Genomic DNA, 68,355 nt, shown 5'->3' with positions numbered 1-68,355 from the left:
TAGACCTAACCTCTACAGGGGCTGCTTTGCTTCCCTATGACCCTGCAATTGCACTCCTGGGTATTTACCCCAAAGATACAGAAGTAGTGAAAAGAAGGGCCATCTGTACCCCAGTGTTTATAGCAGCAATGGTCACGGTCGCCAAACTGTGGAAAGAACCAAGATGCCCTTCAACGGACGACTGGATAAGGAAGATGTGGTCCATATACACTATGGAGTATTATGCCTCCATCAGAAAGGATGAATACCCAACTTTTGTAGCAACGTGGACAGGACTGGAAGAGATTATGCTGAGTGAAATAACTCAAGCAGAGAGAGTCAGTTATCATATGATTTCACTTATTTGTGGAGCATAACAAATAACATGGAGGACATGGGGAGATGGAGAGGAGAAGGGAGTTGAGGGAAATTGAAAGGGGAGATGAACCATGAGAGACTATGGACTCTGAAAAACAATCTGAGGGTTTTGAAGGGGCAGGGCGGGGAGGTTGGGGGAGCCAGGTGGTGGGTATTATGGAGGGCAGGTATTGCATGGAGCACTGGGTTTGGTGCATAAACAATTAATTCTGTTACACTGAAAAGAAATAAATAATAAAAAAATAATAATAAATTTTTAAAAATAAAGGGGCTGCTTTGGACCCTGTTCATCCTTCAGACTCAAGATTCCCCTTTGGATTTCCCTCAGGCTCTTAAAATCCCATCTCCAATGCCAATACCACAGCCCATGTAGGAGGAAGACAGACTCGAGTGTCGGCCATCCTAGAGACTGGAAGTCTGAGGTCCATGCCTGGGCAGGACTGGTTCCTCTTAAAGCCTCCTCCCCCATGTCCTCATGTGGTTGTCCTCTCATGAGGACACAGGTCCTACCAGATTAGGACCTGCCTTGGGACCTTGTCTTACCTGAATCACATGTTTCAAGATCCTGTTACCAAATACAGTCACACGCCAAGGTCCTGGTGGTGGGGCCCCAAAGTGAGTTTTCGGGAAAGCAAAATCAGCCCATGACACTCTTCAGCCCTGATGGTGGGTGAGAACACCAACTTACTTCCTTCCCGGATTCAGTTTGGGACATTTGGATTCCTGCCCACTCCAGGGAGCATGTGCTGAGCTATGAGGATGTCAGCCATCTCTCCAACACACTTGAGGGCCAGGCAGGGTGCCAGCTCAGCACAAGACAAAGAGACCCGAGGAGCAGGGCGTCAGCAGTGTGTCTGGGCGCAGGGCTCCGATCCTGACCTCTGTCAAGGTTCCTGAGGAGCCAGGCCCTGGGCTTCATGCCCCAGACCATTTAGTTCCTTCCCCACCACTATGGTCCAGCACAGGCTTTGACTTCCCAGGGCATGGAGACATCTGGACGGACATGAAGAAGAGGAGAGGGAGACTCAAGACCCAGGAACCCAAAGAAGCAGCCCCCTAAGGAAGCTAGGAGGAGACGGGAGTTCTGGAAGGAAGTACTAGTAGTTACTGTACTTCGCCATTTCTGTAACCTGTTGCCCAGATGTCTGCCACTTGTTGGCCCCAGCAAGAACTGCCCCATCTTAGGGCTAGACAGCCCTATGGACAGGAAACGGATCCACCCAGGAGTACACTTTTCCTGTGCAAACTGACTAACCCAGAGCCCACATGCCCCCTGACAGCCTCATCCCACACTCTCTGCCCTCCTTGTCCCAGGCAGGTGATAGACAGCTGGGACAGCCCCTGCACCCCACCACCCACAAAGATATGCAAAGGGGCCAAGCTTGAGCCTGCTAGCTCTGCCCTATCTCCCCCTGTCCTGCAGAAACCACAGTAAAGGCCTTAATAACCACATTTCCCTGGCTCTGCCTCTTGACAGACTTGGTGCTTGGCCACAGGGCTATCTGTGGTGCCCTGTGCCCTTCCTCTGGGGAACGGAGTGTAACAGCTGTGTCTGTGATGCCGGTCAGATCAGAAAGGCCCACAGTAAGAGGCAACAGGCCACGACCAGGCCGCCTGCTCCGAATTATGGGTGGACGTCAGTGGCCATGTGGATAGCCCAGCTTTGCCCAGGAGGGAGGTGTGGCTGAAACCCAGAAGGTTCCAGTACCCAGATGCAAGGCTGTATGGAGGCCAAAGGAGGGTTTTTCCTACTTTTCTGGGAGCAGCAACACCCAGACCTTTCTATAAACCCTGGAAATTGGGAAAGGCATTACAACCGCTTATTTGTGAAAGCAGTTATTGGTTGTGCAGAAAAAACAAGCCCTGGAAAGAAGGTGAACTGAAGCTCATCCCAGGGAGGGAAGCTGAATTCAACGGAGTGTGGGCTGGTTTCCTTGGGAGAGACCTGGAGCTTTCCCTGAAGGGAGGCCCAGGAAAAACTGGATAAATCTGTATTCCAGAATCGCCAACCAACCGACCAAACATCTGTACACTGAATAGGGAAAAATTGGTGGGAATTCCAGAGGGGGAAAGGCCAGCCGTGGGGGGACAGTGTGCCAGAAGCTGGGGTACAGGCAGGTGTGGGATCAGGAACAAGGACTCAGAGAGTTATCACACCCACTGCCGCTGCACTCCCGGCCCCCTGGAAGGCCGCTGCCTGAGCCCTCCTCTCCGTTGGGGAAATTCCTGGGGGCCATTAGCAGTCTGCCAGGTGTTAGAATGAGGGGGCGCTCAGCAGAGGGCTCGCCAGGGCAGTGGGACTCTGCCTGAGATTGCAAACAACAGCAGAGGGAGCCAGGCAGGGGCCTTCGAGGGTCACCCGTCCAGGTCCACAAGGGACGGACACGTGCAAAATTCCAGACGCGAACCCATCATCCCCACCCCACCGCTGCTCCCAGATGTGTCCGAAAAGCTCCATCTCTCCCAAGATGGCGAAAGAAGAGCCAGGCGCATCAGGAAAACCACACAAGTCCCGTGATTGGCCCCACTGGTGGCTCTCAGAAGAGCACGCCCCGGCCCCAGGAGCCATACGCGGGTCGCACCTGGTGGGGACCATGCAGAGCCACTGCCGGCCAGCTGACCCCGTGGGGTTGTGAGCACTGGGAAGGCCAGATGCGAGCTGACACAGGGCTGGGGCCGCACCTGCTAAGTTATAAGGGCTGCAGGGGTACCCGGCGACACTGGGGCGCAGAACCGTAGAGGTGGGGGAGGGGCTGAGAACTAAAGATGATGCCAGATGTTCAGAGCTGGGAGGAGGACCTCAGAACTGCAGCCCAAAGGGGAACTGGAGAAGTGGGATGCTGCAGGTGGCTAGGGGGCTCAGAACCACAGGAGGTGCTGGCTACAGAGGGGGCGGGTGGAGGGGTGGAGAACTTTCCCCTCAGGGTCCCCCTCAGGTGCAAAGCCCCAGGAAGCCTCCACTGAGCAGGGAGAGCAGTAGCCTGTGTTGTTTATACCAACAGCCCACCCTCATTGGTGCAGACTTAATCCTATGCAATGGGAAAGGCACCTTCTGGAACTTTCCAAACCTTGCCTTGATGCCATGCCTTTGCTGCACCTCTTCAGTCTGGTTTCTGACCTTGCAATCTCTTGTATTGTATTCACATTTGTGCCTTAATGCTTTCACCCCTGTCTTTGGATATCCCAGTGATTTCCTGGCGTGCAGGTTGAGGAAAACAAAGGCAGAAGGACAATTACTGAGTTTCCTTACTACCTACAGCCCATTGAAAAGTCCTTCATACAGGCAGAGTGACCTTCGTCTCAGGACTCAATGGCTTCAGTGTTGGCACTGTTATGCCCGAGTTTTCTGAGAGACCACCAAGGAGCCAACACCAATGTAATCACACGAGGGTTTATTTGACAAGCTTAAGCTTGGGCCCAAGTATACCTGACACAACGGAGTAGAGACTTGGACTCGGAACCAGATTACAGTCAGAGTTTTTAAAGGCAGAGTAGGGGTGGACTCGGTGGTGGGCGAGGACAAAGGGAGTGTTCAGAAGGGCTATCAGGGTAAAGAAGACTGTCAGGATATTGGAGTCCTGGTTATTATCAAGCCAAGGCAGTTTTTCCCTCTAATGCGGCACTAACATGAAGACAGTTGGGAGTTTCCTGGTGGAATGTCATATTCCTCCCATCCAGCATCCTTGTTAGTGAGATTTAGCACTGAGATTTAGCACTTGGTTTACATTTGTAAACTAAGGGAGACTCCTGTCTTACAGGATTATGATCTCTGCAAGTTAACTATTTGTTCACACATACTATCGAGGGTGGGAAGCGGGTGGAGAGGGGGTGCAAGGTGCCAGCTTTTGCTTTGTCAAAATGGCTGTACTTATGTCAGGTCTAGACTCGAGGTGGGTACAGCCTTGTTTTTCTTGGCCTCCACAGGCACTTTGCTAAGGACAAAAGGCAGTTCTAGCCCAGACACTGCCCCCAGCAAAAGAAGTCTACTGTAATGTATAAGCATTGCTTTAGAAACTTCTTTATCTCTAACCCCCCTCCCAAGATAACTGTTGGCCATCATTCCCCAAGCATATGGCCCACTGAAGGGTCTCTTGACTCAGGTCTTATTAGACAGTAGGTAATAAATGACCTTTTCCCAATAATAGCTAGTCCCCTCAAGGTCCTGGAAACCTTGCTTCCAGGGTTCCTTAGAGACTCATGCTATCCGTAACCCCCTCCCAACCTGGGGGTATACAGTGGGCCACTCCTCATGACCTCAGGGCAGCTCTTTCTGCTGACTGGTCCTGTCCCCACACTCTAACAAAACCACCTTTTTTGCACCAAAGGTGTCTCAAGAAGTCTTTCTTAGCCATTGGCTTTGAACACTGATGTCATCTTTCCTACATCACCGGTGACTTAGGAAATAAGGCTGCTCTCTCCGGGAAGACAGGGAACCTTGTACTAAGGCCCATGGTAGGTCCAGGGTGTCCCCAAGGCATGGTTCTGTGTGTGAGGCGGCTGTCAGCCCAGCTCAGCCCCCTCCCTACACCCTCCTGACTTCTCCCACCTTCCCTCTGAGACTTCTCTTACTTGCCCTCCAAGACCCCCTTCCCACCCCATCTCCCTTCCTAACCCCTCCCACCCCACCTCCTTTCTACCCCTCCCACTCACTCCCCTCCCCTCCCCAATCCCTCCTCCCCATCCCCCAGCTATCCTCCCCACACTGCTCCCACAGGTCTCCTCCCCACCCCTCCCTTCTCCCATCCCCCATCTCCCTTCTCAAACCCTTCCTGCTCATTTCTCCACAGTTCTCCCTTCCCAGATCCAGACCACCTCTCCTGAAAACTTAAGACACATAAAATATGAAGTATAGAAAAATTATCCTCTTAAAAATCTCAAGTTTTGTGTTTTCTGATACATATGTGTTCTGTTTTCCATATGTCCTCTGTCAAAAGATAAACTGAGGCCTACTGAAAACATGTAGAATTTACTGGTGATGAAGTCCCAGAACCTAAGTCAGGTTCGGTGGGGTGAGGAGGTTCGGAGCTGACGACTAAAGAAAGAATTCTTAAGACGTCGTTGGTGCAAAATGGTGGTTTATTAAAGCACGGGGACAGGACCCGTGGGCAGGAAGAGCTGCTGCCGCCCCGGGTTGTGAGGGGTGGTTGGTTATATACACAGGAGTTGGGTAGGTGAGGACAAAGGGGTGTTCAGAAGGGCTATTGGGGCAAAGAATACTATCAGGATATTGAAGGCTTAGTTGCTATCAAGTAAAGACAATTGGAAGTCTGGTGGAATGTTACATTCCTGCTATCAAGCATCCTTGTTAATGAGATTTAGGTTTTGAAGAAATTTAACTTTATTTACTTTTCCTTCTACCTCCACCTCCTTCGGTTTTTTATGGAGGGGAGGGTGACATTAGGCTTGAGGAACTGAGTTCTGTGTCTTTGGAAATTGGGCTACTGATAAGGTAACTTCTTTGTTGTAATCTCAAGGACATTTGCAAACCAAGGGAGACTCCTGTCTTGCAGGATTGTGATCTCAGCAAGTCAACTATTTATCATTTTATGGCAGTCAGGGGTGCCTGAGGAATGCTACACCTATGGAGGGGAGCGGATGAAAGGGGGGGTGCAAGGCGCCAGCTTATGCTCTGTCGTCAGCCAGCCTCCTGCTCCCTCATCACTGGCACCAAGACTGATTGGAATCGGGTAGCCTCCAGGATGACAGAGAGCAGGCCTTCCAGGGAGCTGTGGAGGATGAAGGACTTAGAGGCAGACAGGAGAGGAACGAGGAAGATATTCTGGGCAAGAAAGCAGGTGTTTGCAAGGGCATGTTCCTCTGGGGAGGGGACAGCTGGGGCCTGCCAGGCAGATTTCCTCACTAGAGCTGAGCCAGGGGGATCCTGTTGACTGGTTTAAGTTTCGACTCTTAGAGAGCCGACACTGGCATTAGGTCTGGGTTCAGTGGCCGGGGGCTGGGACCTGCTGTCTTGGTTTAATCCCCTTCCCAGCCCCCAAGCCTGACTGAGAGACAGGATCAGGATTTAAAGGTCTCAACCACTCTGGAGCTCAGGACGGTGCTTTGTGTTTCCATTCTGTTTGTTTCTCTGATCCTAGGTGATGTTCACAGACCACTGTTCCGGACTCCCATTCTTTTAACTGGTCACCCTTTTTCTTCCTTTTCTGACATTCTGACCTGAGAGGGACCCTTTACTTTGTGGTAAAATATTTTGCATTTACAGTGTTTGAGGGTGTACTGTGCACCTGGAAGATGATTCTAATGATGATACACAGAAGAATTCCCAGTGCGTGACGTGCATGTTGGGGCCATGGTCCCCAAGACCTGAAGGAATCAGAACCAAGGGAGTCAAAGAAAGATCCCTTCAGAGACTTTCTTGCACCAAGAGATCTGCTAGCTGAGTCTCACCTTCCCCAGAGTGTGGGTCCCAGTGAGCGGTAGTGGTGGCCACAATGCAGACCCCTCCTTGCTCAGCTGAAAGAGAATCAAGGGCTCTCCTATTATCAGGAAGAAGTTTGGCCAGAGAGTCAAGGGATCTTTGTTGGGCAGCTCCTGGTTCAGTAGCAGATTCTACATGTTCAAGAGCTAAGGGGACAACCCCAGTCATCACCTCCTTTGTGCCTGCTCCAAGCCAGGGGAGAAGGGATCTGCCAGAGGAAGCAAATGTTGAATGCTGAATGCCTCCTCCTGATTGCCTTTTGGGTCTGTGGCTCAGGACTCCCTCCCCGGTCAGCTCTAGGGAGGAAAGGTGATAGCCCTGGAGGTCAGTAGAGCACACAGGTGGCTTGATTCTGGTCATCCTTGCCTTGTGTCCCTTTCTCCAGATCCTGGAGGGAAGGTTCCCCAGGTTTGGGGTTGTTACCTAGAGGCAGCTAGATGGACCCCCAGGTGAGCCTGGCCCATTAGAGATGGGGCTGAGTCTGTTCAGAGAAACCGAGGCACTGGAAATCAAGGAGGAAGTTTGCGATGGGCAGAACTTCAGGATTGCCAACATGGTGGCCAACCCTACAGACGTCAGAGGTTGGATTACCTCCCCCCTGTGCAGTGGCCTAAGACACATGGCCGGTGGTGGTACCCAGCATTTCCATAGGACCAGACGTCAGGTGGAGCGAGCCTTCCTTGGCTTCCACACCTGCTGGTTTGGCAGTGGTGTCTGTGGTCAAGAAGACTGGGTAAGAGCCTGTTGGTGAATCTTGCTTTTGCAAGAGCATTAGAGTAAAATAGTGTCTGTTTCCAATGCCATGGGAGAAGGTGGGGTGAGTGTTCCTTCGACAAGGAAAGGAAACTATCATGCAATTATTTCCATGTCATGTAACAATATAGGGTGACAGTTGGACAATGAGGTTATCGATGGTTCTCTGAATGGAAACAATTCTTGGAATACCTGTATCTGCCATATATATATATATATATATATATATGCACAGAGGCTGTCTAAGGGTTACCATCATGTTTGGACCATGGATCCTCTGTAACATAGCACACCAAAGAAGCACCATTCATCTGATATCTGCCTTGTGTAAGGGGACAGACACATCCTTTGAGATACCCCAGGATCCCACTGGGAAATGTCAAAGCTAGTTTGAGGTCAAAAGGCTCCATTCAACATTTGATTTGGGGGAAATGCTAAAAGGGTTGGACATTTGAAAACATAGGATCATGGATTATTATGAAATAATACCTCATCTATTTAGCCAAAGTGGCAATCGAGGATGTTAGAGGCAAAGATGAAAGGTTGTAGATGTGTGGGCAGAACCTAGCTCTCCAAATATGGAGAGAACCAGAGGTCTGTAAGGAATCAAAGACCAGACCATGTAAAGGTAAGTTATGCTGGTAGGACACAATGTCTTGGCTGTCTATGCAGATTACCTAATCTTTAAAAAACATCATGGCTGTAATTTCTTGTTAAAAGCAGACCAATCGTCTAAGAGAACTTGGTCCTTCTGACGGAGAAAACAAAATTCTCATTTTGTACTTTGGATATCAAAATGCACTAACAGGGGCTCCTGGGTGGCTCAGTGGGTTAAAGCCTCTGCCTTCAGCTCAGGTCATGATCCTAGAGTCCTGGGATCGAGCCCCGCATCAGGCTCTCTGCCTTAGCAGGGAGCCTGCTTCCTCCTCTCTCTCTCTCTCTCTGCCTGCTTCTCTGCCTACTTGTGATCTCTCTCTGTCAAATAAATAAATAAAATCTTTTTTAAAAAATGCACTAACGGCTTTAGGAAGTCCGTTCCAGTCCTGACCACAATGTTTTTGTTTGTTTGTTTGTTTGTTTTTTCAATCACCCGTTAATACCACCCTATTTTTTTTCCGCTTTCTCATTTCGAGGCAACCCGTCGCTTTACTTTACCCACATACATACTTTTCATATTATTTTCTTTCTCCCTTCTTATTTCTAAGTGGCTTTATTACATATTTTTAAGGTTTTATCTATTTAAGTAATCTCTACACCACAGTGGGGCTTGAACTCATGACCCTGAAGTCGAGTGTCACACGATCTTCCAACTGAGCCAGCCAGGCATCCTGTTATCAGGTGGATTACTGTTAGCTCTCAGAATTCTTGGTTTCCAGTGAAAATGAAGGTGCTGTGCCCTGGAACATTTATAAATATGTTTCATAGTTTCTCCAAGTATGTTCTTCTTCCTACCAGCTTTCCAATGCGACAGCAAACGTATTTACTTAGAGACCCAAATACTCTTAATTTCCATAAAGAGAGGCCAGAAGTGGGTTAATCTATGTTCAGGAATTCATGACTCTCATTCATGACTCTCAATATGTTTCTCATATTTAGAAAAGATCTGGATAGCCCGTGAGTGCCCATCACTGGACTTATCTCAGTATGACTGTAAGTTTTCAGGCAGACAAAAGGAGTTTGGAAGGTATTCTTTTTTTTTTTTTTTTAAGATTTTATTTATTTATTTGACAGAGAGAGAGAGAACACAGCAGGGGGAGCAGCAGAGGGAGAAACAGACTCTCCACTAAGCAGGGAGCCCAATGTGGGGCTCGATCTTAGTACCCTGGGATCATGACCTGAGCTGCAGGCAGACTCTTAACTGACTGAATCACCCAGGCATCCCAGTCTGGAAGCTGTTCTTAAGTAGACATACCATAAAGTATAATAATTGTCGAAAACTTCACTTATAAACCTTTATGTTATTTGCATTTATTTAATTCACTTGGTCTCATGAATTGTGGTTGGATTAGCCAGGAAAATCTTACAAGATATTCAGCAGGTACCCATCATCTAAATTCTGTAAAAGAAGTAAATGAGCTTGTTTAGGAAACCCAGGCAGAGTGAAAGTATTATATTTAATACTGTCAGCTCTGAAGATAGGCCCCTTTTAGTTAAACCCACAACGTAAGCTAGCTTGTACTTAACCAGTGATGACCCAAAATTGCATGAACTTGAAAAATGGGTTTCTGAGAGTATCATTGATCTTTATAAATGCTTGTTTGCCTTTTCAGCCAGTTAAATAGTGTGGCTTATAGACTGACTTTGGCCCTACCACCCAGAGGTAGAAAATATCACACATTTACACATGCGGACACAGAACTACGGAAGCACACAGGCAGAGGCCAAGAGATCTACCGTTTCCACTTTAAAATTTTAACCATGAGATGCGTAGGATAACGGAAGCTCCCTCATTTATGAAAGAACAGGTGGGTCTAGACTATGTTTCTGGAGGATGCTTGGTGCCCGTGCTCAGATGGCAGACTGCCAGAGCTTTGCACTGACACATGTGCGAGAAGCTTTTAGGATTTGTATTTGCTCTCGACACATCATCTCAGGGATCTGTGGACTGTGTTTTGGTCATGTCCTGAGTGTTCCCCTTTCAAAACCACAGTGAGATTGTTGTCTCCGAGGGGCAGAGAAAGAATGCAAGCTTCCCCCTAGGAGTTTTGGGTGCACCTGTCCATTATCAGAACTCCAGGGTACTGACTATTTAAATTTTTCCTTACAGCAGGACAGTTCTGTTTCCAAAGCCCTAATCTTGTACAGTGTCTACAAGCATTCTGAGATGAACAGCAGACATCTGGGGAACCGTGAAGAGAGGTAGACACTGAATTTCTGGTTTTGCAAAGATTTGCCAGATAAGAGCAGTGGCTTTTAATTCTTCCAAAGAACGGTGTTACATCCTGAGTGACATCAGGTGCTGACCATTACCCTCCTTTGGTTCTTGATATCGGGGAGATTCCCAACCACAGTGGAAAACAGAAGATTCTGATGTTCTAGATTTACCACCTTGTGTCTCTGGAATATTTCAGCAGATCCTTCCACAGGAGGCTTCAGCATCATTTTCTTTCTCTCTGGGTACGTAGTTGTGTTTTAACTCAGGAGAGAAGGCCTAAAACCAAGTCCTGACCAGACCCTGAATATCAGCTTCCAGTTGGCTCATTCTGTGACCCTAGAGCCACATTTCAAAAAATCCCTTTTTGGAAAGGGATTTGTAAAAGAGGAATATCTTGTCAGGTTGCAGCTGGGGCAAACAGTAGCTATTCTTGGCAATATGAAACAACGTCTTGGATGCAAAGCGGGGGGTCCCCAAAGAGCACGCAAGAAAGGCTACCCTCCCAAGAGGCACAGCCACTCCCGAAGGAAGGAAGGTTTGAACAATTCTCCCTAAAGCTGGTGACAGTGGGCAGGATGCTGGCTGTCCATGGAACACAGCCTACATTTCTGCCCAGCCATATTTTGGGGCCCCCAACCTGACAGCTGCCAAACCAAGTTCCCAGGACACAAAACAAAGCAAACCTAAGACAGTAGCTGTTCCTGGGAAAGAAAGTACTGACAACCCACGGGTTCCCTGGGCGCAGCTCCACAAGTTGCCATTCCAAGATCTCATTTTTACATGCATGTTTTCCCCACCAGTCCGACTCTGGAAAGAAAGGGGACAACGTAAAGTGTTACCTTCCTTTCGAGAGCAGGCATGGCAGGTGGAGATCTGGTAAGATTTCCCAGCCTGTGCTGGCTTCTACCTTTTCTCCTAATACCTTGCCTGTCAGCAGGTTCTGGAGTGAGCAAGGTGTCCCAGCAAGTCTCAACCTGGTCACCAGAAACTGTAAAGGAGGAAACATAACTTTCTGTTTAGCCGTTCTGGTGAGGACTTGGCTGAGACCCCTTTGGCTCTGGGACCCCTCATCATGGACAAGATCTCCACTGTGGCCACTGTGCATCATGATTATCTCCAGACACCCAGGTGCTCCACAGACCCAGGGAAAGATGTTCCACATCCCTCGGCATGAGGAGGATGCAAATCCAAACCACACTGAGACACCACCTTACAGCAGTTAGAATGGCCAAAATTAACAAGACAGGAAACAACGTGTGTTGGAGAGGATGTGGAGAAAGGGGAACCCTCTTACACTGTTGGTGGGAATGCAAGTTGGTGCAGCAACTTTGGAGAACAGTGTGGAGATTCCTTAAGAAATGAAAAATAGAGCTTCCCTATGACCCTGCCATTGCACTCCTGGGTATTTACCCCAAAGATACAGATGTAGTGAAAAGAAGGGCCATCCCAATGCTCATAGCAGCAATGGCCACGGTCACCAAACTGTGGAAAGAACCAAGATGCCCTTCAATGGACGAATGGATAAAGAAGATGTGGTCCATATACACTATGGAGTATTATGCCTCCATCAGAAAGGATGAATACCCAACTTTTGTAGCAGCATGGATGGGACTGGAAGAGATTATGCTGAGTGAAATAAGTCAAGCAGAGAGAGTCAATTAATATATGGTTTTACACAAATGTGGAAATTAAACAAAGCAAAGTTGCAAAGGGAAAATAAGAGAGACAAACCCAGAAACAGACTTACCTACACAGAACAAGCTGCTGGTGTCCGGCAGGGAGGTGGGGGTGGTTGGGGGCAACAGGAGACAGGGATGGAGAAGGGCACTCAGGATGAGCACTGGTTGTAGTATGGAAATGATGAATCCCTGTATTGTGTCCCAAAACTCGAAACTCATGCGACACTGTGTGGTAACTAACTGGAATTAAAATAAAAACTTTAAAAAAGAAAAAGGATGGCCTTCAGTAAGGCTCACCTGCAAGTTCAGCCTTTCTGCAAACTCTGATTCGCCTGATGCCCCACCGAGGACACAGCCCAGCTTCCATCGGACAGATTCCCACCCCAGGCCTAGGCAGGTCTGTAAGCTGGACCCAGTCTGACCTCAGCCATTTCCAGGTCTGGAAGCTCACTGTACCCTAGCTCAGCCCAGAACATGAGTGGGGCCATGGCCAGACTGGTGGGATCGAAGGGGCTCTGGGGGCAACCTTGCCTGGCTGCTGGCTGCTCCGGGGATTCCCCTCCTGACAACAGCCCTGGGAACAGGGAAACCTAGACACAGTAAACAATGTTAAAGTGTGTCTGAGCACAACCTGATTCACATCAGGTGGCCTCTGATCTTGCCGACCAGATGGCATTTGAGGAGCTGGACAAAAGGAAGGACTTCCGTAGGCAGAACGGAGTCATGCAGGGAAAAGCGGCTGGTTATTGCAAGGTCATTTTCCTTCAGGGAGAGGATGGCAGGGGTCTGCCAGGCCAATTTCCTCACCAGGGCTGAGCAGCTAATTCCTGACCAATTAGTGTAAGATTCCATTTCTGGCAGAGCTGAAACTGTCATGAACATGTCGGGTTTGGGGACCTGGGGGGATCTCCCCACTCCTGGCACCTCCACTAATGCTGCAAGCCACTCAACACACCATCGACACACTGCAAGATTTTTCCATTTTCATAGGTACAGAGGATGTCGTAGAAATACACGGTATCCACATGAGGAGGGGAGCTCAGGCCCATGGAAGAACCAGGGAAGCCAAAGGCTGGTAGGAGAAGGCGTGTCTGTGTTCCCTGACCCCAGCCTGGGGCCACCCATGGGTCTGCCCAGGGGTGGCTGTGCCTGTGAGGGCACTGGGATGGGAAGGGTACCTCCCTGGAGTAGGGCCACCTGCTGCTCCCTCTCAGATTCAGCTCCCGGATCCCATGCCCCTCAGTTGCCCACCATGGTCTGCTGTCTGTCACCCATACCTGAAGCTGGGATCCCACGGCAGACTCACTCCCCTCTGCCTGCGGAAATAACGTGAAATGTGCACAGAAGAAACCGTGGCCTGCATGAGCTCAAAACCCTGTCTCCTTGCACAGAAAGCAGGGCAGCCCCTGTCACATCCAGGGTCCTGCACATGTCGACCCAGGAGCCCCAGTGCCCCATGCAGAGGAGGCCAGGACCTTGGAGGGAAGGGTCCCCAGCCTTCTGCCCCGGGAGAGGCAGGAGAAGAGCCTTAGTCTGCAGATGCACAGAAGACACTGCCTCCAGGAGAAAGCCGGCTAGCTAAGCTTCTTCCCCCCTCACAAGCCTGTATGCATGTTGCATGGTTTACCTTTGCTGTGCCAGGCTCCAGCCCAGGCTCTGTCCTGGCAGCCACCCATGGGCCTCAGCCACAACCCTTAACCCGCCTGCTGGGGGCGTCTGCCTCTGCAGGGCACTGGCTGGGACAGATCCCTCCCTCCCTGAAGCCTCCAGAAGCAGCAAGAAGAGCCTGAGCTCCTCCAGGATGGACAGAGTCCCCTTTACCACCAGAGGCAGGGATCTGCCATCGCAATGTTCCACGCACAGTAGCGTTCTTGACTGGGCTGGCGGAAAGCTCCCCACAGGTCATCCTTCTCCTGGAAAGGACTGGGTCGCGTGCATAAGAACACGGGGTGCAGGGCACCTGGGTGGCTCAGTGGGTTGGGCCTCTGCTTTCGGCTCAGGTCATGGTCCCAGAGTCCTGGGATCGAGTCCCGCATCGGGCTCTCTGCTCGGCAGGGAGCCTGCTTCCTCCGCTCTCTCTCTGCCTGCCTCTCTGCCTCCTTGTGATCTCTGTCTGTCAAATAAATAAGTAAAATCTATTAAAAAAAAAAAAAAAAAAGAACACAGGGTGCTCAGGCCACCAGGACGGGCCAGACTCCAGATTCTGGCTCAGGTCATGGTCTCAGGGCCGTGAGATCGAGCCCTGCATCAGGCTCTGAGCTGGTTTGGAGCCTGCTTGGGATTTGTTCTCGCCCTCTCCCTCTGTCCCTCCGGCTGTCTTCCCCCCTCTGTCTCCTCCTCAAAAAATAATAGTAGTAACGTTAATAATAATAACAACACACAAAGGTAAAAGGGGCTTCTTTCCTTCAACGATTCATGCCACAGGTTGGAATTGCTCCCAGCGCCAGGTGCTATGAACTAGAACCATTATGGAAAGAAAATTTTTGATTTTTTTATCATCCCAACCCCTTTATGTTTTATTTTAAAGATTTTATTTATTTATCTGAGAGGTGGGGAGAGACAAAGACAGGGAGGGAGAGGGACACACAGACTGTGCCCTGAGCACGGAAGTGGACACGAGCTTGATCCCACAACCCCAAGATCATGGCCCGAGCCAAAGCCAAGAATCAGACATTGAACCGACCAAGCTGCCCAGGCACCCCCAAACCCCTTTATAATGACTCTGGTGACCCAACTCCCATGCACTGTTACCTGGTTTTCTTTCTCTGTCTGTGCTCCTGTTGGCCTTTCTCTCTGCCAGGAAATAGAGAATGTCATGACACCCAGGTCAGGACAGCTCCTGGACACCCACAGGGACGGAGGGGCTCCGGGAACCCACAGCCTTCATGGGGGAACACAGCTTCTCTGCAAAGAGCCATGAATCAGCAGGCCGGAAGTATGTGTGTGTAAATCCTCAGGGACATTAACGTGCAAAAGCAATCGCAAGTGTTAGTGGCAAAGAATGCTGGTCCTGGGGGCACTGGTCTCTCCTAAGGAGAAAGCAAAGATCCCCATTAGGCTGTGCATTCATGAAGCAGGTACACCATATATGCTCGGTGTGAACAAAGTCAGGCTGCCTTAGGGAGAAATCCAAACTGGACTGATATGTGGGGGCTGGCGAGAGTCTTTTCCCTTGTGCCTCTGCCTTCCCCACCTCCCTCCGCCTCCCTCTTCCTCCTTCCCTCCCCCCTCCCTCCATTCCTTCTTAGAAAAGCTCAGCTTGCCCTACAGTGTTCCATCAGTCAATACACCATGTTGCCCTTGACCCCAGGACAAGCGTCTCCGTCAGCTCAGGTTGCTGGGATAAATGCCACTGACCAGGCCACTTGAAGAGCAGACATTCACTCCTCAAGGTTCCAGGGGCCGGGAGTCCAAGATCAGGGTGCCAGACATTGGGTTCCTGGTGATGTCTCTCTTCAAGTCTTGCAGAGGGCTCCTTCTCACCAGGCCCTCCCATGGAACAGAGTGAGAAGCAAGTGCTGTCCTGCCTCTTCTTACAGGGACACTAATCCCACCACAGGGGCCCCCAGGACCATGACTTCCTGTAACCCTACTCTCCTCTTAAAGGCCCCACATCCCGACACCAAACCCCTGGTGATGACATTTCAGCATGTGAATCTGGGGGAGACCCCCACAGTAGCAACCAGGAGAGTCTGGTCCTGACCTTCTGGCACTCACCAGCCTCTAAGTGTAGGTAGAGGGACTCGCAAATCTTAGCAGCTACACAGAAACCCAGCCTCCTACACAAGGCCCCTCCCAGAAATGCTCCCCTCCTACCCCACACCCCAGGGACGCCAGAAACCCCAGCAGGACCTGGTGGAGGACCAATGTTCAGAAGGCTGGCAGCCCCAGGGTGGGTGAGGGGACTGTGGGGGCAAATGGCTAGGATCACCTCCCCCACAAGCGCTGCATAGAGCCTGGGGCACCCAGGACAAGCTTCTCGGACCTGTAAGCTTGGCCCACATCGGGGCCGCCCCAAGAAGCACCCTGAACTGGCTTCAGTGCCCTGCTTGGTCATCCAGCAAGTCTCAGTAGTCTTGGGATGAGATGCCAGGATGCTCATTTTACATGAGTTCCTGTACATGGTGTCCCTGGCTTTGCGCCCTACCCATATCACGACCTCCCCAAACCAGGTTGTTGGTCGCACAAACTCTCTCCTCCCAGACATCACAAATGTGCTGACTGCCTTAGTGTCCACTGAGACGGAAGGACAGCTACTGAATGGTAAGTTGTGAGAGGATGTCTGAGAAGTGTGAGCCAAAGGCACAGTCCCAAGGAAAACCTTTCTTGCTGGGAGCACACCTCCTGTGGAAGGTCAGGCCTTTGGCCTCTTCCAGTGGTGCTGGGAGGTGAGACCCATCGCATATGTGCATTACCCAGCAACTCTCCCAGAGGACACAGTACTGATATCTGCCAAAGTGGTTTGCATAAATGATCCAGAAACAAGCTCTCTCTATTTTCTTAAGTGCCTTGTATTCAAAGACTTTATCTTTTTAACAGAATCAGTGACTGTGGAAGTCGGTGCAATTTCATCTATAATGTCATCTTTCTATAGCAGCAGAAATTATACAACCTCTGACTCTTTTTTTGATCAGAGACATAAACACAGAGCAAAGCATTTGTGTTTTAAGATTTTTCTTCTACTCACCCCATCATGAGTGGCGTTCCTTCCTTCTTCAAATTGAAATGAAGTTCGCTATTCAAACTATTTAAAATCCGAGGTTGCACTTAGCTTGGTGCTTGGCCCCAGTCAACCTAATTTCCAGGGTCAGCTCTCGCCTCAGGGGCTTTTTAACTTGGGACATATTTTCTTCAGCCTTCTGCTACCCATCTATAAAATGGAGTTGATGACAGTGCACTCCTGGAAAGCTTGTTATGGGCACCACATTGAATTAAGTATTTAATAAATGGTTACCTAGCTCATCATGAGCTCTATAAAAATGCTTGCTAAATCAACTACATATTTTTAAGGTAAACAGATGAAATGGTTAATGCTCAGTATGTCCAAAGCAGCTCAGGCACCCACAAGTCAAGAGGCCCATGGACCTCAGAGGACATATTTGCATGTGGAAGGTTTTTGTGTTGGTATCTTGAAGGAATCTTGCTAACTGCCCTGAAGCTGTGAGCCATTGCATCTTGGGGGGCACCATTAGGTTTCCTGGCCTACTTGAAGAATGCCCTGGGTGATTAAAGTGGCCAGGAAAGTGACACCACCCCCCAGATCTGAGCTGTTTGAAATACAGATTCTGAGTCAATACCTTTGATGTGGGGCCCAAGATTCTGCATTTCTGACTAATAAGGTGGAAGTAAGTGAGAAACGTGAAATTCCTAACAGCTTTTGTTTTTCTCTTGGCATTTAACATATAGGGAAACTTAACTCAGGGTTATAGTGTGGAGGCCGAGAAAATTAAGGCCATCCCACCTCAACTTTAGCTAATGTGGGAAACAGAGGCAGAAGAAAATCATTAAAATTCCTTACTTACTGACAAGCCCCTGAAAAAGACAGAGTGGGTCTCCCCTGGGGACTTAAGTGTCCTCACCTTGAGGTTTTGCTAAGGACAATCCTAGCCTGACCAACCCCCTACCCCAACAGGTCCAACCAGGATCCCATAAGTCTACTTTAACAATTCCTTTATCTCTAAACCTCCAAGATAGTGTCAAGAATCATTCCCAAGCATATGGCCCACTGATAGACATCTAAAGGGTCTCACAAGAAGATTTTTATTATTGGTAATAAATAATCTTTCTCCCAACAATGCTAGCCCCTCAAGGTCCTGGAGACCTTGCTTCCAAAATTCCTTAGAGACTTAATCCACTTTGTCCTCACCTACCTCCAGTCCACCCCTACTCTGCCTTTAAAAACTCTGACTGTAATCTGGTTTGGGGTCCAAGTCCCTACTCCGTTGTGTCGGGTATACTTGGGCCCAAGCTTAAGCTTGTCAAATAAACCCTCGTGTGATTGCATCGGTGCTTGGCTCCTTGATGGTCTCTCAGATGTGAAAACATATAGGTGTTGGATCAGTGGCTCCTGGAATGCAGGCAGAACAATAGAAATGACTAGAAATGACGGCAGGGATCGCCAACTTCCAGCAACCCCCTTCCTTAACCATTGACTCTCCCACCAGAAGAATGTCTGCCCAGGTCAAGGCTCCATAGGTAACCCGATACCTATGCATGAAACAGAAGTATCAGGACCCCCCCCCAATACCCTCCGATTACCAAATACCTTACGGTGTATGGATGTGAACCCATGCCCTGCCTTAGCCAGATAGAAGACCCTGGGCGACTCCCTCCCAGCACAACTTCGCTGACTCACTGACTCCCCACTCTGGAGTCACCGAACCTCAAACGTCGCCAGAGAGTGCCCACCTCCTCCCAGTGTGACTTTCCTGTCTCCCCTTCTTCTGAGCCCTGAAACTTCGCCTTCGCAGGAGAGTGCCTTTAATAAATCTTGCCTTGTTCCTACCTTGCCTGGTGTTGTGTTTACCTCACCTGCAAAACTTTACAATAGGAATTAATTAAATGAGGAGACAACTCAAGAACTGGTAACTTCTGATAAAAAACAAGACAATAGTGCTCTAATTAATTCCTATTGTAAAGTTTTGCAGGCGAGGTAAACACAACACCATGCGAGGTAGGCGAGAGTATGTGCTTTGGTGAGTGCTGTGAAGTGTGTAAACCTGGTGATTCACAGACCTGTACCCCCCCTGGGTATAAAAATATATGTTTATAAACAATAAAAAATTTTAAAAAAAAGACAATAGGTCCAAAATGGAGTGCCTTATGCTAAGGGCCACAACACCTAAGCAAGACTCAGTGTTTTGAAAGTGTCAGATCTCCCAGGATGGAGCCTGTCAGGAATCCCATGATCAGCCCCAGTGAGATGATAGGCCCCTGCTGTCCTATAAAAGGAAATTGACCTTGCAATAATGCTTTCTTTGCTTTATGTGACTTCTTGTTCACGTTGAGTTCTGTCTATACATGTTTTTCATTTTGTACTGCTCCTTAGAACTCCTTTATATCTGTTCAATTGGATTCTGCCTGATTCTCTCCCATTTTTGCTCAAACAAATTATTAACATTTTTAATAGGCCTCAGCTTATCTTTTAACAGTTCCATAAGCCTGTGTTCTGGTGAGAAGCCTAGTTAGAGAACACTAGCATTTGACCGTGGGATTTTTTAAAGATTTATTTCTTTGAGAGAGAGAGAGTGGACCCCCGACGTGTGGACGTGTGCCCACGAGTGGGGGCCAGGGAGAAAGAATCTTCAAGCAGACAACCCCTTGAGCATCCAGTTGAGGGCCTGGATCCCACCACCCAGAGATCACGACCCTAAATCACGACCCTAGATCACGACCCCAGATCCCCACCTGAGCCAAAACCAAGAATCCAGCTCAACCCACTGCGCCCGGCAGGTGCCCCTAAGCATAGCATATTTTAGCAGACTTGAAGAGATCCTATGTATCAAGCACTTACCGCGTACCTGTCACTGCAGAGGGGACTAGTCAGCCTTGAAAGAAGCAACTGGAAGGAGGGCTATTTCCCTTGACACAGATTGATTTCCTCCCTCCAGCTGAAAGTCGCCCTGCAGCTGCACTTCCAAGAGAAGTACCTTACTGTATTTTAAGTGTTTCCTAAGAATACCTTTGGATTTGCTCATGAGCCCTTAAACTGGCCTCGCGGAGGGGGTGGGGGAGGAAACGATGGGAAGTAAATAGTTGAGTTATTCCCGTTCCCCTCGGCTCAGTAAGGATCAGCTTCTCCTCCCCAGCCTTTGGCCTCAGAAGTGCGCTTGCCCCTTGACTGGAGGTGATGGAGACGCAGGGTTAGACCGGGTTTTACTTCTTTATTTTACTATTCGTATACCCTTCCTTTTCGGTCCCATCGAGAACCTACGACTAAACAAAGAAGTCCCTCTGGCCGGGAACAAAGAAGCTCAACCTGACAGCCCGCGCGCGGCGCCCCGTCTTCGGATTGGCTGGATTGCTGTCCAGTAGAAAAGAAGAGCCGGCATCTTCTATTTGTAAGCCTTCTCGGCGGGCGCTGCCAGCGGCCCAATCTGATTCCAGCGATTTGGAGCCTTCATTTGAATATGGGGCGGTCAATAGCGCTGCCTGCCCAGCCTACGCATGTGGGGGCCTCCACGTCGTCCCGCCGGCTTGAGCGCATCTCCGGGCCCGGCCGCCCCTCCTCGGCCTCCGTTGTCCCGGCCCTGGCCGCAGTCGCCCGTAGTCCTGCTTTCGCCCCTGCCCTGAAGCCGCCCCCATCTGCCTCGGTGGCCGCCCCGGCCGTCCCGCCGCCATCCCCATCCGTACCCTACCCCGCTGCCGTCCCCATCCGCCGGGCCCGCCACCCCTACCCCCCACGCCAGGCCAGAACCCTCTTGTTCGGCGCCCGCGCCCAAGAAGGGCTCCAAGAAGGCCGTCACCAAGGCGCAGAAGAAGGACGGCAAGAAGCGCAAGCGCAGCCGCAAGGAGAGCTACTCCATCTACGTGTACAAGGTGCTCAAGCAGGTGCACCCCCACACGGGCATCTCGCCCAAGGCCATGGGCACCATGAACTCGTTCGTCAACGACATCTTCGAGCGCATCGCCAGCGAGGCCTCCCGCCTGGCGCACTACAACAAGCGCTCCACCATCACGTCCCGCGAGGTGCAGACGGCCGTGCGCCTGCTGCTGCCCGGCGAGCTGGCCAAGCATGCCGTGTCCGAGGGCACCAAGTACACCAGCTCCAAGTGAGGCGCGCCGGCCGCCTCAGAACCCAAAGGCTCTTTTCAGAGCGGCCTCTGGGCGCAGAAGGGAGCGTGCCATCCGGTCTGACTGTGAGGGGCTGTTCCATGGGGGAACTGGGGCACAAGACCCGGCCAAAGCCAAGCTCCTTCAAAGGCGCGTACCCTGCAAAAGCCTCTTGGGTCTGTCTCCAGCGAGCCAGCAACTGAAGAGGGAGGGCGCCTTGGCTTTAGGCGGGGACCCGGTGGGGTGAGGGTGAGCATCACCTCCAGGAAGTCCTCGGACCATCCTCCCCACCAGCGACCCCCCTGTCCCTGAATGGGTGAGATCAGGTACGCTGGGCGCAACGTGAGTGAGGCCCTGGGTGTTGTGGCGCAGCCTTGGCGGTGGCGCCTGTTCCTGTTGCCTCACTAGACCCAGAAGCTTCTGGCCAAAACCAAGAGTCTTGGGTTTAAGTAGTTTTTTATGCGGACTACGCGTTTCTGCTGGAAAAAAGGAAAATGGCAGATTGTGCCCTCCGCCCTCTTAGTCCGCTAAAAATCCTCCTAGTAGGACATTGCTCATTCTTTTTTCGAAAAACGTGTATACTTTTAACAGAAGCCCAGTAAACCGTGAAAGAGCATTTTTATTTTAGTTTTTTTTTAATTCAGTTAGCCAACTTATATGTAGTATATCATCAGTGTCAGATGAAGATTTTAATAACTTACCAGTTTCATGTAACACCCAGTGGAAAGAGCCTTTTTAAGAAAACGAAAGGAAGGCATTTAAGAACAAAACAAAACAAGGTGAACCATATGCAGAGGAGGTATAATTTGCCTCCTTCATAACCAAAGCACTAGGCCTGACAGGTCAAGCTGCCCTCACCCTAAAAAACATCCCGCTGTTCTAATGACTCCCAAACTACAAAGAACACCTCCAAGAGCATTCTGTCTCTGAAAGCCAGCAGGCCTCCCAGGATTTGGATTCGACACTTGATTCCCTCAGGTGGGCGCTGCCCCCTTTCTTCTCCCCCAGGGAACTCTGGCCATCTCCAGTGACTACCACGCTCCCATCAGCATTTAACCTTTTATACAGTAGATTGATTGCTTTTGTAGATTTTATTAAAGGGATAGCCCCTGCCACTCCATCTCTGGTTTACTCCATACTAATTAGCAAATATGACTTGGAATTTTTAGCTGAGATGGGGGTAGGGGAGTGGTCTTAAATGCGCCTCAGACAGGAAACTTGCGAAATTCCTCCAGTGCCTTCCAGATCTGAGCATTTATTTCATGATCTCAAACCCAGAGGATTCCACCACTGTGTTGGGCCCTCCCTCTCCAAGTCTATGCACTGTCAGTACCCCGCATTGTCAGCATTTCCTCCAACCCCCAGCTTAATGTAAATAACATTTCTGTTTCTCTTCTGTAGCCCTATTACAAATGTGGGCTCTGTACTCAATTTCCCTCCATTTCTTGATTATAAATTCTCAACACCCTGCATCTTCCTTTATAGATGCGCTGGGAGGAGAGGGCCCAACCAGGCCCATTCTCTGTCTGGGGCTGCTGCTGGCTTTCTCTGTAGCCTCCACCCTACTGTTGAGCACACAGATGCAGTCTTTTTTTTTTTTTCTTTGTTTTTTTCATGATAATGAAGTGTGTGTACTAGAGCAGTGAAAAGACAGAAATTAATCTGCATTTTGCATTATCCAGAACAAGACACTTTCATACCTTTGTATTTGAGAATTGTTTCTTCAGCTTCTATTTTATTTTTATTGCCTACTGCTAGCCCAATCACACACTGCTGGAGACAAGTTTCATTTTATTAAACCTATGTCTTACGCTCATAAGTCAGGCAGAGAATCGTGGATCTGGGAGACTAGTTTCCTGTTACCAGAAGTGCTCGAGATAGACTCCTAGTCCACCTGAGTAGAGGGCTGAGGGCACAGACCCCCCCCCCAGGACACCCCTGCTTCACAGTGGAGGGCTGGATTCTGTAGTGCTCATTATGAATCAGATATCTCTTAACAAGTGTTAATGTTGATGACAAACGACCGTTTTCAAATTTTGGAATTATAACTAGGAGGGAGAGATTTGAGTAAAATAGCCATGACAAAATTTCTGTATGTATGGGTTTGTTTGGGTGTTTTTGTTTTGTTTTGTTTGTAAATATTGTTTCAGAGCATGTAGCTTAAAAAAAAAAAAAGGGAAAGGGAAAGCGAGGAGGCACATCACTGTCACTGTAACCACTGTCACTGTAACCACGACAATACTGTATGTGCCCATGGATGCATAAAGGGAGCCCAAAAGGTAGGGAAAACCCATCAATCTCACTGAATGACATAGGTGTCACTAATATGCTGATTGAGTATTACTTAAATAATTATATTTAATGTCTATGTACCAAAACATGTTTTCAGCAATTGCATACTGTCCAGATGATTTTGTAAACGCTTTTTGTCACCTACGAAAATTTTTAAGTTACAATTTACATATCTCTTATTTATTTATTATTTTTTGGATACAGAAAGGTCATGGATAAAACACTTAAAAATAAATCTTACATTTGGATGAAATTCCGAGAAGTGCAATGGGAATGAGTTCAGGGAGAAAAAAAGATCATCTAGACTATCTCAGCGTTAACCAAGAATTTGATCATGAATGTTTTATGAATTATGGTATCTAATTGCTATTTCAAAAGATACCCATCCTGTGTCCTCAATAAAAAAGATTTTGAAAACGTATAAAAGCTCAAGAACTTTACAAATATTCAGACATTTCTTTACAATTTTTGGTTGTGACCATTTTGCTTTTTAAAACGTCCTGTGTTGGGATTTGCGTCCTTGTTAACTATTAGAACTAAGGAAAAAAATATTTTAGATGCCAACCGAAAAACGCGTGAGGTTTCCAATCCCTTTAGCCTGGACCCACGCAGAAGGAGTGGGTGGGTGGGCTTCAGCGCTGGGGCGGGGTGACGTTCCCTCCTCAGACACCCCCTACCCCCACCCCCCAGGCGGTACCCAACCGGCTTCCTTTGGAGAGATGATTTGGAAAAACACGATTGTTCTCTTTCATTGTGTATTATGTGTTCCCTGCCTGAGCTGAAGACACTACCTTTCTATCCATCTAAGACTCAAAACTGCTCAAAGAAAGCGATTGTTGGGCATCTCTTATTTGCAAATAAGAAAAGCCAAGCGAAGCAAAAGGAAAAGCGATGTCTTTTCCCAAGTGAAGACTCTTTGTGCTGAAGCGCTTTCTCTGAGCCAAGATGACACTTTCCAAATTAAATGCCCTAAATTCAAAGGGGAATTGTGTCACTGACGCTTCCCAGAAAATAAAAGTGTAACTGAGAGGGAAAGGAGCTAATTTGTTCATAAAAGGTGGAATTACGGAGGATTACAGACTTCTTGAGCTGATGCCCCCCCCATCCCCGCATAGATTACAGCTACCCGCAGGTTTCGTCTTATTACGTCTGGCTCCCGCGCACAGAGACGCTTCCATTTCCCTTTCGGTTCCAAATATTCTGCGGCTGCAAGATCCAGCCACGCAAACACCCTCCCAGAACCGTTCACCGCTCCAGGATGACGACGCCTGGTCCAGGCAGGGATGACGAGGTCTGGTCCGGTGGGGGGGCGGGGGGGGGGGATGACGAGATCTGGTCTGGGTAAGGAAGCAGCTCCAGGCGCTACCGCCCGGGCCAGGCAACCACAGAGTCCTCACCTCCGGGGTTCACTCATCAGGGACACTGAGGAGGGACGGTAGACACGAGGGCCTCCTGGAGGTGCCCCGCGCCCCTCACCCACAGGCGCACTCCACGCGCGCAAAGGCCGGGATACACTCTGCAGCCACCAGAGGACGCAGAAGCTCAAGGCTCCGACTTCGACTGGTGACGCATGAATAGCCCTAAGAAAAGGGGAGGGTGGACATGGGATCCTTGAACGCCCGGCCAGGATTCCCGTCCCAGAACTCTGAACAGAATAGCTCCACATTCTTGCTCACACTCACACACTAACGTGCGCACGCACACATCCCCAACCACCAGGAAACCGCTAGGACGCACAAAACGTAATTGGTTCACATAACAATCCTTGACCGTGTTCGAAACCCTTTTTCGATTGTGTGGGTGGCTCTGAAAAGAGCCTTTGGGTTCCGGGGCGGCCGGTGCGCCTCACTTGGAGCTGGTGTACTTGGTGACAGCCTTGGTGCCCTCGGACACGGCATGCTTGGCCAGCTCGCCGGGCAGCAGCAGGCGCACGGCCGTCTGCACCTCGCGGGACGTGATGGTGGAGCGCTTGTTGTAGTGCGCCAGGCGGGAGGCCTCGCTGGCGATGCGCTCGAAGATGTCGTTGACGAACGAGTTCATGATGCCCATGGCCTTGGACGAGATGCCAGTGTCGGGGTGCACCTGCTTGAGCACCTTGTACACGTAGATGGAGTAGCTCTCCTTGCGGCTGCGCTTGCGCTTCTTGCCGTCCTTCTTCTGCGCCTTGGTGACGGCCTTCTTGGAGCCCTTCTTGGGCGCGGGCGCCGATTTGGACGGATCAGGCATGGCTGCAGATCTCTCCAAACAAAAAGAAGAAAGAGCCGGAGCAACTCTATTTATACGTCCCGTATGCAAATGAAGGATCCAGAGTTCCCCGTCCCTGATAGGCTCAAGTGCTACGTCACGTCACCACTGGAAAAAGGCGCATGCAAATTAGGGGATGGCGGTCTCCTCTTCTGATTGGTGGATGTCGCTATCCAATCGGAAAAGGCCGGCTCGGCTACCTCTGGACCATATATAAGGGCTCACCGGGCCTAGCGGCGTCGTTGCTACTGGCGTCTTTTTTCAGGTTTTTACTCTCCCCGCGCCCGACTTGGAGATGTCTGGCCGAGGCAAGCAGGGCGGCAAGGCGCGTGCCAAGGCCAAGTCACGCTCTTCGCGGGCCGGCCTGCAGTTCCCGGTGGGCCGCGTGCACCGTCTGCTCCGCAAGGGCAACTACTCGGAGCGGGTCGGGGCGGGCGCGCCCGTGTACCTGGCGGCCGTGCTCGAGTACCTGACGGCCGAGATCCTGGAGCTGGCGGGCAACGCGGCACGCGACAACAAGAAGACGCGCATCATCCCGCGCCACCTTCAGCTGGCCATCCGCAACGACGAGGAGCTCAACAAGCTGCTGGGCCGCGTCACCATCGCGCAGGGCGGCGTGCTGCCCAACATCCAGGCCGTGCTGCTGCCCAAGAAGACCGAGAGCCACCACAAGGCCAAGGGCAAGTGAGGCCGCGGAGGCGGGCCGATAACGGCCGTGCGCCCCAGGGGCCCCGTGACACCAAAGGCTCTTTTCAGAGCCACCCCCAGCCTCAAGAAAAGAGCCGCACTGAGCACAATTCCGTTCCTTGTCTTAGGGCTGCGACCTCCCGGGCGCACGGGGAACCGGGTACGAGGCACGATCCGGGCTGGTGTGCCGCCGCGGGTGCGCACGTACACGTGGCTGCCCTCCCCCCAGGCTACCGCTCGCCGGGAAGGTGCCTGTCCCTGTGCTACTGGGCCACGTTGAGCCGCCAGGAAGAGGCCGTTTGCTCACTCCGGGCCTGCAGAACCCGGTGGGTTCACTGGGTACTGGAGAAGCGTCCTTCGTGGAGAGAAGGGGTCCCGTAAACCTTAGGATTTACATTTAAAAATGGGAAGGTGCTTGAGCGGGACGATGTTTCGAAGTTTTTGGAAACCATCCGAGTTCCGATCTGATCTGAACACGAGGGTCTCGGAAAGGGTTCCTGTTCTAGAGGCGTTTGCAATCTTTTCTAAGAAACCAATTTTAAGGTGAGTGTTAACTTTTTAAAGAAAATGTTACTGTAAATAGAATGTTTAAAAGAATTAAAATTGTTCAGTCTGAGTTGGTGAAACATGAATCCGAGTCCTTTAGGCTGATAGCTAAAATGAGAGAATAAGACAATTTGTCCACTGAGTTTCGTCAGGAAAACTAGGTTTGTGACTTCAGTCTGCGTAAAGTATTATCAGATCATGTAATATGGGTGTGGCTATTTCGGAAGGGGACTGTCCACAAGCTCCATGTGGTGTAATAAAGGAGTTGGACAATCCCAAGGGTCCTGGCCAAGTCGTGGAGGCAGAGGGATTCACTGGTTGATTCGTAATAATTTCTTTTAAGACAGCATCTGGCACAGTTTGATCACTTGTTATTTCTACTATCTTTGTCTTTATTGTTTTCATTAATTTTTTACAGCAGTAAAGACAGGCCGGTGAGACAGTTCAGGAGTATTATGTAATTTGCACTTCCTAAAATTAGGTCTACTCAACCAGGGCTCCCTAGACACCATCTGGAGCTCAGCACACATCTGCTGGTCTTAGGAAAACAGCCTCCTGCTGTGAAAGAAATAAACACCCAGGGAGTACAAGGCTGACCTATCCACGTGGACCAGAACATAGGACTCCACTGCAGCGGAGGAACCTAGCAGAGCACGTGTCTCAGCAGGCCCCATGTCAGGGACACAAGCTGCAAGGATGTCCAAGACCCTAGAGAGCCTTCTGGAAATCGAGCTGGCCATTGTGTGTCCAGTGACCGTCTTCAGCTCTAGCAGAAATTTGTGTTTATGCATTGATACTGATGTAGGTCATTGTATGTCGTCAAATCCCTCCGTGGCATTTAAGAAAGGATGAATATTCAGGAGCAGGGGGCTGAGGTTTGCCGAGTCTCTCTGGGGAGCTCCCGATTTTTTATTCCAGAAGTGGGACGCGAAGTGGGAGGCTGTGCAGTGGTGGGGGGCGGACACTGTTCTTGGAGGCAGCCCTTCGTCCGTCATCTCCAAGGCTGAGCTGTCCCCTGTAGAGACCGAGAAGCCACCAGAGCTGTTCGGGGGTCAGTGATTTAAAATTGAACACAAGGGTGCAGTTTCTCAGGTGTCCTGGCCGCCTGTGGCCAGCAGCCTCACATTGGACAGCAGGGGAACAGAACAGCACCGTCCTCATGGAAAATTCAACTGCACAGCTCTGGTCTAGTGTCTGACCGATCCTCTCTGTCAGGGCTTACCTGGCTCAGATATGTGATAAAATGCTCAGAGCTGCCCACCTGTGCAACAGGAAGCCCCTCGGACCCTCGCTTCCATAAGAAAGCAGCACATGGCCCTGCAGTCCCAAGCCCAGGTACCCACAATGACTTAGTGACTTGTATGTTCCCAAAGCCAGAAACAGCCCAAACGTCCCCACAGACAAATGTGTAAGTGAACTGTGGAACGCCATTCAACCACACTGTGGCACTGGCCTGCGCTACCATGAGAATGAGCCTCGAAAACATGTCTACCAGGGAAACCAGACAAAAGGGCCACATGGGGTGTGATCCCATGTCTAAACAATAGCCAGAATGGATGGGGCCATACAGGTGGGGAGGAGATCCATGCTTGCCAGTCGCTGGGGAAGGAGGGGAGATGGGGCAGACCGCTAGCCTCTACAGAGCCTGGAGATCAGAGGCCTGTTCCCAGCTCACTATGGCAAGTCCCATGTACCCTATCCCCGGGCCTCGGATTACCTCTGCCATGCTCTCCACGTCCCTGTGGGGTGAGTAGTTTATTGAGAAAGGTGAGCCCGGGAGATACAAAGTCCCACAGGAAGAATGCAGTAACATTCACAACCACAGCCAGGAAAGTACTCCCAGCTTCTGGAATTCTGTACTCCCTTGGGCCAGGTTCCATCACACAAACTGCCCTTCTCCTGGGCCTGGATGGGTCTGTCCTAGCCCCTGCCCCACATTGGGTAGCTCCTCCCTGCTCTGTCCACTTCCAATGTGGTCAACAATCTCTCAAGGGGGGCGGGGGTGGGGGCTCATTCAGTGAAATGTCTGCCTTTGGCGCAGATCATGATCCCGGGGTCCTGGGAAGCAGTCCCACATTGGGGTCCCTGCTGGGGGGGGCGCTACTTCTCCTCCCAGATTCTGCCTCTCCCCACCAAATGTGATCTCTCTCTCTCTCTCAAGTGGATGAATAAAATCTTTAAAAAATGAAAAATTGTTTTTAAAAATGAAAATTTTCTAAAATTTAAAAAAGACTCTCAAGTGAACAAGCATAAAGGACCCCCTCAATTTACGTATTCACTTGGACCATGAACTAGAGTGTTAGGGGACATGCCCTGAGGAGGTCTGGTAGAGAGCTAGAGAGCTGTCAGGTCTGGGTGGAGCCCAGCTGCTCCACCCCCATGCTGCTCTCCTGCGCATGGAGGTCCCAGGCCTGGTCACCAGAACTGACCTCTTGCTCCCAGGAGGGTCTGTTTCCATGCACTGGTCACCAAGCTTCACCAAGACTTTGCTCTTCTCTCTGTTCTCACCCAGAAAAACCTTTAGAATTGCATCTGCCGCTCTGCCCACTCCCTTCCATGTGGGTGGCTGAATCCCAGGCAGCTCTCTGGGGAGACCACATCCTGGCGCGCCCCTCCTCCCCTGAGACCATGGGGCCCATGACCACCTCTCCTGCCAGCACTGCCCTCAGGCCTCGAAGACACCTTTCCTTACCCACTGCCCTGTCCGAAGCTCACCCCAGCCACGGACAGCCCTACTTGGATCCTGTCTTGCCAGTTTTCTCCTGCAGCATGATGGAACAGCCCCGAGTGTTTCAGCCGTGGAGGGTCTGGGGATTGGGGGGAGGCAGAGGGGTGTTTATCTGGTAGGTCAGTGGTTGATGTGAAGTCTCCTAGGAAAGCTCTGCTCCAAAGAGCCCCCGTTGCAACCCTGGGGGCCTTATGTCTTCCTGTATCTAGGCTCTCTCCAAGGATAGTTCAACTTCCTCACACTGTCTCCTGAGGACAGAGTCCCCTGAGGCCCAGCCTGCACAATGGGACTCATGGCCCATGCTGAGGTTCACAAAAAGTCTTGAGGCTTGCTGAGTACCCAGTTTGAAGAAATCTCCACCGTCCATGAGAGCCATGCTGTCGTACACCACAGGTCCTGGGGCTCAACGAGAGGTGTCCTCTCTCCTCCTGCTCTCATTCCAGCCAGGGCAGAGGTGTGGCCCAAATGCCATCCCTGGCAGCTGCCTTCCTGGAGATGCGGGCTCCCACCCTGCTAACAGGGAGTGCTCCCCTCTCCTGGCGGCCAGCCTGCACCCTCCACCGGAGGCACACCCCCATGGCTGCACCTCTTCATGGTCCCCCCAGCCAGGTTCGCCCACGTGGAAATCATCAGCACATGGGGAATGTCGGAAAGCAGGTCCTGTCCGTGGAGAGTCCGGGAGCCCACCTGTAGTGCCCTCACCACCAAAATACATATGACCCCATTCTAATGTCCAGAACTTGTTAGTGTGATCTTATTTGGGGACAGGGTCTCTGCAGGTGTCATGAAAAGATCTCGAGATGAGAAGGTCATCCTGGATCAGGCAGTAGATATAAACATGCACTCCATGGTTAAGAAGCACTCTTGGCTTCTGGGCAGGCCAGGCCTCCCTTCGGCCATGCATTCCGCTCTCTGCACTCCCATTTCCTCAGCCTGGCTGCAGCCTCCCAGGGAGAGCACCTGTTCTATGACGTTAGAATGTTCCATTCTACTGGGAAAGACAAGGAAATAAAAGTGGGCAGCTGGGGTGCAGGAGGGGAATGGATAAATGTCCTAAGATGGGAGTGTAGATAAAGGTGAGGAGAGTGAGTGGGGCTTAAAGATACAAGAGAACCAAGACACAAAGTAGTCCAATGTGGGGCATCTGTGCACTAAGTATTCGTGAGTGTAAAGTATACAGAAGGCACTAAATAGGATAAGTAAGTATGCAGTAGGCATGAAGCAATCACCCTGGAGACACTCAGTTTCCATTAGGTCTTAGTCAGCCACCTCTGGGATTCTCCACAGGTGAGCCTATCCAGGGTGGCAGAGACACCACACCTGTGTGCACGGGCCCAGCATCCGGTGGTGGCCCCAGCATCAACGGGAAGGCTGAGGCAGTGGGGAGCGATGGGACATGGGACAGGCGTGCCTGGGGTCGGAAGGGACACGGTCAGGTGTACCTGGGGTTGGGAGGGACACGGGACAGGTGTGCCTGGGGTTGGGAGGGACACAGGGACACGGGACAGGTGTGCCTGGGGTTGGGAGGGGCAGCCTTCCTCCCCACTGACACCATCTCTTGCTCGTGGTTCTGCTGGGAGTTTTCAATGGATTTAATAATCCACCTGTTTGAGTGCTCTGATGGGCCTGCAAGCCTTTCCGTGCCAATATCTGCAGTGAACTGGAAAGCACATTAGCCTCCAGCTACCCCCAGGCAGGTGAGCCCGACTACCCCTCACCATGGACTCTCACAGCTCCGCCATGGCAGGACAAAGCCTGGGTGCCCTGATTCCCAAGGACACCTGTGCACGTGGAGAGGCGCGGCGTGACGAGCGCCCCTATAGGTGTGCCATTCACAGGGTGCACATCTGCGTGGGATGCCCGGCCATCTGGTGCTGTCCGGCTGGAAGAGCCCTAGCTGCCTGGTTCCAAAGCCCTTGAAGGTACCGCTGCCCCAAAACGGTCCGGGGGCTGCACGCAGGCCGGGTTTCCTTGGGATGAAGTCACCGAGAAAAGAAAACGAGGGACTCAAGAAAGAGGGCCATCCTCCCGCAGGCTCCGAGATGCGAGGGAGCGCTGGCGAAGGGCGCGGCCTCAACCAAGACAGTCGCGGACAGCGTGCATGGCTGTTTTTGCTGAAATGGAAAAAGGGACGAGGGCTTGCTGAGCCGGGTCGCCATCTCTGGGCCGCTCCCCGACGATGCGGCGCATGCGCTGGGCGTCCCCGGGCTGGTCTGGGTCGCTCGGGATAGGGGGGCCGCACTGGCTGGCCGGCCTAGTGCCTCCGCCAGGCGGCGCATCGCGGCGATGCTCGGTCTTAGGGTTCTAGGTCCGGGAAGGCAGCGCGCGATGTGGAGGTTTGGCAAATCCCTGAGAGCGGCGGAGCTCTGGGGACAGCGCTGGGGGTGCCAGGTGGCAGGGAAGCAGGAGTGACGGGATACTGGAGGGGGGGGGGGGGGGAATACGAGGGCGCAAAGGATGCAGGGATACCAGGATGCGGGGGTGCAGAGATTGAGGCATGCGGGGGTGCGGGGGCTCAGGGATAAGTAGGCGCACGAGAACGCGGGGTGCAGAGAGGCCGGGATGCGGGGACGCGGGGGCGCAGGGCAAGGTCGCCGGCGGCTGGTGGCGCGCGCGCCGAGGCTGACTGAGGGCTCGGAGGCTCCGGCTCCCACGGGCTGTGCGGGACTCTCGCGGTGAAGCCCTGAAGCCTTTGCAGCCTGACGCAGGCGAATTCATGCCCCGGTGGCCTTGGGATGCTGACCGCCCCGCCTGGCCGCTGCTCCCCTGGCGGATGCTGACCGGCGTCTGTACACTGGACATCACGGATTTCTCTCAGGGACGCGCATTCCTTTGCTGTAAGCGCCCCGTGCGCCCGCCGTTCCTGAAAGGGATCGTTCTGTCTGTCTGGTGACGGCTCCTCAAGCCTCTGCTCCAGTGCGCGCAGGGATGGACCACGGCCAGCACCCTGAGCTCCCAGCCGGCCAGCTGCGTCTCTCCCCTCCTCCCCCCTGCTCGGAGTGCACCGTTTCTCTGTGCACGCTTTGTTTCCCTCTTTGCTGCCGACAGGCATACGCACATGTCCACATCCGAGCGTTCAGATAAACACGGGCTTGAGAACCCAATACCCACGTATGTCAGCACTTTCCTGTTTACCGAAATCGGTTAGAATACAACACTATCTCATTTACATCCTTCTGCGGTCTTATGGCTGTAATCTTCGTGTAGGCTGAACATTCTAGCTAACCGTGGACATGGACTTGCCACTGGCGTGGGATCCGGGGGTGGGGTGGTCCTGTGGGACTGAGCCCTGCGCTGTGGGATCTGACTCTGTCTCCAGATAGACAGGGGCACAACTGAGGTAAATTAGTGGAATGTGCAATATCTTCGGAGGCCGGGAGACTTAGTGATGATGACCAACACAGATTGGATTTAGGTGGTGTTTCTTGCTGTTGTTGTTGTTTGTTTGTTTGTTTGTTTACCCAAAACATGAATTCAGCTATTTTGTTTTACGTTTTTGCACTCAGGGTGTGCAGAAACCACAGTCCAAGGGGTTTTGGTCCTGATGAAAATTAATATTGCAGACGCAGTGAAGAGCGGGGTAAGCCCCTCCCAGTGGCCGCGGGGTGGGGGGAAGTAGTCACTGATGTTCTCCTATGCCTGTTTCTCTTGGCTACTGTTCTCTCCTCGTGGTGACATCTGTGTCCCTCCTGCAAAGACAGATTGATCTTCCAGAGTCCTGGGATCACTGGGGGGTCCTCGACAGTTTCCCACAACCAACACTGGGTAAAACTGGTTCTTGGGAGGCACTAGCAAAGATGAGAGCATTCCTTTCCTCCACGTGACTCTCACCAGGCCTTTCCCTTTGGCAGAGCCAGCTGGGATATCTGTATATTTTTTCCATCAGAGTTACTCCATGTAGCAATGCGAATTTGAGAGGTCACCAGTGTGCTGTGCCCTTGTCTCTTCCTAGCTGCGTCTCTCTCCTGCGTCTTTGCTTAGTTTCTGTTCCTGATCTGAGGTGGGCTTGCCCTGCACTAACCCTCCCTGTGCTGCTTGGAGTTCAGCAAATGTCTCCCCATCTCAAGCCACACACTTCACCCCAGGGGCCAGCTCCCCTGCTCCACTGACCTTGGGTGTAGCCTCTACCTTGAGTGGGAACTGGGAGGAAATCAAGGATCTTGGCAGGAGGAGCTTCTCCTGGATCTTTCTGGCCCTCAATGCAACTATATGTCTCTTGATGGAAGAAAGGCAGAGGGAGGTGGACACATGGTGGGGGAAAGGTGAACATGGATCCAGAGATTGGAGTAGCCACAGGCCGAGGGACATCTGGAGCCCCCAGGAGCTGGAAGAAGCAGGAGGGATTTGCCCCTAGAGCCTCTGGAGAAAGCATGGCCCCATGAATCTCTGATCTGGGAATTCTGGCCTCCAGTTCAGGCATGGAGTGGGGGGAGTGGGGGGTTGCTTACACCCTGTTGTAAGCCCCCCAATTTGTGGTATTTGTTAGGGCAGCTCCAGGAAGCTAACACACCAGGAAAGACTTGGCCTATTACAACCAGGGATGAAAGACAAATGAGAGTGGTAATTCCATTGTCCAAGAAGCTGAAGCAATAGGATAACAGAGAGAGATGTGTTTTAAGGAATGGGCTCCCGTGATTGTGGGTGAGTCTGACATCCACAGGCAGGCTGGCGACAGAAATAGAGCCCGTGCTCTAAGGTTTTACCAAATCGTTTTCACCTTGGCAAATTTTTTTTTTAAGATTTTATTTATTTATTTGACAGAGATCACAAGTAGGCAGAGAGACAGGCGGAGAGAGAGGAAGGGAAGCAGGCTCCTGGCCAAGCAGAGTCTTATGCAGGGCTTGATCCCAGGACCATGGGATCATGACCTGAGCCGAAGGCAGTGGCTTTAACCCACTAAGCTACCCAGGCATCCCTCACCTTAGTAAATGTTAACGTATAGCTTCCCTGGTATCCCAGGAGCGGGGCCCACCCAGAGCAGAAGCTGAAAATTTTCCTTTATTAGTACTTATAAGTTCTGTATAGTCTACTGTTGAGAAGATTTGTAACTGACAAAACACCTGGAAGACAGGATCTGCCATTTGTTGAGAAGCGTCATTAATTATGACCCTGAAATATTAAACAAACGTGTTTTAGTCAACTGCAGTGCCCTAGGAACTCAGGAAAATATGTATGCATGAATTGAGACAATATTTCAGATTTTATTTTTCCAAATAACCTGAGGCAGTGGAAGGTAAAAATATAAAAGAGCAAAAATTGGTCTTTGATAATTGCGGAAATCTAGTCTATTTTACTATTTTGTCTACTTTTGCATGCATTTGAAATTTCCCAGGTTTTAAAGGAAACCCAGTTATTTAACAAATTACAGTGGACCCTTGAACAACACGGGTTTGAACAGTGCAGATTTTTTTATAAATATATTACAATACTGTGAATGTATTTTCTCTTCCTTATGATTTTCTCTTTTTATAATTTTTTAAAGATTTTATTTATTTGACAGAGATCACAAGTAGGCAGGGTTGGGGGTGGGGGAAGCAGGCTCCCTGCAGAGAGCCCGATGCCTGGCTCAATCCCAGGACCCTGAGATCATGACCCAGGCCGGAGGCAGAGGCTTAATCACTGAGCCACCCAGGTGCCCCTCTTCCTTAGGATTTTCTTAATGACATTTTCTTTTCTCTAGTTTGCTATAAAAATCCTGCATATAATACATATAACATACAAAATATATGTTCACCGACCATTGATGTTATCAGTAAAGACTTCCCATCAACAATGGGCTATTAACAGTAATGTCTTAGGGGAATCCGAAGTTACACATGGATTTTCAAGGGCTCATGGGATCAGCACCCTAACCCCTGCATTGTTCCAGGGTTAACTATGTTTTTGTTCTTCTGGAGTCTGAGCCACAAAGACTTTGAGGTCGTCTTGTTTAGCATGACCCTGGTCATATGGTCCTCACCAAAGACATGGCCATTTATGTGTGTAGAATAGATCCCAGGAGGCTGACACTTATGATTCCTCTCATTTCTTTCTACTGAGAGCAGACGAATTCTTCTGTGAACACATTTTGGATTTTTGTTGTTGTCTATTTGACACAGAGAGAGCACAAGTAGGCAGAGCAGTAGATAGAGGGAGAGGAAGAAGCAGCAGGCTCCCCTCTGAGCAGAGATCCCAATGCAGGGCTCAATCCCAGGACCTTGGGATCATGACCTGAGCCTGAGCCGAAGGCAGATACTTCACCGACTGAACGACCCAGGCGTCCCTGTGAACAAATACATTTTGTATCCATGCAACCATAACATCTGCTCACTCTAACTTCCCATGCATCCCCCATGATTGTATATTCAATCATTCAGGCAAGCAAATATTCCCGCCCTGGAGAGCCTCAGACATAACACCTCTTCTGTGTTAGGACTGTCCGACACACCCCGGTGTTACCAGGTCACTTTTTTTTTTTTTTTTAAGATTTTAGTTATTTATTTGATGGAGATCACAAATAGGCAGAGAAGCATGCAGAGAGAGAGGAGGAAGCAGGCTCCCCGCTGAGCAGACAGCCCAATGCAGAGCTCAATCCCAGGACCCTGGGATCATGACCTGAGCTGAAGGCAGAGGCTTTAACCCACTGAGCCACCCAGGCACCCCACCAGGTCACTTTTCTAACACAAAATCAACACACATCCCAGCTTTGTTACATCCCGTTTGGTTGAGCCATCTGTGGCTATCTACGTGAGCATGTGAACCTTGCTTACATGCCCAGGTCCACAAACGGAGGAAGGAGCCTCGTGTTTACTACAGAACCTCACTGGTTTGAATAATGGACAACTCCACATGTCCTAAGGGAAAATCTGAGTGGAGACATCTCTGGTAACCAGACCCAACCCCTTCCTCTGCTCCTACCAGACCTGCAGCTGTCATGAAGGCTGCAGATCTGCAGAGAAGGACATTATCCTAGATTTCCCAAGCTGATTACAGGCAGCTTACCAGGAGGGAGCTCTGTCCTCTGGGGTAAGAAAGACGCAGCACAGAACACACTGGAAGTCTGAGGGAGGATGGAACCCTCCCGGGCTGCAGGGCACCCCGGGCTAGCCAGAGAAGAAATGAGGGCCATGGCTGGGGGAAAAGACAGCCCACGCTGGGCCAGCTAGCAGTCAGAGGGGCTGCCTGTAGCCTCCGTGAGCTTCGGGCGGGGGGGAAGGGAGGTTATCCGGAGCCCTGGGTCAGGAGAGCAACCCTGAGGATCCCTTGATTTGAGCTCCTGAGCCTCAGTGGGCCCCGGCTGAGCAAGGACCTCTGGCCTGCAGAACTGCGAAAGGAACTGGCTTTGCTTCCAGCTGCCGCCTTTCAGGTGGTTTGTTAGGGCAACCATAGAAAACCAGTATGAAGTGTGCTGTTGTTTTTTATTAACATATAATATATTATTAGCCCCAGGGGTACAGGTCTGTGAATCGCCAGGTGTACACACTTCACAGCACTCACCATAGCACATACCCTCCCCAATGTCCATAACCCCACCCCCCCTTCTCCCAACCCCCTCCCCACCCCCAACCCTCAGTTTGTTTTGTGAGATTAAGAATCTCCTGTGTAGGGCGCCTGGGTGGCTCAGTGGGTTAAGCCGCTGCCTTCGGCTCAGGTCATGATCTCAGGGTCCTGGGATCGAGTCCCGCATCAGGCTCTCTGCTCAGCAGGGAGCCTGCTTCCTCCTCTCTCTTTCTCTCTCTCTGCCTGCCTCTCTGCCTACTTGTGATCTCTCTCTCTGTCAAATAAATAAAATCTTAAAAAAAAAAAAAAAAAAAGAATCTCCTGTGTTAGGTTTGTCTCCCTCCTGGACCCATCCTGTTACATTATTCTTCTCCTACCCCCGTCCCCCCCCCACGTAGCGGCAGGAGTTGGGTTAGTAGAGGGGGTCTCGGAATGTACTGCAGAAAGTGGTGAGTCTGGAGATCAGGGTATTTCTGACCCTCTGATACAGCCACCGTGAAGTCCCCCCAGGTGCAGAAGCTCCCCCACAGAGGCGATGGCGCAGGGTGAGAGAGCTGAAACAGCGACGGTCCTATTTATATGGCCCGCATGCAAATGAGGGCTTGGGAGCAGACAAGTGGGATTGGACCAAAGAGCTTATTCAAAACAGCGGAGGCATCTCAGCTCTCTGATTGGATACATTAGCTGGGGCACCCAGCCAATCAGAGCACAGAAGCCCTCCCAAGAGCGCTCCTGAGGGCTGGGGCCCACCGAAAGCAGCTGTAGTCAGAAGGCAGTTGTGGCCCAGGGGGCGCAGGTGCTGCTGGAGCAGGGAAATCACATTTATAGAGAGTAATGCGTGGCTCCTCACAGGGAGGAAGCTCTAGCGCGACTATAATGAAGATAGCATCACGCTCTGAAGGGCAAGGAAATCTACTAGAGTCTTTATTCTGCAATATCACAGATTGTAGAGAAAGAGGTTTTGGGGGTGTTTTGTGGGTTTATTTGCTAGTTTTCCTACCGTATCTGGTGGTTTTTAACACCTGTAAATCCTAGAGCAGTGTTTCCAGTGCGGTACTTAGTCAGCATCAAGTCACCTGGGAGCTTGTCAGGAAGGCCAAGTCCAGTCACCCCAGGCCCAGTGAGTCACGAGGGGATGAGGCCCAGCCATGCATTCCGCCAGGCTCGTCGGTGTGCAGATGCATGGTACCGTTGGAGAGCCACTGCCCTGGAGAAGCAGCACACCTGAACAGGCTCCCCTGGAAATTCAGTCACGTCCTAAATTCTCTTTCCTTTTCATCCATTGAGTCAGTACAAAATCGAATGGGAAAACCGTCACTCATGATAGTAAATAAAATAAACAAGGATGATTTTGGGAGAAGTAGGCTTATTTTCATGAAAATATAAAGCTCGCTGGGAAATTGATAGAAAAGGTTTAAAGGGCGACTTTGGCTTAGGTCATGATCTCAGTGTCCTGGGATGGAGTCCACCTCCCGCTCTCTCTCAGTGGGGAGTCGGCCTCTCCCTCTGTGCTCCTGCACGCTTTCTCTCTCTCAAGTAAATAAATAAAACATGTTAAAAACAAAGAAAGGAATGTAATGCCCCACAGTTTTGGAAACTAGAAGTCCAAAATCAAAGTGTTGTATTGGACGTCAGTTCTCCAATCTATGTACCTGGGGAGGGGTCCTATGCAGCCTGTCATGGGAGGAGCACCATCTGTTAGCAAAACCTGTTTTCTGAGTCATCATTCTATGTTGCTGTGTTTCCTGCTGGAAACTGGATGAATGCTGGAGGGGTCCCTGGAGACAGCCGCTGGACAGGACCCTGGCTCTGACGCTCCGAAAACTCACTTGGAGCTGGTACTGGGTGACAGGCTTGGTGCCTCTGGACACAGCGCACCTGGCTAGCTCGTCTGCCCCTTGAGGGATGAAAAGGCAGAATGGCTGTTGTCATTCACTTGCCCGTTGGGCGCCTGCACTCAAGGAGGTGCCATCCACAAAAGCATTCATCTCTCTACAACGCTCAAAAATTCTTGGCTGCCTGTAACCTGTACAATCCAACCCAGTTTCCCTGACTTCTAACCCTAACCCTGACTTCACCAACTGGCCCTGGCACCGCGGTCAAGCTCAGCCCCACCCCAACCTACTGAGAAAGCAGCAAGCACTTCATCTAGCCTGCTCTCAGTGCTGTAGCCCCCATGTCTAAGACATTTCTGTTTTGTTTATTTTCACTTTTCTCTGAAAAGCTGTGTATTAGTTTCGGTGCTCCCTACAAATAGAATGAATAAGATACATAGATGTATCCTTTTAATTAATCCTCTTATTTTAAGATCTATGTATTACATACATGTAATTATATATATAATTTACTTTGGATGCTCTAGAGCATCAGCCAGACAGAAGGAGCTTCTGGGGCCTAGAGCTACCGTTGCCCCAGGCTCAGCCCAACCCCATACCCAGAACACCACAAGTCCTCCCAATGAACCCTGACTCTCTCAAGTTCTTATCACTCAGTGTGAGCATCACATCTGGCCATCAACCAGAAACTACCAGACATGGCCAACAGTAAGGATTCCTGCATGAAGAGACACACAGCCATCAGGACCACATGCTGGGCGATGCAGGTGCTGGAATTTTCAGACTGGGGATTTAGAACAACTGCAGTAAAATGCTGAGGACTCGAGTGAATGAAGTGGACAGACGGGCTGACACAGAAAGGAAGGCTGCCTCTGACGGGCTCAGCCAGCCGGCTTTGGATGAGGGGAGAATCAGGGAGCCTGAAGACAGGCCAGTAGAAGCCTCCCAAATGGAAATGAAGAAACAAGATGGAATAATATTTTATGTAAAAAACCCAGAATATGTAAGGACTGTGTGACAATGACCAAAGGAGTAATATATGTAATTGGATGTGTCTGGGTGGCTCAGTCATTAAGAATCTGCCTTCCACTCAGGTCATGATCCCGGGGTTCTGGGATCGAACCCTGTATCGGGGAGCCTGCTTCTCCCTCCACTGACCACTCTCCCTGCTTGTGCTCACTCTGTCAAATAAAAGAAAAAAAATCTGACAAAATAAGTAAAGAAATAAATATATAAAAGTCAAAGTGGCAGGACGCCTGGCTGGCTCAGTTGGTGAAGTGTCCTCTTGGTTTCGACCCCGGTTGTGATCCCAGGGTCATGCGATTGAGCCCCACATCGGGGGGGGGGGGCGGTGCTCAGTGTGTGGTCTGCTTGAGATTCTCCCTCTCCCTCTGCTCCTCCCTGCACTCACACGTTCTCTAAATAAATAAATACACAAAGAAAATATTTGTAAGAATAAAAAATTAAATACATACATAAGCAAAGTCGACTTAGATGGGTCATAAATGTATATTTCAAGCTCTAGGCCAATTACATAAAAAGAGGTTCAAGTAAAAGTCTAACCGATGTGCTAAGCAGAGGACCGCAGATGGGATCCTCGCCATACAGAGATCTCTAAATGTCCTTCCTGCCCACGGCCACTTCCAAATGGCAGTAGTCACAAGCCCTTCCCTAGCGGACCTTTGCACTCACTGCAGTAATAAACATATGTATTTATATACATGCAACTAAATATATAATATGCATAACTATATGACAAATTAATTTTGTATATATTTTGACAATGTATTTCAGTATCTCTGACTTCCTTCGCAGTTTTAAAAAAATGTCATGCATTTAAAAACATTCTAAGGCATTTCATTGTATGCATTTTTAAATGTTTTAAAATAGTCTGAGCTTTGCCAAATGACCAGAGAGATTCATGAGATCAAAAAAAGTACAAAAATGAAATTCTTGCCCCTATTCACCAAAACAGAAAACACCACCTTCTAAAAAGGAAAAAGTTACAAAGGACCTACAATGCCACGCTTCACATAATGCTGTATTTCCCGAGTTGCACAGGCAAACACCATAAATGATGAGAGCAAGGGAAGAACCATCTAGATGAGGGAGGGCTTCCCTCCAACGCAGGATGGATGCAATGACAGACTTGTCAGTTTGTGGAGGGAGGATAGAGAGAAGCTCAGTTTCTAAGGAAGCTCTGCAGGATGAGAATGAGGTCAACAGGCCCCCAGAGGTCTGGTCATTGTCAAGAAGAGGTTGTTTCTAGTCTGAAATCAAACGTCAACATTAAGGCACATGCGAGTTCCTTGAGAGAAGTATGCCATGCTCAGCACACCTCCAGGATTTACCAGCAGGCTGCAAGCTATAAGGGGATTTCCTTGTAGTGGCCTTTCTCTGGCCTTTGTTCTCCTCATCACGGTGATTGGAGCCAAATGTATGCACAGAGCACACACAGCCTGACCCATACAATGCATGTGTCCTAGACAAGCCAAAACTTTGGGGGGAATGTTTGGGTCGGAGGCTGTCTCTGGACAAATGACCTTGGGGAGAGTTGTGTTCTTGGGGAGTGATTTTCCCCTGGGCTTTGGCATCTCTGAGGGAGTAGGAACCACAGAGAACTCAGTTCCTGAGGTCATGAAAAGTGTCAACTGAACTAATTACACAGAGATTTTACTGTGATAAAGAAACTCTCAGCTTCTCAAGAGTGTGGGTCCTACTTCTGGCTCCCAGGGGAGCTATACGTCGGCCAACGTCAAAATGACTCCAAGCATGAGCTCTCTTTCTGTGTGTCTGCATCATTAAAAATACATATAACCAAAAAGAAGCATTCCAAACACAAAGAAAAACAGAAAAGCTCCCTAGCTACCATAAGATTTAAATCGTACAGCCTTGCACAATACTAAGAAGATAGAGTCTGTGATTTTCTGGAATGTTCTCCAAGATGACTTGGAACTCTAGGTAGAAATCACATAGAAACCTCCACCCAGTGTCCCTTCCCTGGAGCCCTGTGTATCAGGCAGCTATCCCAACTTGGGAGGCAACAAAACTTTCCCCTTTCTTTCTTTTTCTAATTTAAAAAAAAAAAAAAAAAAAGGTTGATGCACCTGGGAGCCTCTGTCAAACAGCATCCAACTCTTGGTTTCAGTCCAGGTCGTAATCTCAGGGTCATGAGGTTGAGCCACACATTGGGCTGTGTGCTCAGTGTGGTGTCTGCTTGGGATTTGGTCTCTTCCTCTGCCCCTCTCACATTTTCTAAAATAAAATCTTTAAAAATTAAAAAAAAAGAGGGGGGGTTGTTCAATTGGCATCGCCACATACACAAAGTACAGATCACGGTTTCAAATCGGAGTTGGAGCGGGTACACAATAGGAAGCCCCCAATTCCTTGTTTTCTGTTGGTTCACTCGGACACATGGAACCAGGTGACATTCTACCTTATGTCCAGGGAGTGGACTTGAGTCCCCTGAGAATCGAAAAGCAGAAATCTGATAACAGAAAAAAGCTCTTGTTGTCTGAAAAGCAAGCCCCCAGCTGTGAAGCCTAAGCTGAGCCCCACAGGACTGCTTCCAGGGCTCCGGGGCCAGAAATCCCTGATTCACCCACCATCGTCGCCTGGCGCACTTGGGACACCCAGCGATCTGGGGTCTGCCTGTGCTGAATGAGCGATCACACTGGAAAGATTCACAGGGGAGTCCTAGTCAGCCTGCATCAGACCCACACCCTATACACCAGGCAACCCGGGCCGGTCTCTCCTTTCTTCTCCCCAGCGCCAACCTGACCTGACTCAGGGACAGCAGCAGAGCTTCTGTGTGATCAATGACCAGCTAAAAAGGCCAGATGCAGGACGGAGAGGCTGTTGTTGGAACGGACTATTAGAAGGGAGGGGAGAAGACTATTGCAACAGGGCAGGAGCTTTCTTTCCTCTACTCATCTTAGATTTCACTAAGGACTCTTCTCCAACAAGAGAAAAGCATTTATTTCTTTAAGATTTTATTTATTTTAGAGAGGGAGCAAGTGTGGGATCTGGGGAAGACAGAGTTAGATGGAGAATCTCAAGCAGACCCCAGACTGAGGGCGGAGTCCCACGTGGGGCTCCAACCTGTGACCCCCGAGGCCATGACCTGAGCCAAAATCAAGTCTGAGGCTTAACCAACCAAACCACCAGGGTGCCCCAAGCATTTGCGTTCTCTTGTGACAGAAGAACCTTCATAGGAAATGAAGACACACAGAAGGGGCCACAGCTGCATGCTTTCGTGCTAGGTTGGACAAAGAAGGGCAATTGCAGAAAAGCAGTTAAGACCCCCTGGGATATGAAACAAGACAAGAGTTCTACCAACAAGGTCTCGGTATGCACAGTCTTGTGGGTCTCCACGTCCCTCCCGTGAGGAGAAAACGCGTCTCTCCTCCACTGTAGACCCCTCCCCTTTTCCGTGGGACTTTTAACTCTGTTTTCAGGAAGAGAAAGAGAGCTTTGAGCTGCCCCCTTGCATCTGCCATGTTCCAAGTGCCTTCAGCTCAAAATAACCCTCTCGTGGACCTTGGCCTTCTGGGGTGGCACATGTGGTTCAGCCAAGGGCAGTAAACTTGGGGGTCTGCAAGCGCCTAAAGGGTCAGGCAACAAGGGAGCTTCTCTCACAGGGAAGAGGGAGCAGACGAGGAGAAGCCCTGAGTGCTGCAGGGGGACGAGGACCGGGGTGCGTCAGTGCCCAGGAGCAGCCAGAGCTCGGGCAGGATGCACAGCCGCTGGGCGTAGTCCGGGCAGGGGTCCAGCTATGGGGACCGGCAGCTCGCTGGTCTCCCATGAGGGAAGAACGTGGAGGCGGAGGGTCTGTGCCTGGCCTCGTCCTGAGCCTTTCACCGCCTGCTGCGAAAACTCAACACTGGCGCCACAGACAGGCCGAGCGCAGAATGCCGCCTTCTAGAAGGTTCTTCCCACCCTGGAGCATTGGGGAGCCAGGGGAATGCTGAGGGGGAAAGGAGGGAGCTGTGTGGGGAGACGCACCGCGCCCCACAAGAGGACCCAAGAGGACCCAACCCTGACCCGCTGGACCCTGACCCCCAGCCGGCCAGCACCGGAACCAGCGCATTCCAATGCCTGTGTGCTCCATCCAACTGACTGGCTGTCACGCACGCACCTGCACAGTTAAGGGGCGAGGGGCCGAGTGGCGCGCGCTGCGGGCCAATCAGAGCGCAGCCTGCCATCGCGCCACCCGGCCGCCAGCCAATGGGAAGGCCTCAGCCTCTATAAAAGCGGGCGCTGCTCCGCGTCTCTGCTGTAAGCAAGCAGCAGTGGAAGTGGCGGCCGTTCTTTCAGTGGCACGGGACCCATGGCCCGCACGAAGCAGACGGCGCGCAAGTCCACAGGCGGCAAGGCTCCACGCAAGCAGCTGGCCACGAAAGTGGCCCGGAAGAGCGCGCCGGCAACAGGCGGCGTTAAGAAGCCACACCGCTACCGGCCTGGCACGGTGGCTCTGCGTGAGATCCGGCGGTACCAGAAGTCCACCGAGCTGCTGATCCGCAAGCTGCCGTTCCAGCGGCTGGTGCGTGAAATCGCGCAGGACTTCAAGACCGACCTGCGCTTCCAGAGCTCGGCCGTCACGGCACTGCAGGAGGCGTGTGAGGCCTATCTGGTTGGGCTGTTCGAGGACACCAACCTGTGCGCCATCCACGCCAAGCGGGTCACCATTATGCCCAAGGACATCCAGCTGGCGCGCCGCATTCGCGGGGAGCGCGCCTAAGGCCCCCGCGCAGGCCGCTCCACCAGAGCACTAGTGCTCACCCCAAAGGCTCTTTTCAGAGCCACCACCTGGCCACAAAGGGTGCTGTGCCAACCCGGGGTGACTCCCAACTACTTCATGTTGTCTCCGCATCCACTTAGTGGGTTGCAGTAACCAGGATTCCCTGGGGAGAACGCACTGAAGCCCCCACCCTTGGGAGGGCCTGTGGCTGCCAACATGTGAACCAACTTCCCACCCCTGCAAGGTGAGCAGCAGGATCTCCACTTGGAGAAAACAGTACAAGTGTGTGTATGTGGGGGGGGGTAATCCTTAGGGCTATAATGGGGGGGCCCCGACGACCGGGATACTGGGAAGCCTTTCAATGGGGGTGGGGGGGGGCGATCCCTGCAATGGGGAGTAGGGAAAACCTGCAGCTGGGGTGGTGAGGAGGAACCCTATAACTAGGATGGTGGGGAGAAAGCTAGGGCTTCCAGGAAACCCTGGAACTGGAGTGATGGGGAAGGCCTACAACCGGGGTGGTTGGGAAATCCTACAACTGGGATGGTGGGGGAAACCCCACAACCGGGGTGGTGGGCTGGGCATGACCACAGGGTAGGAGTGGGACTGACCACCTCAGCGTGGCTGGGAGGTTACGGACGGAGGACTTTTGCAGGCATGGTCTCAAAGCATTAAGCTGGTAAGACCCAACTGGTGGGTACGGTGACCTGAAGTCCATGGGTCTGTCCTTGCAAGGTACTCCCAGTGAAGTGAGGGCCTGGATGGACATGTGTCCCACCATGAGCCATGTTTCAGGGACAGCCCGTGCTCTGGCCTGAAGATCAGTGCTACCCCTCAGCACTGGGCTCCGGTTCAGTCAGTCCATGTCTGGCCGTTGTACCTTTTCCACACCTCCTGAAGTCCTCAGGAAAGCTTTGCCCAGTGCAGAGAGCGAGATTTCTGTGTCCTTCCCCACTTCCTGCTCAATGGCCTTGGAGGTGAAAGAAGTTGGCTAACTGGCTGCATTTGGGGAAACCGTGCAGATGGCTATGCCTGGCAGGATGGGCTCGGCGGTGCTGAAACTTCCCTTAGCAGACCATGCCAGGGAGGGGCAGATCCAGGCCCTCTGTTCTTTGTGTCCATTGCATGACCCGTCCAAGGGCCCGAGACAGGAGGTAGGAGAAGCAAAGAACTGAGGACCAAGGAAGAAAGTAACCGAAGTCGCTCAGGGTCATGGAAACGGATGGTCATGGAAGCCTTTCCGACAGGTGTCGAAACAGATGGCCGTGTCCCCGCTGGGGCCTCATGAGAATCCTCTGCTCACAGACGCCCTCCAGAGATCTGGGCAGAACCCCTGCCAGGGGGGACACATCAGCCCAGCATCCTCGAAAGGGGGGGACTGAGGGGGCTCAGCCTTGCTCTCTAGAGAACCTTCCAGCACCCTCCCAACTTGGCAGTGCACGGCGAAACCACAGGAACAGCGCTGAAGGGGCAGCCCCATGGTCGGAAATGCTCGGAGTGCCCTCCAGTGTGGTGTAGCCAGGATCCCGCAGCGAACACCGCAGGACAGAAAAGTGAGTGCTGCCATCGGAAGTACAGCGGGGGGTCGTAGATGTCCTTTTTTTAAGTCCCAGCTTTCAGGTGTCTGTCGTGAGCACCAACCTCGAGGCCCCAGGGAAGATTTGATTAGCTTTGTAAACATGTAAAACCATGACCGCTATGATCTGCGCCTCTGTCTGCCCGTCCCAAGCATGTGGGCATACTAAACATGCAGTCTGTACCTGTTCGCCCCAAGTCCACGCCTTCGGGCCTCATGTGCATGTGCATGTGGGGACAGCCGAGTGCGGAATGTCTAGGAGAGGACTGAAGGCAGGCAAGCCAGCACCTGATCGCCGGCTGGGGCTCAGAGCAGCTGCTCAGACAGACGCCCATGACAGGTGAACACATACATGGCCGAATGCACGGGCCAAGCCAGGCTCCAGTCCAGGGAGCGGGTGACAATCAGGAGGGTGCAGGAAGGGGTGCGCGGTGGTTCAGAAGAATCTCGCGGACCAGGGATGCCCCTTCTTAGTCCCCAGCCTTCTGCACACTAGATCCCGATGTGTGCAGTTACTGTTCAACAAAGCAAATCCTCTGTGCTTCTAATTACACTCATGGGCTGGAAGATGCAGTCTGCGGGGAGCAGGGCTACAGGAGGGATCCTCCGTGCCTGAAATGTCATCGGCATTCCAAAAAACGTAGCATGCCGCACCGAAAGGACAGAATGGGCCAAGGGGACTCCAGCAATCCCCAGGGGGGACGAGTCCTGGCTCAGAGCCCCCCAACAGGCTGTCATGGAGGGGAGGGTGCATTCGAGGAGGTCATCTAGGGCAGCAGGTGCATTCGAGGAGGTCCTTTGGAGGATGTGGGATATAAGGAACTGGGGCTGCACTGTGACTAGGGCTTCCCAACTGGGGAGTCAGGAGTCAGGGGACCCTCCTCCTAGCCTTCTTCCTTCTCAAGGGACAGTGTTGGGGAGTGACATCAAGAAGACGTGACCACTGGGGCGCCTGGGTGGTCCAGTAGGTTAAGCCTCTGCTTTCGACTCCGGTCATGATCTCAGGGTCCTGGGATTGAGCCACGCATCAGGCTCTGCTTAGCAGGGAACCTGCTTCCCTTCCTCTCTCTCTGCCTGCCTCTCTGACTACTTGTGATCTCTCGCTCTGTCCAATAAATACATCTATGGAAAAAAAAAAAAAAAAGATGTGACCACCCACTGACCTGAGAGCTGAACCCTGCACTCAAAGGCTTCTCACCCCCACCCTGGGTTCCGTGGGTCCCGTCTGCTTTTCCTGCACCCGGGGCCCCTCCAAGGACAGATCCTGGAGATGGTGAGGAGCTGTTGAGAACACCTGCGTGGGGTACATGACCGAGCCCAGTTATGGCCTCGTTACAAGCTTGCAGGTTGGGCGGACAGGGGTGGGGATCTAGGGCTCTGGTTGCCTCAAACCTGGTTGTCCATTCCCTTGGCTTACCACCACGCCATCTGCCAAGCCATCACTGGGGGTCTCTCCCTGCCCTCTGAATCCAGGTGCCAGTTCCAGATTGCACCTAAGTGTTCCCAGGGCTGGAGGTTTCAACCAACAGACGAGGCCTGGTAACTGCCTATCATCTCCAGACATCCCACAGAGCCCATCCCGCAGTCTTCACAGGAGATGCTGGCTTCTTCCCCTAGTCTGGGGCCCAGGTTTATGTACCTGGCCTGAGTTGCACCATGAGAGCCCCTAGACATCAGAATGTCAGCACCTGGCCCAGGGGATTTTCCAAAAGTCACATCAGACAGCCCAATGAAGGGGACGGATGCTCAGTGTGTCCACCCTCTGAGGTGGGCCAAATGGTGTCTGCCCCAAAACCGACAACAGTCTGGTGCTGCACCCCAACTCCCAGGATCTCAGAATGAGACCATATTTGGAGACAGGGCCTTTGTAGTGGTCGCAGGAGGAAATGAGGCCATGACAGTAATTCCTAATTCCATAGGACCGACGTCCTTGTAAGAAAAGGAGGTTAGGACGCAGACATGCACAGAGAGACGGTCATGTGAGGATGTGGGGAGAAGACGAGTGTAATATGGTGGCTGGTCATAAGAAATAAACATTGGGTCTCAAACCTTTGGAAGTTTCTAGGTGATGAGGCTGATAAAGGTGACGTTCATTATTTACAATAAACCCTGCCCCCACCCTGGAGTGTGTGTAGGTAAGGGGAGTTTGGAAAGCCCCTGAAGATGGCAGACTGGGCTCTGCAAGAATGCATACACACATAGGGGGAGTTCCCCTGGCTCTGTGGGAACAAAGGCCCTGCAGGCTGGACCCTCCCAGATCCCACTGTGTCTTTATCCAGCTGCTGATTCATAGCCTTTCATGTCTTTGTAGGAAGCTGGTCATCAAGCAAGTGACAGGCTTCCCTGAGCTCTGTGAGCTGCTCAGCACATGAAAGGAACCCACCCTGGGGACCTAGGGCCTGTCGTGGGGGCCCGAGCGCACTTGCAATTGGGGTCTACAGTGCGGTGGTGTATGGGCCTGAACTGTGACCCTGTGGGATCTGATGCTCTGTCCACATCGACAGGGTCAGAGCTGAGTCACACTCGGGACCCCCAGCTGCTACCACAGACTTGCCTAGGGGAAGCAAGCACCCCTCCCCCACATGCATTTGGGGATCAGAAGTATCAGAAGCAAAGCCGAGAACTGAAAGTAAGGGAAATACACAGAAGCATATCACTCATAGCAAGCCCGTCTGCATGCCGGCCGCCTCAGGAGGAAAGGGCCACGGCTGGAGCTCAGTCTCCAGGCCCTCAGGAAATGCTCGGGGCTCAGCATCCAGGTCCCTAGGACCGGGAGATCCCTAGGCTCAGTGTCCAGGCCCTAGGACTGGGAGACCCTGGGGCTCAGCATCCAGGACCCCAGGACCAAGAGACCCCCATGCTCAGAGTCCAGACCTCAGGACCCGGCTGTGGTCTTTGTTACCTAGTCTGACCTGACTGATATGCTGTCCTTACACTTCACATCAGCATTAGAATTAGTTCTTTCTCCAACTGGCACTTGGAGGCAAGTTTCTAGATGTGAGGACTGTAGGGGCCTACTTAGCCAGAGCAACTCCATCTCAGTTAAACAGCCATTTTGTTGTTGGTGCAGTAAAACTTAAACTGACCCTGCCCACCCCCCAAGAGGAACTTACTTAAAAGCAAGTCTGCGAAACCAGTAAAATATGGTGGACCAGTTCCTGATAACAGAGCCCAGAATGCAAGGATGAGTCAGGCCAGGTGGAGACATCCAATCAGTACTATCTCCCTAAGCACCAAAGAATGTAAATCCTGGCTTTTGGATGCCAAACTTGGGACCAATTCTGACCAGAGTAATAGGCTAATTCAAATAGCTACTATAGGGTGAATTGTAATTCAATTGGCCGCCGTGTGTGACCTAACATGACTATGCAACTTTCTCTGTGTGTTACAATCTCATTGGCCACCTGTATGTGGCCAGGCTCAACCGCATGGCCTTTACTCTATAAAAGCTAGTCTGTGAGGCTGGGGGTCGTTGCTCTCTCTGTAAGAGACGGCCCCGACCGGTCAATTTGATTCTCGATACTGGTGCCAAATAAAGCTTTGCTTGACCTTCACTTTGTATCAGTCTCGCTCCTTTGATAGTGGACCCCAATAGGGACAAAGGAAACTTTGTTTCCTCAGCTGGAAGAATGAAAGGCAGGAGACTTGGGGGCTGTGGGTCATGGCATTTATTGCCGCATGAAGCTGGTCCGGGAAGCTAGGAACTCATTCCAGGCTTTTCCAGCTGACAGCCTGCCCTCCTTGTGCGATGGACTCCACTGAGAGCTCCCTCTGAGGGTTCTTGGCCCCATCCCCAGGAAGAAATGCAGGTGGAGACTAGAACTGGGAAAGAGCCCTGACCCACACCCACTGTTTCCCTGGGGGCAAAGGGTGCAGACTGGGTGGAGGGGCATTTCTCTGCAGTGAAGAGGGTCACCCAGGGGCACCGGGGGCCTCAGCCGGTTAGGTGTCTGCTTTCAGCTCAAGTCATGAGCCCAGGGTCCTGGAATTGAGCCCCACATGGGGCTCTGCTCAGCCGGAAGCCTGCTTCTCCCTCTCTCACTCCCCCTGCTTGTGTCCCCTCTCTCGCTGTGTCTCTCTCCATCAAATAAAATCTTTGAAAAAAAAATTGGAGAGGGTCACCTAAAAAAGGATAACAGCAGACCCCCAAGTCAGGACAGTCCCTGTGGTCTCAGCTGCTGGACAGGGACATGGGGAAGAGCAGAGGCACTGCCGTAAAGACTGCCACCACCTCCTAAGGTAGGAGCACCCCAGACAGATGCTGTCCACCATCCCCACAGAGCCTGTGGCTCAGTCCCAATGGCTTGGATTAGCTGAGCCCTCCTTATGCCGCAGGAGCAACCTTCCAGCAGGTTCTGGCATAACTGGCTCTGAGTGCCGGCAATGCCCATTCCGTGCCAGAGGCCGAGAACTGGTCTTCTGCATGAGGTCCCCACCAAGAGGCCGACGGGGATCGGGACGTGCTACCCCACAGTCCACCATGTGGCAGACTGAGGATTTTGAGCTGAAGGCTACTGAGAAACAGCACGCATAGGAGGACCTCTGCCCTCCCAGTTGTTCTCTCAAAAAGCAAGGTGGAAATTCCCATGTGTACAGAAAATTTCTGTTTGCAGAGTTGCCCCTCTCCTGAGCCAGAGAGAGGACGGTGACTCTTATCACCAGAGATGGGACTGAGAGGAGTTTGTGTGAACAACCCTAGTCTATCTGCAGCTCCTCCTGAATGCATCCCAGTCACCGTCCCACAACTTAGCCCAGAAACACAAACCCCCTTCCCTCTGTCTAGGTATTTCTCCACAGCTTATCACCCTTTGTGAAAATGGTGCAGAGGCCAATTTGTGTTTTCAGTTCTTTTTGTGAAGTCCCCATACATGTACAATTGAAAACATTAGATAAAATCTGTATGCCTTCTCACCTGTTCATCTGGCTGCTAATTCACAGACCTCAGGTGAAGAACCTAAGAGGGTAGAAGGAAAGATTTGCCCTTCTCCTGCAAGGCTCATGGTGCACATAGAAAGTGTGAGAGATGACCCTTGCTATAGCTATCTGCTGTATCTGGGGGGCCGGACTGCATGTTTTGGCCACAAAATCCTGACAGATACAGCAGGCTCTGTGGTAACTGCAGATAAAAACAATGATGTCAGCAAGAAATACAGAAACTGGGTTTGCAGGAACTGCAAGTGCAGGTGCTGGGGCTATCATCTGCTAGAGAGGGGCTAGCAGGAAAGGAATGGGGTGAACAATAAAATTAAGACCCTCAATTGGAGGGTGCGTGGAGAAGATACGTGGGAAGTGAAAGGGCTATTCCCGGCCCCAGAATTCCCACCTTATTTTAAGATAAAGACACTGAAGGTTCAACGGGTGCAAAAGAAAGCCTCCTGAGAGCTTCCCTTGTTGGACCAGAAGCAGCAAGTTCTGGGACATGAGGTTGCGTAGAGCCCTCTGGGAGCGGCTTTCCACCTGAAGGAGATGGGAAAGCCGCTCACAGCCGTATAGACAAACAGGGTCACAGGCTTTCTTGCCTCCCCTTCTCCTCCACACCCATTTGCCTTTCCTTTTTTTTTTTTTTTTTTTTAAAGATTTTATTTATTTATTTGACAGAGATCACAAGTAGGCAGAGAGGCAGGCAGAGAGAGAGAGAGGAGGAAACAAGCTCCCTGCTGAGCAGAGAGCCCGATGCGGGACTCGATCCCAGGACCCTGAGATCATGACCTGAGCCGAAGGCAGCGGCTTAACCCACTGAGCCACCCAGGCGCCCCCCATTTGCCTTTCCTAAAGGGACCTACTTTTGGACCCAGGAGTCACTTCTCCCCTCCCTCTCCCTTACTGAGTCAGGTGTGCACCTTCTGTTCCCAGAAGGCCGTCAACCATTTAACAAGCTGGAGAGTTCCTTGGCAGGCTCCCCAATGCACTCACGACACATGAGGTCTTTTCTGGGTGTAACAGGCAGGATCCCAATATTCCCTCCCCTGCAGAAAGCAGCAGGTGGGTATGAGGCAGCCGGGCCTGGGGTTGGCTCAAGTCACACAAACATTCTCCCCCCAAGACAAAACAGCAGGACAGATCCAGCAAACACCCTAAAAGGGTTAGTACATGGGATCCATTGCTCTCTTGTGTGTTTTCTTGAAATTATTTTAGAGTTTTAAGCGTTCTGTGACTCCGTTTCCTAAATGGAAAGGAACCCTCCGCGGAGAATCCCCTCGCTGGTGGAAAGGACAGCAGAGGGGACAGTATTCCAGAGGGGAGATTAGAATCAGCATGTGGTCCACCCTGCCTCCCCCCTGCAAGCTCAGGTGCAGACCCTGGCTGAGCTGCCAGATTGTCCTCGAGTGTGTCTACACCCGTGTGCATCTATACCAGCGTGAGTCTACACCACCCAACTGCTTTCCCGCCCTCCTGTGCAGGCCCAGGCTGTTTCCTCATCTGTCCTCTCCCCCAGGGCCCAGGACTTGGGGACAAGCAGCAACCAGCCAGGGCGAGGTCAGGGTTGGGGGCAGCAGCCTGCCAACCACCTCCCACGCTGGCAAGACCCCAACGGGTCAATCCTGCCTCAGCCCCTCCACCCCTCCTTGCCTACCTAACCCAAGATCTGGTTGCCACCCCCTCCCCTCTCCACGGCAGGACCACTAACGTGTGCACCAGAGAGGTGGGGCCGCTGTGGGCCTGGCGGAGGAGCCCCTCACCTCCCTCAACGGGGCCACCTCCCCGCATCAACTCCCCCCTACCAGAGATCCCTTCACCACCCCCAATGGTGCGATCCCTTCATACCCTCCAAACCCTTTCACCTGCCCCAATGGGGAGACCCCCTTCATCACCCCCAGAGACCCCTTCACCTCCCCAAATGGGGCGACCCCCTCATCTCCACCCAGAGACCTCCTTCCCCGACCCTGGCCAACTCTGAGCTCGCCCTCGCCTGTCAAGAGGCTTCCGCGCCCCCCCCCCCCACCCAGGCTGCTGACAACCCCCCCCCCGTAGCTAGCCTCCCCCCCCCCCGCCCCGCCCCGCCCCGCCCCTGCGGCCGCCCCCGCCCCTGCTGACGCCACAAAGCTCCAGGCCCTGCCGGCCCCCTTCGCTCCCCCACCCCCGCCCAGAAAGTCTTCAGCGCTCAGGCTTTCCGGGGAGCTGTTTGAGCGCTTGGCCGCCTACGCCCTTCGAAGTGCGGCCGGCCGCCCCCTCCCCCGTGAGTACCAGTCCCTCAAGACCCCCGGGGCCAGCGGCGGTCACAAGTAGCAGACCCCGCTTTGAAGATGGTTACCAACGGGAACCAGACGGTGGACGGGTTACCCCGGCATTTACGGAAGAGCATTCCCGGACGCGGGGGGGCGGGGGGGCTGTCGGTCTTCACAGGTCTGGGGTCCTTGGGCGGCTCCCCTCCCCATCCTGAGCGGAACCCCAGCCCCCCTGACTGCCGCGCTTACCCCTGCTTCTCTTGGGGGCGGCAGTGCGCCTCCGGTGGCCGAGAGCTAAGGGGGAGACTGAGCCCTAGCCCTCTGCAGAGGTTAGCTCCAATAAAGGGAACCCCTCAGGGACCGCAGACGATGTGAGGCTGCCAGCGTCCATCACTTCAGAGGACTGCAGAGCCAGGAGCTGGGGTAGTGCGTGCAGCCCAAGAGCAATGTGCACGTCCAGCCTCTAGCACAGTTCCAGTAGCCGCCTCTGATCTGCGTAGGGGGTTTGGGCCTCTGAGGCATGCGGTCGGGGTACTGGTACCCCACAGTGTGTGCACAGGTGTATGAGCCCCGTGTGTGGATACTGTGCGTGTGTATGGATACTGTGTGTGTACATGTGTGCATACTGTGTGCGTGCAGGTATATACGTGTGTGTGCATTTGTGTATCATGGATACTGTGTGCGTGCATATGTGAGTACATGAGTGCATGTGTGGATACCGTGTGTACATGTGTGGGCGTATGTTTGGGTACACGTGTGCATGTATGTGTGGAAACGTGTGTGCATATGTGGATACATGTGTGGATGATCTGTATGCATGCGTGGATACATGCATGCATGTATATGTGGATACTGTATACGTGCATGTGTGTATAGGGTGTGTGTGGATACTCCATATGCATGTGTGGATACGTGTGTATGCATGTGTGTATACTGTGTGCATGCATGTGCGGACACATGTGTGTGCACATGTGTGCATGTGTGGTGCTGTGTGCGTGCATGTGTGGATACTGTGTGTATGCATTGTGGATACATGTGTGCGTGCATGTGTGGGTACATGTATGGTTGCTCTGTATGCATGTGCAGATACATGTATGCATGCACATATGTATAGTGTGTGTGCACTGTACGTGCTCTGCGCATGTGTGTAACTGTCTTTGCATGCATGTGTGCATACCGTGTGTGCTTGCATGTGTATGCTGCATATATGCATGTGTGTATACTGTGTGCGTGCATGTGTGTATACGGTCTTTGTGTGTGCATGCATGTATACTGTGTGTGTGTTTGCATGTGTGTATACTGTGTGTGTGTCTGGACCTGTGTTAGCATCTCTGTTCTGTGCATGCACGCACACAGGACTGACTTTTCTGCACCACACCTTGTCAAGGAAGACCAGAGTCGGTCTGTAGTTAGAACAGTAGAAAAACCGGTGTTGTTTCTACAAACGAGGTTTTTTCATGGTTATTGCAATAGGGAGAAAGAGATCCCAGGGGAGAACAGGCTCATCTCAACATAGGACGGACAAGTGGGGATTTATGGCCACAGAGCAGGGGGTGGGGAGGTCAGTGATGGAAAGTCACGAAGAGGTGGCATGGGGAGGGGGATTCTTGCCAGATGGGCCTAACAGGATTCTTGCTCTAGACAGGTCGGTGGGGGGCTGAGGAACCTCCTATTGGGGGGGCACACTGAACCAACTTAGCATGATCTTCCCTACTGTGGGTGGGGCCGGCCAAAGGCAGGGCTCTCTGCCAGAGGGTATGAGGGATCTCCTGCTCCTTCCCAGGAGACATGGATGCCCTGGAACTTGCCAGAAAGCTGCAGGAGGAGGCCACGTGCTCCATCTGCCTCGATTACTTCACGGACCCCGTGATGACGGCCTGCGGCCACAACTTCTGCCGGGAGTGCATCCAGCTAACCTGGGAGAAGGCTAAGAGCAGGAAAGGGGGCAAGAAGCGGCGGGGCTCCTTCCCCTGCCCCGAGTGCCGGGAGCTGTCCCCTCAAAGGAACTTGCGGCCCAACCGCCTGCTGACCAAGGTGGCAGAGATGGCACGGCAGCACCCGGCTTTCCAGAGGCGGGACCTGTGCAGGGCGCACCAGGAGCTGCTGAAGCTCTTCTGTGAGGACGACCAGAGCCCCATCTGTGTCGTCTGCAGGGAGTCCCGGGTGCACCGGCCCCACAGGGTTGTCCCCATAGAGGAGGCTGTGCAGGAGTACAGGGTGCGTCCAGGCTAGGGGGAGGGGGGTGCACACGGAGGCCAAGTGCATGCGTCAGGAGGCTGGCAGGAGAACAGCTACCATAAGGGACAGCCCAAGTGTGGGACCATGTGACCAAAGTGTCCACATGCTCCCGCGACAACGCAGTGGGCTGGGTCATAGCTGTTGGGAAGTCCTGGCTGATGGAGGCCCTGCCCGGGTCCCTCCAGTCATGGCTCCAGCAGCATCGGTTCCCAGCGGCTGGCTCTGCCCTGTGTCCTCCCTGGGCACTGGGCAGGAGGTGTGAGGGCACGAATCCCAGTGTGGGGGTCTCCATGCTGGTGACCTCATCACCCCCCATGGTCCTTCTTCCTGTTCAACCGTGAAACTTCCCAGGATAGGGGGGTTGTGGCACCTCTCACTGCTCAGCAGTCTGGATCCGTAGTCAGGAGAGGGCAGGCCTGGGAAGGTGTCTTGCTGAGGCTGATCATCCTCAGCTGGCTCCAGCCCAAACAACCCTCTTGACAAAGGGGCATGTTTTGGGAGGCATGTGTCCACCCACAGCCCCCCTCATGCTATTCCTGGGGGGTGAGCCTCTGGAGGCATCACCCAGATGCCCAGGAGTGAGGGCCTTGGACCCCAATCCTGCGGCCTGTGTGTCCCACAGTTGAAGCTGGAGGCGGACATGGGGCACCTCCGCGAGGAGTTGATGAAGACGGGGAAGCTGCAGGCCAGGGAGAAACAGGCCTTGGCTGAGTGGCAGGCAGGTGCTGGGGACCAGGGTGGGTGCTCACAGCAGCCCTGTGGGGTGGGAGAGCCTGGCCTGCGGACCCAGAGCCCCCACAGGGCCTGCATGAGCCCTCGATACATACCCCAAGCTCAGAGTCCCACCAGAATCAGGATGGAGAACCTGAGGTCAGCACAGGCTGGCGGTGTCACAGATACAGGAATGAGGGCACACAGGTGGTGGGGAACCCCCAGGTGACCCCACGAATGCTCCCAACCCTCTCAGGAGGACTTTTCTGTGGGTCATCAGGGCCCAGGGCCAGGAGGAGACCAGCATCCAAGCTGGTAGGTGCAGCCGGCCAGGAAGGGAGAGGACATCGCGGGCAGCAGGCCCTCAGGTCTGCCCCCCAACCCCCTGCAGGTGAAGGTTAGGGAGCAGAGACAGCGCATCCTGGTGGAGTTTCAAAAGATGGGCCTCCTTCTTGTGGAGGAGGAGCAGCGTGTCCTCCAGGCCCTGAAGGAGGAGGAGGAGGAGGTGGTGGCCAAGCTGCAGGAGAGCTCATCCACCCTGGAGAGGCAGAGCCACACCCTGGAGAGGCTGCTGCTGCAGCTGGAGGACAGGAACCAGCACACACCCCTGCAGATGCTGCAGGTGAGGGTCGACCGCACCCCTGCTGGCCTGGCCTGCAGGCCTGGCAGGGAAAGGGAAAGATCTCACCACCCCTGCTCACCTGGAGGGTGAGGTGAAAGAGCTCAGCAGCCCTGGTCACCTGGGCGCGGGGGAGGGGCTCAGGGCCAAGGGTGCTGTCCTTGTACCTCCACCCCCACCACTGAAGGAAAGGCTCTGACAAGGTCAGCCAAGGCTGAGTGACAAAGACCACAGGCAGACGTGTTCTCTTGGGGGCCTGGAGGCTGGGAGTCTGCATTCCTGGGGTGGGCAGCGGCCGGCTCCTCTGCAGGCTTCTCTCCTCCCCGTCACAGACAGCTGTGTTCTCTGTGGGTGAGGTGAACATTATAACCACTACACTATGGAAACTGTGTTCTCTGTGTGTTTCTGGGTCCACATCTCCTCTTCCTGCAGCGGCACCCCTCCTGCGGGATCAGGGCCCACCCTAGTCACCATAACCACCTCTGTAAAGACCTCACCTCCAAGTACAGCCACCTTCTGAGGCCCTGGGGCTTGGGGCTGAGGCGTATGCATTAGGAAGACACTGTGCCCAGGCTCCAGGCCTGCGAGGAGGTGGCCTGGGGCAGCTGTGGTCAGTGTGGTGAGGTGGGGCATAGACACGCTGGCCCAGATAGGTGCCCATGACTTTGCAGGCAGGAGGGAGTCATGCAACTGCAGGCAGGACAGGAGCAAAGGCAGGCCAAGGCGGCCCAACGAGGGCCTGACCACAAGGGGCTGTGGTGCCCCACAAGTAGGACAGGTATCAAGCACGGGGAGCGATGGAATCCCTGGCAGCAGACAGGATTCCCCACGATTGCATGCAGGCACACACATACACACATGCATGCACGGGCATGTTTAGACACCAGAGGCAGAGGCCGCCTGCCGGGTGCTGGGCATCCTGTTTGTCTGAGTCAATTCCCACGTTTGCCTGTTGTCCTGACCTCCCATGGGCTTTGTGCCCAGGAAACCGCCTCCTGCGGATGACAGACTAGACAATTGCCCAAATGTTGGGGAGCGCTTTGTCTACTATTAAAAAGAAGCTGGGGGTGCCTGGGTAGCTCAGTGGGTTGAGCCAGTGCCTTCGGCTCAGGTCATGATCTCAGGGTCCTGGGATCGAGCCCCGCATCGGGCTCTCTGCTCAGCAGGGAGCCTGCTTCCCTCTCTCTCTCTCTCTGCCTCTCCCTTTCTGCCTACCTGTGATCTCTGTCTATCAAATAAATTTTAAAAATCTTTTTTAAAAAATGCAGCTGGTCTGCAGGAGAGTACACGGACATCTGACTCACTCAAGGCCAGGCTAAAGTACCAAAGGCCCCATTTGATGGCTGGGTGTCACGTCCCCCCATCGCCATCCCTCATGAGCCAACAGCTTCCAAGGGGGAAGAGCAGGAGGCCTGGTGGCCAGAGGTGGTGGCTTCCTGTGGGCAGCCACGACAGGGGTATGGCCCACAAAGGGGTACAGGGTCTTGGGAAAGCACCCTGAAATCCTTCCAGCTCTGCAGACCAGAAATGCAGACATGACGCCCCCAACCCTAACGAGGTCCTGCCCTTCTCCCTCTTCCCTACCCCCTTCCTGCTTTGTAGGACATGAAGGAGCTCCTGAGCAGGTAGGCGGCCACCTGCGGGGGAGGCAGTGATAGGCACAGGGAGGGCTCCGCATGGGGCCAGCAGGGACAGTGAGACCTGTGTCCACCGGAGGAAGAACAGCCTGAGTGTCCAGTACCCGGAGGCCACCCCGACCGTGCTGAGGACCGTCTGCAGGGTCCCTGGGCAGATAGAGGTGCTCAAGAGTTTTCAAGGTAAGCAGGGGCCCAGGGGCCCTGGACGACTCCCCACCCCACCCCTGGTCACTCCGAGGGAGCCCGCAATGGGGGCGACAGTTGTCCAACCTGCTGCTCCAGGGCGTGCTTTCTGTTGTGTCCCTGTGCTAACCCAGGTGGAGATGCCCACACGGACCCCTGGCTGCTTCGCCATAGCACCACCGATAGGGACAGGGACCCAGTCTCCTGGGGGAGGCCTAGGGCCAGTGGGGGACAGCAGGGATGACGGGCGCCCTCTCCTCATGGCCCGGGCCTGTCTGCAGAGGATGTGGTGCCGGACCCCACCACCGCATACCCCTACCTCCTGCTGTATGAGAGCCGGCAGAGGCGCTACCTGACGCCGCCCCTGGGAGGCGTGCCCCCCAGCAAGGACCGATTCCTGGCCTACCCCTGCGCGGTGGGCCAGCAGACCTTCTCTTCCGGCAGGCACTACTGGGAGGTGGGCATGAACCTCACGGGCGATGCACTCTGGGCACTGGGCGTGTGCAGGGACAACGTGAGCCGCAAGGACAAGGTCCCCAAGTCCCCTGAGAATGGGTTCTGGGTGGTGCAGCTGTGCAAGGGGAAGAAGTACCTGCCCATCATGGCCGCCCCAACCCCTGTCACCCTGGCCGAGCCCCCCAGCCACGTGGGGGTCTTCCTGGACTTCGAGGCAGGAGAGGTGTCCTTCTACAACCTGAGGGATGGCTCCCACCTGCACACCTACGCCCAGCGTGAATTCTCCGGCCCCCTGCAGCCCTTCTTCTGCCTCGGGGCCCCCAAATCAGGCCAGATGGTCATCTCTACAGTAACCCTGTGGGTGAAGGGCTAGGCCACCTGCCAGGTTTCTGTCTGCTGGCACCTTGGTGAGCCCCCAGCCGTGCAAGGCACTTTCACTAAAATGAAACATAATCCGGATTAAAGCAGTTAATGATAGAGGCTATATTCGCACGCATTTCATGAAGAAAACTTGGACAGCCGCGGAGCTCCCTAGTGGACCGATTCCAAGGAAGGACATCCAGCCCCAGGCGCCTGTGATGCACTAGCTCTGGGATATGTATGCCCACCTAGGAATGGAGCCAGAGGACTGGCCCCGCTGTGCTTTGGGTTATACACAGAGAGCCACGGCCTCCAGGGTCCACCTGCTTTGTCTTCCAAACACTCGGTGTTTGCACCTTGCAGCAAAGGGGGAAGGGGAGGAGGCGGTGATGAGAAAACGAAACTGCAAACCGAATCCCTAAAAACCTCAGAGCTCTCCAGCCCTTACGTCGTCGCACAAGCCGGGGCGCAGTTGAGTAGGCGTCACGGGTGGGAGGGACCCCTTTCCACCCGCCGCTCTCCGCACTTTCAGGCGCATTCACAGCCCTGTGGTAGGCTGGCTACCCCAGAACCCCAGTCAGTGAGTGCCTTCCCCAAGAGACCAGAGCCCCTCCCTGCACGCATCCTGGTCGTGCCCGGTCCAGGGGCGCACAGGACACGGCTTGGGGCTCGCCAGCGCAGCCTCAGGGCGCCCGCGTCCTCGCAGTCGCTGTGCTGCGCGGGGAACCCAGTGAACGCGCCGGACGCCAGGTCAGCCCGGGTCTGCAGCGGGTCAGGACGCGAGGCCGACGTGACCCCAATGCCCCCACTGCACGCGGGGGCCGGGGCAGCGCCGCCGCGAGGTCAGCGGGCGAACAGCCTCCAATACTGTCCAGCCCGCGGGCCGCGTGACAGGCCGCAGCCAATCCGGGGCGGAAGCGGGTTGTTCCGGAAAAAAAAAAAAAAAAACCCAGCTGCTTCCTGCTTCCGCCGCGGCTCCTCTTCCTGTCCGCGTAGGGGAGCCTTGCGCCGCGCGTCCCTGCATCCCTGTGCCCCGCTCCCCCCGAGCCCGGCTCCCCCGGAGCCCCCGCGGCCCCGCGCGCTGTCCAGATCCCGGCCGCGGAGGCCCACGACCGATAGCGCCGCCTTCCTCCACCCCAGCGGCGCCATGGCCGCCCCCGACCTGTCCACCAACCTCCAGGAGGAGGCCACCTGCGCCATCTGCCTTGACTACTTCACGGACCCGGTGATGACCGACTGCGGCCACAACTTCTGCCGCGAGTGCATCCGGCGCTGCTGGGGCCAGCCCGAGGGCCCGTACGCCTGCCCCGAGTGCCGCGAGCTGTCCCCGCAGAGGAACCTGCGGCCCAACCGCCCGCTCGCCAAGATGGCCGAGATGGCGCGGCGCCTGCACCCGCCGTCGCCCGTCCCGCAGGGTGTGTGCGCCGCGCACCGCGAGCCGCTGGCCGCCTTCTGCGGCGACGAGCTGCGCCTGCTGTGTGCGGCCTGTGAGCGCTCGGGGGAGCACTGGACGCACCGCGTGCGCCCGCTGCAGGATGCGGCGGATGACCTCAAGGTGCGGGGCCGGGGGCGGGGGGGATGCGGGGCCCTCGCTCCCAGCTGCGTGCAGCCAGTCCCAAAGCCGCACCCTCCTGTGGGGCACCAGCCTGGAGATCGGGGGGAGGCGTGCTCTCTGGGAGGGGCAGGTCCTGTTGTGACTTTTCTAACCTCTTACGTTCGTGTGTGAGGCGTGCAAATTAACAAAGGCAGAGTAACGAGTGAAAAAATGCATAGTTTTACTAGTCTTTTAAATCTCAGGTGGTACAAGGGGCTTCCCAGAGAGGTGAAAAATGCAGTTAGACTGAGTTTATGTTCCATTTTAACATCGAATGATAAACTCGGGAGAAGCACCTAGACAAAAATGAGATTTGGGCTTCCTTGGCCGGAGAGAAGTAGGGACTATGGGAGGGGTTGGAAACTGATGGAAAATCAGGCTTGTCTCAGTAGGAAAGTCTGTTCGGTCAGACTCTTCTGTGACGAAGAGTCGTCTTGGCTGAGTGCTCTCCCCCTTCCTGGTACAGACAGGGAGAGGCAGGAAGGAGGAGGGCAGAGGGCCCTTCCTGTGTCTGCTGTTCCCCACTTGCTTCAGTTCCAAATAGTCCTGGTGTGCAAGTGGCCTACTCTGGGGAGGCACATTCCGACCTCCTTCACTCACTCCACTGGTGCCTAGCTGGTCTTGGTCCTTGGGATACCAAAGGGACTCTTTACCTGCCCCCCCCCCCCCCCCCAGGGCTGTGCCTGGCATTCGCATGCCCTGGGGTGCTGACTCCCGAAAGCACCACCTCTCAGGCCTGGGTCCAGCTAGAAGTCCAGATGGAGCTGTGCAGGCCAGGACCCTCCTGAGAGCCCAGGGCAGTCCTGGAGAAGTATGGGGGCTGGAATTCGCGGGAGGTTAGGAGACGAAATACAGGCAAGGGGCCTGGGGTTCTGGGCTGTCACCCTCGCTGGCTCCTTTGAGGTTGTCTGCATGTCGTGCCCAGGACTGTGATTCCTGCCAGCTGACCTTGGCTCGGCCACGGTTGACTGTTGACTGGAATAGGGCCCAGAGGTCACTCTTGTCTCACTGTCCCGCAGGGGAAGCTGGAGAAGTCCCTGGAGCACCTGCGGAAGCAAATGGAGGACGCACTGCTGTTCCAGGCCCAGGCTGAGGAGACCTGTGCCTTGTGGCAGGCAGGTGGCCCAGTGCCTGAGGTCGCGGGTGGGGAGTGGTCGGCCCCTGAGCCTCTGCGGAGGGACACAGCGGTCCTGGGCCTTATGCTGCTCCCGCAGAGGGATCAGGGTTCCACACCCTGCAGGGAATCCCTGTTGGGGGCGGGGCGGGGCATGGGGTAGGGGCAGGACAGGACCTGAGCCCTCCAGTCTCCCCCGGCAGAAGATGGTGGACAGCCAGCGGCAGAATGTGCTGGCGGAATTCGAGCGGCTGCGTCGGCTGCTTGCTGAGGAGGAGCAGCGCCTGCTGCAGAGGCTCGAGGAGGAGGAGCTGGAGGTGCTGCCCCCACTCCGGGACAGCGCTGCCCGCCTGGGCCAGCAGAGCGCCCGGCTGGCCGAGCTTATTGCCGAGCTGGAGGGGCGCTGCCAGCTGCCAGCGCTGGGACTGTTGCAGGTGAGCCGCTCTGCACTCTGGGGTGGGCCTGTGAGGGCTTCGGGTGGGGCAGGATCCTGGTGCAGCCCTGGGGGTCCAGGCTTTCCCACCCGGGCAGGGGAGCTAGGGCAGGGATCTCAGATGTGCCTCTGCAGGTGTGCTTGCGGGTCTCAGGGAGTTGGTACCAACCCTGAACTCTACCAGCAATGGCTGCCTGTCCTGGAGTCTGTTTGCGCTCTGACCAGGCCACATGCTTGGTGGCATCCAGGGTCCGTGGGTCACCAGGCTGGCTCCAAAGGTTCAGGTCCAGTATATGGAGAAGAAAGGCCAGCAGGTGTCCCATGGGAGTCCTGTATTGGCTCCATGTCTTCCGGAGGCTCCGCCTGGCTCCGGACTCTTGGCCCTGGGTGGGAGTGACCACTGTGCAGCCCAGGGCACCTCCCACAAGGTGGAAGTCCCAGAGCCTAGAGGATCTTCAGGGACCAGGCAGAGGCTCCTGGCTGCTCTCCTGGGGTTTGAACTTGGTCCTTCACCCCACTGCCGAGACCTCCAGTGGCTTCCAGTCTAGGAAAGAGGAAGAACCCCAGGCGAGAGTCTGGCAGGGAGTGAGGGAGGTGGACAGAGTAGGCTGTGGTCAGTGAGGTGGGCACTAGGTGGCCAATCGAGATAGTCAGGAGAAGTGTGTGCTGCTGGAGAAGCCAAAGAACTGGAGGTTCTGGAAAGAGGAGAGGTTGGCCCCACAGGAGAGATGAGAATCCCAGGGCTGCATGAAGCGGGAGTTGGGGGTCTTCCCTGAGATGCCCCAGTGCGTGGGTGGTCTCGGCTGGCCAGCTGCCCTCCTGGATTTTGTACTAACAGTGACCATCTGTGCCTCCAGTGCCCCCTCACTGCTCCCATATGCTCAGAGCACCTCGCCCTGGGTCTCTGCCTGGGTGGCGAGGGAGGCCCTTCCCTCCTCCCCTCCTCCCCCAGTTCCAGGGCTCCCCTTGCCTGTGCTGGGGGTAGAGGTGAGATCTGCTGCATAGAAGGGCAGGAGAGCAGCCCTGGGTAGCCCCCTGTTTACTGGTGGGAATAAGGGAGGTTAGGTGTGCCCATAAGCATCTGGTCTGTGTTAGGTGGAGGCCCGCCCCAGGGACTGGCCAGGCATCTGGCACCTGGGGCAAGTAGGTGAGTATGCCCTCAGACAGAGGAAGTGCAGGTTTGGGTGACTTCCAGGTGGCCACACCCCTGCATCCCAGCTTCCCTTCCAGGCTTGCCCTATAGCCACCCTGTGTAGGTGGAGAGCCTTTTCCTGAAGAAACATGTGTCTCCCAAAGGGGCTGGGTAGGGTACATGGAGGCCAAGCTCTTTCCTTAAGGTCCGGACCCCTGCATGACCTTCACATCACAGAGGATCTTGTGCAATGTATCCACACACACTGTTCCTGAGTGGGTCTGGACTGTCACTTTTCAGTGCTCCGGGGTGGGCCACCCACCCTGCATAACTACGAAGAACAAGCTGTTTCTGCTTTGCCTACTGCCCACACCAAGCTCCTTGTGCCCCGGGCCCTTTGCACATGGCTCTTCCAGTCCTGCACTGATCCTCTCACTGTATCTTTAGAAGCCTGCAGTTTCCCTTTTCCTTTGAGGCCTGCTGTTGTCTTGTCCTACCCTCCCACCAACCAGCCCACACACAGGCCATCGGTCGTGTGTGTGCAGATCTCCCTCCTCAAGGGAAGCCCTCTGTAGGACTCCATCTTAAGACCTCTGCATTCTCAGGTCTGGCCTGATAGTGGGCGTGTGGTTGGAATCACCGTGGGTGAGCTGCCCGTGATTGACCGTGTGGACCAGCCAGGTCCCAGCCCTTCTCAGGGGTTCTGCAAAGTCCAAAGACTTCCCGTCAGCAACTAGTGTGTGTGTGTATGTTTAAGATTTTATTTATTTGACAGAGATCACAAGTAGGCAGAGAGGCAGGCAGAGAGGCAGGCAGAGAGAGAGGACGAAGCAGGCTCCCTGCTGAGCAGAGAGCCCAATGCAGGGCTCAATTCCAGGACCCTGGGATTATGACCTGAGCCAAAGGCCAAGGCCAAGGCCTGTGCCACCCAGGCACCCCAGCAGCTAGTGTTTTAAGTAATTGGATGTCCTAGTCAACTCAGGCTGCATAATAAGTAGCACAGGCTTTGGGGTTTAAACAACACACATGTGTTATCTCCTGGTCCTAGAGTCTGGAAGTCCCAGATCAGGCCTGGGTGGAGCTAATTTTTTTGGAGAGGTCTCCCCTCCTGGTATCCTCACGCCCTTGGCTGCCTGTGTGTATGTTTGCTCCATGTCCTCTTCAGAGAAGGATTGCAGGATCCAGGCCCACCCTGGTAACCTCTTTAAACCTTAGCCACCTCTGTAAAGACCCCATCTCCAACCACAGCCCCATTCTGAGGTCCTGGGGGTTGGGTCGCCAGCATTTAGATTGAAGGGACACAATCCGTGATGCTGAGGGAGATGCTTGTTTGTGTCCTATGGGAGAGCGGGGCATCCAAGTGGAGAGGCCTCACCTGGAAGGTGGATGTGAGTTGGGGGGCCTCTGGGAGGGCAGGTGCATGGGACCGGGTGAGGCCGCAGACCCCAGACAGCCAGGTACCTGTGAGCCCTGGGAGGTAGGAAGCCCCAGGCCAGCAGAGGCATGGCTCCCTGCTGGGGGCCCAGGGCCCTGCTTGCTTGTCCCACCCTGCAGAGGTGCTGGGGACTCTGGGTGGGTGAGCCTATAGTCAACGCCCTTCATCCTCCAGGTGTGTTGAGGGAATGAGGCTGGGTCTGCAGGGCTGGATGTGTCCAGAGTCTTCCCAGGGTCCCCTTGTCTGAGCTGCACTGGGGGGCAGCCCACAGGTGGATTTCTGATCACGTGTGTCGGGCAGAGCGAGGTTCTGGGGGCACTGGCGGCCAGGATGTGGGGAGGCCCAGGTTTTGGGGCCAGGCACTGACACCGTGTGTGTCTCTCCCACAGGACATCAGGGATACCCTGCGAAGGTAGGAGCTGCGGCCTCTCCCCAGGGCAAGTGGGTAGGTGGGGTGCAGGGGGGGGCACCCTCAGGGTGACGCCTGCACTGCCCCTGCAGGGTCCAGGATGTGAAGCTGCAGCCACCGGAGCTGGTGCCGATGGAGATGAGGACAGTGTGCAGGGTTCCGGGGCTGGTGGACGCCCTGCGCAGATTCCGAGGTGGGTCTGCAATCAGCGCGAGCCCAGGCTCCGGCTTCAGGGAAACCCAGGGTGGGGGGCTGTTAGGCAGAAAGTGCAGAGGTGAGACACGCCCCCCCCAAGGGGGTTTCAACTAGTGCTGGGGCACCTGCGTGGACCCCAGACCTGCGCCCTGCCGCCTGCCTCCAGGTACAAGATGTGGGGAGGTAGTTGTAGGAAGCCTTTAGCTCTAAAGGAGCAAGCATCGCCAGGGGGCATGGACTGCTTTCCAGAACCTTCCAAGTGGCAGAGACATGGTGGGGACAAGCCATTAGGGGATATTTTCACAGAGGGTTCCAGCTCACAGGGGACGTCTGCTCGCCCTGCAGGGGACGTGACCCTGGACCCTGACACCGCCAACCCCGAGTTGGTCCTGTCGGAGGACAGAAGGAGTGTGCGCCGGGGGGACCTGCGGCAGGTGCTGCCCGACAGTCCCGAGCGTTTCGACCCCGGGCCCTGCGTGCTGGGCCGGGAACCCCTCACCTCCGGCCGCCACTACTGGGAGGTAGAAGTGGGGGAGCGGGCCAGCTGGGCACTAGGGGTCTGCAGGGAGAACGCCAACCGCAAAGAGAAGGGGGAGCTGTTCGCAGGCAACGGCTTTTGGATCCTGGTGTTCCTGGGCAGCTACTATAACTCGTCAGAGCGGGCCTTCGCTCCGCTGCGGGACCCACCACGGCGCGTGGGCATCTTCCTGGACTATGAGGCTGGACAACTGTCCTTCTACAGCGCCACCGACGGCTCCCTCTTGTACGCCTTCCCTGAGACCCCCTTCTCGGGGACACTGCGAGCTCTTTTCTCGCCTCTGTCCAGCAGCCCGACCCCCATGACCATCTGCAGGCCAAAAGGCAGGCCTGGGGACTCCCTGGCTCCCCAGTGAGGGGCCTCCCTGCTCCCGCTGGGAACCTGGGTGGCTCCTGCTGTCTTCTGATGTGGGGGAGCACGCTGCGTGGACCACAGATAAGCGGATATGCTCTTGCTCCCGGAGGGGTGTCCCCGTGTGTGCGTGTAGGGGGACGCCCCCACTCCCAGCGTGAGGTCCTGAGCCTTGTGCCCCCACCCTGCTCCCACAGCCCTGGAGCTGCTCCTCCCGAAATCGGCTGCCAGAGGCAGCTCCAAGCCCGCGCACCTGTGTGCAGTTCTAGAGAAGCAGGGGCGGGGTGGGCTTGGGTGATTGGCAAACAGGCCTGAGAATGCAGAGAGCAAGACACCCGAGCACCATCTCCTCCCAACACATGCCCCTCGGGGCTTTGGGCCCATCACAAAGGTTCGCTAGGGCCAGTATGTGGGCCCCCAGGGTGAGCAGGCACTGAAGCCCCCCGTTCCTCTCTGAGCCACTCGAACCCCCAGGTTCGAGTCACCCTCACATTCTCTCCTCGCTGGCCAGGGAGCCTCCTGCCCCAGAACTCAGCACACCTGGACCCTGTCCCTCTTGCTCTGCCTGGAGACAGGTGAGGCCTCAGAGAGCCCCCACCATATACACCTCGTTAGAGTCTGAGATTTGTCTGCTTTGTTCACGTTTTGTCACCCTTCCTAAAGGTGTGCCTCTGCTTTTTTGTACTCCGAGATTTTATTTATTGTAGGGACTGTTCCTGCAGGAAATAAACGGAGGTTGTCTGTAATGCACTGTCTGCCATTGGAGGAGGGGAGGGAAGGCTGTGGAGATACAGAGGCAGGACCCCCAAGGTCAAGGTCAGGGGCGCTCTTCTGCATGTTCCTTTCACACATAGGCCTGGGGAATTGTTTCCTTGTTTTCTTCAGAAAGCCAGAAAATTACTCTGCATGGGCCACTGTGTTCAGTACCTAGCTACTTTCCCGAGTAATTGGTTCCGTGATCAGTCCCATTCCAGGGTTTTTGCAGTTATGTATGTACACACCCTGTGCTGCCTTCAGCAGTTCCTTCCAGTTACAGACAAAGCCCAGTGCTTCCCCCCAATGCAGCCCACCCCTCCCCGAGCGCCTTCCCTCTGCCTCACTTCCAGATCTGGGCAATACTGTCTGTTTTCCCCAGGAGCAGGATGGGGCTTGCACAATGGCCACCGGAAACCCAGTTGGTGGCACACCTCCATGGGTAGGAGTGCACACAAGCACACAGGCATGTGCAGGACACCAGGACAGACCCTCTGGCCACAGCTTGAGGACACACTGGGCACCAGTGCAAGGGCTCTTCCCATGTGTTCTACCTGCTCGACTCCAGGACCCAGGGCTGCCCTCCACTGTTGTTGATGGTGGACAGACCCCAGGAGCATGCATGCTCCTGACTGGGGAGCTGATGACCCCCCCCCATGAGGGGTGGGTGATGACTCCTCAGAGATGTCCACCCTGGCAGGTGTGGGTCCTGTGGGTGGATAAAGCAGGGACCTAAGTGCGGAGCCAGGATCTGTGGGGTGTGCCCAGCAATCTAGAGGCTTTCAAACAACCCTACATACAGCTCACCACTTCCTGAAGTGCCCCAAAGCCTCGCTTCTCGCTACCCACTTCCCGAGGGCTCTGTCATCAAATGGGGAGATGGGAGCAGGACAATAAGAGAAGTAGGCCTTCTACGTCCTGATTAAGTGGAAAGAAGACAATACTCAGGACCAGGCGCCTACTCTCGCCTACTCTAATATTAGGGCATCAGGAAGTAGCGGCAAAATCAAAACATACAGCCAGACCCGCTGTACT

General features: G+C 53.5%; 6 protein-coding genes across 7 annotated transcripts; 5 read left to right on the top strand and 1 right to left on the bottom strand.

The window, feature by feature from the left end:
• The first annotated feature begins 18,766 nt into the window (after positions 1–18,766).
• On the top strand, positions 18,767–20,943 carry LOC132027672 (histone H2B type 1-F/J/L-like). The gene is made up of 2 exons (XM_059416430.1): positions 18,767–18,795; positions 20,395–20,943. The coding sequence occupies exons 1-2, from the start codon at positions 18,767–18,769 to the stop codon at positions 20,873–20,875; spliced, it is 510 nt and encodes a 169-aa protein (XP_059272413.1). The 3' UTR covers positions 20,876–20,943.
• Positions 20,944–24,919: 3,976 nt separating this feature from the next.
• LOC132027469 (histone H2B type 3-B) lies at positions 24,920–25,426 on the bottom strand. The gene has a single exon (XM_059416307.1). The coding sequence runs from the start codon at positions 25,388–25,390 to the stop codon at positions 25,010–25,012; it is 381 nt and encodes a 126-aa protein (XP_059272290.1). The 5' UTR covers positions 25,391–25,426; the 3' UTR covers positions 24,920–25,009.
• Positions 25,427–25,630: 204 nt separating this feature from the next.
• LOC132027467 (histone H2A type 3) lies at positions 25,631–26,195 on the top strand. Its single transcript, XM_059416306.1, has one exon. The coding sequence runs from the start codon at positions 25,704–25,706 to the stop codon at positions 26,094–26,096; it is 393 nt and encodes a 130-aa protein (XP_059272289.1). The 5' UTR covers positions 25,631–25,703; the 3' UTR covers positions 26,097–26,195.
• A 17,817-nt stretch (positions 26,196–44,012) lies between these two features.
• Positions 44,013–44,423, top strand: H3-4 (H3.4 histone, cluster member). Its single transcript, XM_059416740.1, has one exon. The coding sequence runs from the start codon at positions 44,013–44,015 to the stop codon at positions 44,421–44,423; it is 411 nt and encodes a 136-aa protein (XP_059272723.1).
• Positions 44,424–53,090: 8,667 nt separating this feature from the next.
• TRIM17 (tripartite motif containing 17) lies at positions 53,091–59,934 on the top strand. Its single transcript, XM_059416305.1, has 7 exons — positions 53,091–53,173; positions 54,946–55,379; positions 56,023–56,118; positions 56,503–56,733; positions 58,333–58,355; positions 58,447–58,547; positions 58,832–59,934. The coding sequence occupies exons 2-7, from the start codon at positions 54,951–54,953 to the stop codon at positions 59,377–59,379; spliced, it is 1,428 nt and encodes a 475-aa protein (XP_059272288.1). The 5' UTR covers positions 53,091–53,173; positions 54,946–54,950; the 3' UTR covers positions 59,380–59,934.
• Positions 59,935–60,081: 147 nt separating this feature from the next.
• On the top strand, positions 60,082–67,313 carry TRIM11 (tripartite motif containing 11). Of its 2 annotated transcripts, XM_059416303.1 has the most exons (6): positions 60,340–60,921; positions 61,980–62,075; positions 62,278–62,508; positions 65,464–65,486; positions 65,576–65,676; positions 66,024–67,313. In XM_059416303.1, exons 1-6 carry the CDS (start codon positions 60,514–60,516, stop codon positions 66,569–66,571), a joined length of 1,407 nt encoding a protein of 468 aa, XP_059272286.1. In that variant the 5' UTR covers positions 60,340–60,513; the 3' UTR covers positions 66,572–67,313. The 2 variants fall into 2 exon arrangements, with proteins under 2 accessions (XP_059272287.1, XP_059272286.1); XM_059416304.1 differs by lacking the exon at positions 65,464–65,486 and having other exon boundaries at positions 60,082–60,921; positions 66,024–66,128.
• Positions 67,314–68,355: the final 1,042 nt, after the last annotated feature.

Source organism: Mustela nigripes, chromosome 12 (genome assembly GCF_022355385.1).
Source record: "Mustela nigripes isolate SB6536 chromosome 12, MUSNIG.SB6536, whole genome shotgun sequence".
NCBI lineage: Eukaryota > Metazoa > Chordata > Mammalia > Carnivora > Mustelidae > Mustela > Mustela nigripes.
The sequence above is the reverse complement of the archived record's forward strand: the minus strand, read 5'-3'. Positions and strand labels throughout refer to the sequence as shown.

What these genes read in the sequence shown, in the direction of transcription:
- TRIM11 (XM_059416303.1), top strand. Translation starts at nt 60,514, where the DNA reads ATGGCCGCCCCCGACCTGTCCACCAACCTCCAGGAGGAGGCCACCTGC. An exon ending in AGACCTGTGCCTTGTGGCAG is followed by an intron (nt 62,076 to 62,277) that starts GCAGGTGGCCCA and finishes CTCCCCCGGCAG; the next exon opens with AAGATGGTGGACAGCCAGCG. An exon ending in CAGCGCTGGGACTGTTGCAG is followed by an intron (nt 62,509 to 65,463) that starts GTGAGCCGCTCT and finishes TCTCTCCCACAG; the next exon opens with GACATCAGGGATACCCTGCG.
- LOC132027467 (XM_059416306.1), top strand. Translation starts at nt 25,704, where the DNA reads ATGTCTGGCCGAGGCAAGCAGGGCGGCAAGGCGCGTGCCAAGGCCAAG.
- H3-4 (XM_059416740.1), top strand. Translation starts at nt 44,013, where the DNA reads ATGGCCCGCACGAAGCAGACGGCGCGCAAGTCCACAGGCGGCAAGGCT.
- LOC132027672 (XM_059416430.1), top strand. Translation starts at nt 18,767, where the DNA reads ATGCGAGGTAGGCGAGAGTATGTGCTTTG. An exon ending in AGGCGAGAGTATGTGCTTTG is followed by an intron (nt 18,796 to 20,394) that starts GTGAGTGCTGTG and finishes CCTGCCCTGAAG; the next exon opens with CCGCCCCCATCTGCCTCGGT.
- LOC132027469 (XM_059416307.1), bottom strand. Translation starts at nt 25,390, where the DNA reads ATGCCTGATCCGTCCAAATCGGCGCCCGCGCCCAAGAAGGGCTCCAAG.
- TRIM17 (XM_059416305.1), top strand. Translation starts at nt 54,951, where the DNA reads ATGGATGCCCTGGAACTTGCCAGAAAGCTGCAGGAGGAGGCCACGTGC. An exon ending in AGGCCTTGGCTGAGTGGCAG is followed by an intron (nt 56,119 to 56,502) that starts GCAGGTGCTGGG and finishes AACCCCCTGCAG; the next exon opens with GTGAAGGTTAGGGAGCAGAG. An exon ending in CACCCCTGCAGATGCTGCAG is followed by an intron (nt 56,734 to 58,332) that starts GTGAGGGTCGAC and finishes CCTGCTTTGTAG; the next exon opens with GACATGAAGGAGCTCCTGAG.